The 60,948-nt window shown below is 42.6% G+C and overlaps 1 protein-coding gene across 2 annotated transcripts; it reads left to right on the top strand.

Annotated features, from left to right (window-relative positions):
* Window positions 1-354: 354 nt before the first annotated feature.
* Window positions 355-36,642, top strand: ERCC3 (ERCC excision repair 3, TFIIH core complex helicase subunit). 2 transcript variants are annotated; one of them, XM_028508810.2, is made up of 15 exons: window positions 355-459; window positions 762-967; window positions 1,608-1,844; window positions 4,401-4,450; window positions 4,868-5,003; window positions 5,184-5,348; window positions 5,778-5,982; window positions 7,442-7,756; window positions 14,813-14,997; window positions 20,012-20,214; window positions 25,550-25,646; window positions 26,703-26,820; window positions 30,865-30,983; window positions 32,850-33,002; window positions 34,943-36,642. In XM_028508810.2, exons 1-15 carry the CDS (start codon window positions 432-434, stop codon window positions 35,072-35,074), a joined length of 2,349 nt encoding a protein of 782 aa, XP_028364611.1. In that variant the 5' UTR covers window positions 355-431; the 3' UTR covers window positions 35,075-36,642. The 2 variants fall into 2 exon arrangements, with proteins under 2 accessions (XP_028364611.1, XP_028364612.1); XM_028508811.2 differs by lacking the exon at window positions 34,943-36,642 and having other exon boundaries at window positions 26,703-26,819; window positions 30,863-30,983; window positions 32,850-32,899.
* The last annotated feature ends 24,306 nt before the right edge of the window (window positions 36,643-60,948 follow it).

Here is a 60,948-nt window from a genome sequence, read left to right as displayed (position 1 = left end):
GAGGATCTGACCACTGCATGTAGAATGGCACAACTGCCCTGGCCCTGGGCCCTGTTTTATTCCTTGTTGGAGGTTAACACCAAATTTGTTCACTGTCAATATCTGTCGTGTTTAAGTTCCGGGGGGCCTCCAACAGTGGCTAAAACAGTGCTTGAGGACCACGCCAGGCGCTCAGAAAATACACATCACTGACTAGAAGAAAGAATAACACGACCCGCGCGTGGTCACACGAACTGGGTCGTGTCGTTCAGCAGCCACCCGCTCGCACCCCCGCACGCCCCCGCACCCACACTCACAGGCCTACCCCGCCACCGGAACTCAGAGGCGGGACTTTCCTTGTGGTCATCGGAAGAGTTTCCGGGTGAACCGGAAGTGACTGGAGAGCAGTTGGCCCTTCGGAGACAGGCAGCTTGTTTCTTGCTCTGGGCGCCATGGGCAAAAGGGACCGTGCGGACCGCGGTGAGAGGTGGCGTCGGCGCGCCTGGCTGTCCGCACTCACAGTCGCGTCGTTTTCCTCGACCAGCACCCCGAGCCCGGCGGGGGGCGGGGGCGAGGGTAGTGGTGATCTGTGGCCCTTGGGCAGCCCTGTGTTTTCGGTCGGGTGGGCAGGGTCTGAAGGAGAGGCGCCCGGCAGCACTCGACTCTTAGCCAGAAATGTGTGGGCTGCTGCAGCCTGGCTGCGGCCAGTTCCGGAAATGCCGCTAGGCGCGGCAGAGGGGCCCTTGCTCCTGGGGGGCTCATTTCTGTGCCCATATCTCCAGATAAGAAGAAGTCCAAGAAGCGGCACTACGAGGATGAGGAGGAAGATGAAGATGACGCCCCTGGAAACGAGTCTCAGGAGGCGGTACCCTCGGCTGCCGGAAAGCAAGTGGATGAGTCTAGCACAAAATTGGATGAGTATGGAGCCAAGGACTACAGGCTGCAGATGCCGCTGAAGGCCGACCACATCTCCCGGCCCCTTTGGGTGGTGAGCATACTGACAGCCAGGGCAGGGCCCGCAAGGAATCTTTGGGGCCAAAACAGAAATTCAGGCTACTGCTGGCAGAGTTGGCTGGGGAGAGCTTTCATACCGGTAGTGTGGACAGCTGAGATAGGGATGGTAGGTGTGCACACCTGCGCCAGCTTCCTTCCTCTCTAACCCAACATTTTACACCCCCTTCTCTCCACTTCTACTGCAGGTTTGGGAATATTTTTATCCACCGAGTAGATGGCATTTATTATGTAACATTTTAATTCCCCACTTTTAAAAATTTGTGAAGACATAGTTGGGTTTTTTTTTTGTTTGTTTTTTTTTGCTCAGTTTGAAGTAATCAAGGCTCTGCATTCATTTGATCTAGCCAAAAGGTAACTTGAGAATAGATGGTAAGGTGCGTTTTACTGTGAAGAATAGTGGGAAGCAGCTACTGACTTTGTAAACCGTTTCATCTATTTTCACTCTCTGTATGTGATCAAAGTAAAAGGCCCCACAGTTGGCTGAAGGAGTGCTTACAAAACTATCCTTGGTGTATCACTTTTTTAGCAACTTAATCTTTTATAGATAAATGATACGGAAAAAACCTAATAGTCTTAGAAATTCATTAGTTTTATGTCTGTTTGGTGTTTCTCAGGCTCCTGATGGCCACATTTTTTTAGAAGCCTTCTCTCCAGTTTACAAATATGCTCAAGACTTCCTCGTGGCTATTGCAGAGCCAGTGTGCCGACCAACCCATGTGCATGAGTACAAACTGACTGCCTACTCCCTATATGCAGCTGTCAGTGTTGGGCTGCAAACCAGTGACATCACTGAATACCTTAGGAAGCTCAGCAAGACTGGAATTCCTGAAGGAATCATTCAGTTTATTAAGGTAAGTGGGGGAAAAGGCTGGCACTTTTGTCCTCCTCATTAATGTAGTAATATTGAGGACAGGTGTGACATACTGTTAATTGTGGCAGTCAAGAAAATGGCCATTCAGATCTAGTGTGGGGAGCATAATAACTCATTACTATACAAGCTGCTACTCCTGTGAATCCAGCATTGTGTTCTTGCTGAGGCCACACTTCCCATGAGGTGCTCTTAGCCAGTGGGTATTCACACAATGAGGGTAGTAATTCAAGCCCATTTTGGCCAAGGTTATTTGAGAATGCAGCCCAAAGCTAATGGTGGTGTGGACTGAATTGTGTACTCTCCACAATTCGTATCGTAGAACCCTAACCACATTTGAAGTAAGGAAGTAATTAAGGTTAAATGAGGTCATAAGCATGGTTCCCTGATTGTGGGTAAAGCATAGCTCTCCCGCCACCATGGATGAGAAGAAATCTACCAAGACATGATCTGCTTAGGGAGGAAAGTTGGCAATCTCTGATGAGAAGGGCCTGGAATCTCTTTCTCAATGGACTTTTATTGAGTTTAGTTTGCATAGATTGCATAGTTTGCATAGTGTGCATGTAAAGCTCATCAATCGATGTCAGACAGTAATGATCAAAGAAAGGAGATAAGGTTAACAGACAGCATTTCTGGGATCATGGAGGTCCTTTTGAGTCAGGGTCTGGTAGACAGGTTGACGACAATTGGCCATCAAACCTGGGGAAACAAACTTATTTTGTGCTTGCACCCTAAACATTTAGTATGCATAGCTGAGGACATTCTTAGCAAAGCAGGTTTCACAGGATTTAATGCATTCTTTCTCAGGTCTGATTGCCCCTGGAAACCACTGGTTCTGGCACAAGGCTACACCCTACTTCGCATTCTTTCATGCCTGAGTCAGGCAGGGGAAACAAGGCAGCCAAGAGATTAGAAGACATTTTGCAGATAGAATGAGGACTCAGGCTATGACAAAGCTGAGGGTTGAGGGTCTTTTGTCCCTCCTCTATGGTCCCCTAAGTCTTTCCATGATGGCCCCTTCATGACTGTGCCTGTCTTAGGTTGTTCTTTCCTTGAGGAATCTTATCCATAATTGACTATCCAGCCATCCTCCAGGTGCCAAGCAGGTTGAAGTAAAGGGGACAGAGGCTGCACCCCTGCCAGGAAGATAAGTTTTGTCTCCTTAGTGGTTTATGGTCCCAGGGTCCCCTAGCCGTGGGGTCTTTTAGTCTGTCAGCGAGGTTACAGCTCCTGAAACCAGGCAGGACAGTTCCCAACACCTGATCCAACAAGATTAGTGTCTTTATAAGAAGAGACACCAGAAGGCTTGTTCACTCTCTTTCTCTTTGCACGTATACAAAGACAAGATCATGTGAGCACAAAACAAGAAAGCTCTCTGTAAGCCAGGAGGAGAACCTTCACTAGAAACGGAATCACTGGCACTTTGATTCCAGACTTTTAGAAATAAGTTTCTGTTGTTAAACCACCCACTCGATGTTTTTCTGCATAACAGCCCAAGTAGAATAACACAGATGGTAAACTCCATCTAAGGCTGAATAACCTGCATTAGATAATAGTCAACAGTTTTCATTAGGAAAAGTCAAAAAGGACTTCAAATGTTGAAGACGGTAGTGTTCCATATGAAGAGCAGTTGAAAATGCTTGGGTTTGTTCAAAGAGATAGGTGAAATACCTTTCAGAAGAGATGGACAGCGGCTTTCATTGCCCTCTGCTTATCTAAGGGGAGTTGGATTCAAACCCCAAAATCTGGTGTGGCAGAAGATGAGTGCCAGAGGGCTCCAGAACAGTAATGCATCCAACCTCAGAGAAGCTAGCAGCAGTTCTGGAGAGAGTTCTCTTCTCCTGTTATATGGAAGGCTGCCCAGGGAAAAGCCTGCTGTATGCTGGAATGAGCCACATCAGCACTTTGCTGCACTCAGTCTTGGCTGGGAGCTGCCCGCAGACATGTAGGTGTTGTCACAGTGCATTGGTGGACCCAAAAGGGCAGCTGTGGAGGCAGGCAGCAGCCCTGGGTCTGAGGGGTGGCTTTTCATGGCCACCAGCAACCTGGAGAGATGTATGTTTTATTCTGTACCATTAAGAAGCTTATATGCTAGGTGGGGAGATAGAAACCTTGGTGAGGAGGCCAGGAGGCTTTGCATTTAATTTATACAACAAACAATTACAGAACACACTCTCTGGCCAGCATTGTGCTGGGTGCTGGAGTAATACTGATGTGGTATGATGGGTCTATGGATTAGACTGGGGCCTGTGGCAATAGAGAAGAAAGGGAAAATAAAGATTTTAAGCAGCTCTTTATTAATTAAGAAATGTGTATTAACATTAGTTAGACAAGAAGAAGGTGTTGCTCCCAAAACGAAGAGTGTAGTAGAAAAAGCTCAATGTAGGCAGCTCTGACCGTGTTAGGATTGTACATTGAGTTTTCCTATAGCAACACGAACTCTACACTTGGTTGATAGGTGGTAGGGCGTACCCAGTAGTGAATGTGTTCTGAGTGGACTGCATGTTGCTAATTTTACCTGATTTGTTACTCCTTGCAGTTGTGTACTGTCAGTTATGGAAAAGTCAAGCTGGTCCTGAAGCACAACAGGTAAGGGATTCTGTGTGGCAGGCCTGTCCAAGGCACTTTCACTCTCTGTGCTGCAGATGTTAAGAAGCCAACATTTGTGGACTGTCCACTCTGCATCAACACCCACTCCCCTGAGTAAGGTGATACAAAGGAGTAAGTAAAGTAATGTGGCCAAATCTAAAAGTTTCTTCACTGACCACCACATTACCCCAAGTGGAGCCAGGGCTCAGATTTTGGTGTATTTGCCTTCATAGTATGGCTTTGTCTACAATTCTCATTTTAGGTAGCTAGTAGTTGCTAGCTTAGATTTGGCAAAGGGTTGTGGGAGAGTGATAAAGTGGAGAGAGGCATAAGGTCACTGTTTTTAGACATCTGACTGAGCAGTGAGACCCTCTGAAAATGGTGTACTAGTCAGTTGGCACCTTCTTCCTCTTGTAGGTACTTTGTTGAAAGCTCCCACCCTGATGTCATCCAGCATCTTCTCCAGGATCCAGTGATTCGGGAGTGCCGCCTAAGGAGCTCTGAGGGGGAGGTGACTGAGCTCATCACAGAGACTTTCACAAGCAGATCTGCTGTACGTGAGCTTCTGGGTCACCCTGGGGTGGGAGCATTTGGTATTACATTTCTTTCAGGTGCTCCTGTTTCAGTATTTGCAATCTAGTGGCCTTGCTGTTTTCTTGCAACTTAAGTTCTTGCTTGGTAACAGTGGGGCTAACTGTTGCATGTGAATCCAAATCGTGTCTTTCTCTTACAGATTGCAAAGACTGCTGAAGACAGTGGTGGGCCCTCCACTTCCCAGGTGACAGATCCACAGGGTAAATCTGACATCCCCACGGATCTATTTGACTTTTATGAGCAAATGGACAAGGATGAAGAAGATGAAGAAGAGACACAGACAGTATCTTTTGAAGTCAAGCAGGTTATTGAACAGATCCCCTCCTGGTTCCTTCTCTAAGACAATGTCAGAAGCTGGTCCAGTGCTGCATGGACTCTTTCTATAGTCTATGCGAGAGGAAGGAATGCTCATCTCTTCCCAAATTGCTTTCTCCTTCTTGGTGTCTGTGGGCCTCATGCTGGTGGGTCAGCCTTCACAAGTTCTTAGGGAGGTGTGAGAAATGGTGCCAGAGGGGCATTTTTGGCAGCTGGTTGGATTTCATTTTGTATATGTCCTTAGTTTGGGTTGCCTTTCCATGTTTTAACCCAGCTGTTATTAAGCAGGATCTGAAGTTGCCAAAGCATAGATAAACTGCTGTCCTTTTGACCACAAGTCCTCTTAGAATATGTGCTGTTTATGAGCATGCTCTGGAGTTAGGAGAGTTATAATACTTAGTTTGTTCTCACTCCCCAGGAGATGATTGAGGAGCTTCAAAAACGTTGCATTCACCTAGAGTACCCTCTGTTGGCAGAATATGACTTTCGGAATGATTCTGTTAACCCTGATATCAACATTGACCTGAAACCCACAGCTGTCCTTAGACCTTATCAGGAGAAGAGCTTGCGGAAGATGTTTGGGAATGGGCGTGCACGTTCAGGGGTCATTGTTCTTCCTTGTGGTAAGTGATACTTAAATGAAGAAGACCTCCAGGCTGCCTCCCACTTTTCTAGTGTACCTTTCTCTAAATGTACCTCACACCTGGCCAGGGAACAGCCATGGTCAGATGACTCCCTGATTCAGGACTTGAAAAGTATTTGAGTGCTTGCTGTGTGCAGGACCCTGACCTCCATCCACACCAGGATGTAATGATAGAGAGAGCGACACTCTGATCTCAGGCTTATTCTGGCGAGGTGGAGACAGATGGTATACAAATCACCTAAGCAATGTGTAATTCTTGGGCAGTGTAGAAAAACAACACTGTGCCAGGGAGGTATCATTTTGTATGCTGGGTTGGGCTGTTTTTCTTCACAGTCAGTCTTGTGAAGCCTGTTTGTGTGCAGGTTCCCCGGCACAGACACTGGCTTGTTCCCAGACAGCAGGTTAGAGTGTGTGCATCCACGAAGGCAGGGGCAGCCCTGGCTTCAATCTGATATTATTTATCCCAAGTCATGGCAGCTCCTGGTCTGCCTTCATGGCCTATAGTCACAAAGACTCTGCTGTCCTGGACTTAGGCTGGTAGAGCTCTAGGGGAGTGACCTAGGCCTTTAGGTGGTGGTGGTTCCACGAGTTATTTTGATGCACATTCCCAATAAAGGAAGACTTGCTGCCAAAAGGAATAGCTTGATTTTTTTATCTTGATCTTCAAATGGTTGATGGTAATAAACATGGAAGCTCCTGAAATTTCACCTTCTCTGTCTTTACCAGCAGTGTACACACTTACTACATTTTTGACTTCTCAGCCCACTTGGTTGTGTAGTCATGACAGCTGTCTTTTGCTGAGTCCTCCATGGTGGATCTGTGTGCTGGGCACAGTCTACCCCAGAAAGACCACTTTTCCATGGATTTGGGCAAATTATGCCTTAGCTTTAGTTTTACCACATTTAAAATGGCAATAATACTGGCCCTGGCTGGCGTAGCTCAGTGGATTGAGTGCGGGCTGTGAACCGAAGTGTCACAGGTTCCATTCCCAGTCAGGCCACATACCTGGGTTGCAGGCCACAGCCCCCAGCAACTGCACATTGATGTTTCTCTCTCTCTCTCTCTTTCTCCCTCCCTTCCCTCTCTAAAAATAAATAAATAAAATCTTAAAAAAAAAAGAATGGAGTGAAAAAAATGGCAATAATACAGTCTCTTATCTCTGGTTTATTTTGAGGTTTCAGCCTTTAAACAAGATACATGTAAAATGCTACAATAGGGGCTGGCACTTGCCTCTTTTACTTCTTATATTTGTGTGTAAAGTGAGCATGGCTCCCTTTTATGAAGATGAAAACAGACTCCAGAGCAGTAAGTGCTTCATAATGTCAGCTGTGAAGATGGTTACAAATAATTTGTCCAGATTTGTGTGCTGATCAATCTGTCTGTCTCTGTCCTTCATTTCAGCTTGGCCTTGGGTAGGATTATTCTTTGGTTTCTTGTAGGTGCTGGGAAATCCCTGGTTGGTGTGACAGCTGCATGCACCGTCAGAAAACGCTGTCTGGTGCTAGGCAACTCAGCTGTGTCTGTGGAGCAGTGGAAAGCTCAGTTCAAGATGTGGTCCACCATTGATGACAGCCAGATCTGCCGCTTTACCTCTGATGCCAAGGACAAGCCCATAGGCTGCTCCATTGCCATCAGCACCTACTCCATGCTGGGCCACACCACCAAAAGGTCCTGGGAGGCTGAGCGAGTTATGGAGTGGCTCAGAACTCAAGAGTGGGGCCTCATGATCTTGGATGAAGTACACACTATACCAGGTAAGCAGGGTGAGGGCTAAGTTGCCCAGTCATTGCATAGACAAAAACTGATTGCCAGCTGTTGGCTTGAGGGAGGGGCTGCTGTGCAGTACAACCATCTTTCTACAGAGACTTACTGGGTAAAGCTTTTAAATAAATCCTAAGTGTCCTGCCTGGGTAGCTGAGTTGGTTAGACATTATTCCACTATGCCAAGGTTGCAGGTTTGATCCCCAGTCATTGGCATATACAAGAATCAACCAATAAATGCATCAGTAAGTGGAACAACAGATCGGTGTTTCTCTGTCCCTCTCTTCCTTTCTCTCTTCCTTTCTCTCTTCGAAATCAATTAAAGAAAATAGTTAAATAAGTCAGAAGCATTTTGGGTAAGGGTAGGGGTGGATGGTGTATATATTCACAGCTTCCTTAATCACTGGCCCAGAGTAGTTGCTTTCTTTTTCAGTCTTATTTTTTTGTTGTTGCAGTTCAGCTTACCCTTAACTCATTTTTTATGGTCCTGTAAAAATGACTAGGAACACTGAAAATCCTTGCAATAGTGTTATTTGTTTTATTTGAAGGCTAAAGTATTAATCCTTAATATGTTACAGAAGCCCTACTTCTAGTATTGTAAGCAATTTCTTTTTTAAAAACAGCTAAGTTAATACAACTTAAATACCATAAAACCCACTCATTATAAGTATATGATTCAAGATTTTTAGTAAACTTACAGAGTTGTGCAAACATCACCATGATCTAGTTTTAGAACTTCTTCATATTAATTTATAGTCAGTATTTTCATCCATATCCCCAGGTGACCACTGACTTGCTTTCTATCTCTATAACCTTGCCTTTTCTGGAGACACCACATTAATAGGATCATACATATTTTCTTGCATCTGGCATCTTTCACTTTGCATAATGGTTCATCCACATTGTAACATGTATTTATAGTGTGTTCCTTTTATTTCTGTATAGTATTCTAGGCAAAACTTTCTTGATAGAACAAATTAAGAGGAATTTGATAAATTAAGTTTTAGTTAGAGATACTCTCAGTGAAATGATATTGGAGGCATTTTACATGGAGTATTCAAAATATTGTCCAAATGGCTCTAGCATCTGCTTTTTTTTTTTCTGTGTAATGAGAGCTACTCCAGCACCTCTTGGTGTCTGAAGATACCTAGATGTTCATGGCAAGCTAGGTAGAGATTAGGTGTCTCTCAGGTAGAAGGAACAGGGTGCAAGTCCAGAAAGTACTTGGCATGGCCCAATAACAGCAAGGTTGGGCCCTGGCTGGCGTAGCTCAGTGGATTGAGCGCGGGCTGTGAACCAAAGTGTCGCAGGTTCGATTCCTAGTCAGGGCACATGCCTGGGTTGAAGGCCACGGCCCCCAGCAATCGCACATTGATGTTTCTCTCTCTCTCTTTCTCCCTCCCTCCCCTCTCTAAAAATAAATAAAAAAATTAAGAAAAAAAACAACAGCAAGGTGACCATGTGACTAGAAGGTGACAGTTAAGTTGAGGTTGTAGAGGGATAGGCAGGGTAGCTATTGGGGGCAAATCTTGTATGTAGTGTCTTGTAGGTCACAGTAAGGGTTAGATCCTTGATTGGGTGGGAAGCTATTTGAGGAATTTGGGCAGAGGTGACATGATCTGACTTAACACTAGAAAAGTATCACCCTGGCTACAGTCCTGACAATAGACTGAAGGATGAAAGGATAGAAGCAGCTAAGTGGGTTCGTTTGTGGAATCCCAACAAGAGGTTTCACCTAGTAAGAATAAAGGTAATCATACTCTGGCCAAGTGGCTCAGTTGGTTGGAGCATCATCCCATATACCAAAAGGTTGTAGGTTCAGTCCCCAGTCGGGGCATGTACCAAGGTTGTGGGTTTGATCCCCAGTCTGGGTGCATGTGGGAGGCAACCTATCAGTGTTTCTCTCTCAATGTTTCTCTCTTACATCAATGTGAGAGAAACATTGATGTGAGAGAGAAACCCTCCCACCCTGGAGAGTGAAACCTAACAGCTCTAAAGGATTTTGAGTTTAGGTCCTCAACAGGGCAAAGAGCAAATGTTAAATAAGGGAATTATAGCAAATCAGAGTAAGTTTTTTGACTGTTAAATACCACATTGGATTAAATAGAATAATAAATCTTTGAGATTTATCTAAAAAAAAAAATAGGGGACTTCCGCCCAAGATAGAGGTGTAGGTAGATACACTGTGCCTCCTCACACAACCATAAAAAGGACAACAATTTAAAAACAAAAAACAACCAGAACTGACAGAAAATTGACTGTATGGAAGTCCAACAAGGAGTTAAGGAGGAAACATTCATCCAGACAGGTAGGAGGGGCAGAGATGGGCAGTGGGACAGAAAGGACCCCCGGGCAAGGCTGCATCAGGTGGACCCGGTGAGGTGGCTGATTGCAGACTAGGCAGTCCCACATTTGTGCACAGATAAACCTGGAGAAGCTGTTGGGGAGCGGGATGGCTTGCTTAACCCAGGGCCCTAGCACAGGGAAATAAAGGCTCAAACCACTATTGAAAACACCTGTGGGGGTTGAGGCAGCTGGAGAAATTCCCAGCCTCACAGGAGAGTTCATTGGAGACCCACAGTGTCCTAGAATGTACACAAGCCCACTCCCCCGGGAATCAGCACCAGAAGGACCCATTTGCTTATGGGAAGTGGGGGAAGTGACTGGAATCCAGGGGAGAGTGGAGCAAGTGCCATTGTTCCCTCTCTGACCCTTTCCCCACATAGTGTCACAAGGCAGCAATGTGGGGTACCCTGCCCTGGTGAACACTTCAGGCTCCGCCCCTCACTATGTAACAGGCATGTCAAGACAAAAAAAAATGTCCCAAATGGAAGAACATATCAGCTCCAGAAAAAATACAACTAAGCGATGAAGTGATAGCCAACCTATCAGATGCACAGTTCAAAACACTGGTCATCAGGATGCTCACAGAATTGGTTGAATTTGGTTGCAAATTAGATGAAAAAATAAAGGCTACACTAAGTGAAATAAAGGAAAATGCACAGAGAACCAGTAGTGATGGGAAGGAAACTGGGACTCAAATCAATGGAGTGGACCAGAAGGAAGAAAGACATCCAACCAGAAAAGAATTAAGAAACAAGAATTCAAAAAAGTGAGGAGAGGCTTAGGAACCTCCAGGACATCTTTAAATGTTCCAACATCCGAATTATAGGGGTACCAGAAGAGGAAGAGGAAGAGCAACAAGTGGAAAAGTTATTTGAACAAATAATAAAGGAGAACTTCCCCAATCTGGCAAAGGAAATAGACTTCCAGGTAGTCCAGGAAGCTCAGAGAGCCCCAAGAAGTTGGACCCAAGGAGAAACACATCAAGGCACATCATAATTACATTAGCCAAGATCAAAATTAAGGAGAGAATCCTAGAAGCAGCTAAAGAAAAGGAGACAGTTACCTACAAAGGAGTTCCCATCAGACTGTCAGCTGATTTCTCAAAAGAAACCTTGCTGACAAGAAGGGGCTAGAAAGAAGTATTCCAAGTCATGAAAGGCAAGGACCTACATCCCAGATTGCTCTATCCAGCAAAGCTTTCATTTAGAATAGAAGGGCAGATAAAGTGCTTCTCAAATAAGGTCAAGTTAAAGGAGTTCATCATTACCCAGCCCTTATTATATGACATGTTAAAGGGATTTATCTAAGAAAAAGAAGAAAAATATGAATGGTAAAATGACAGCAACCTTACAAAATCATTAACAACCACACCTAAAACAAAAACAAAAGCAAACTAAGCAAACAACTAGAACAGGGACAGAACCCCAGAAATGGAGACCCCATGGAGGGTTATCAACAGGAGGTGGGAGGGGGAGAGAGGGGGGAAAGGTACAGAGAATAAGTAGCATAGATGGTAGGTAGAAAATAGAAAGGGGGAGGGTAAGAATAGTATAGGAAATCTAGAAGCAAAATAACTTACATGTATGACCCATGGACATAAACTAAAGGTGGGGAATATGGATGGGAGGGGATGTATAGGGCAGAGGGGAGTGAAGGGAAAATGGGACAACTGTAATAGCATAATCAATAAAATATATTTTAAAAAGAAAATAAAGATTGCTGTGTTCTTTTACAGATCTTTCAAAAGGAACCCTGTTAGGTCATTATATTAATAACTTCTTACTATAGTACTTGCATAAAGTGTTTATTGCATGGGAGTCACTGTACCAATTTCATTATTTTTACAGGTATTTATTGAAATGCTTTAAATAGCAGGCACTGTGCTTGTCACTGGAGACAATGTAGGCGGGACAAGAGTCGTGCAAATACATGTCAGATAACAACTGATATAATATCCAGTCAAAAAGGAGGCAGATGTCCTACGTGATATTTGAAGCCAGAGTCAAGGTGCCCTTGAGGTAGAGCTGGTGTTGACAGGACAGGTCAGCAGAGAGAATTCTGGGTGCTGTGATCACTAAGATCATGACCTGGATGGTTCTGCAGGTGCATGCCTGTATAAAAATTGATCAAGCTGTGCACTTCATTGTAATGTGAGTTCTTCCCCTTTGACAGCTGTCACAGCTGTAAGAGAATGTAATAGCCATGTGAATGGTTTGTGGGCAGATGCCCCAGGGAGGGCCTAACTCTGTTGCCCTGTAGCTAATAATCCTTGGGCCATCCCTGGTTCTGCCTTCCAGGGTCCATGTTAGATTGGTGTGGTTACCTTGTCCTTCTGATGTGGTGTCCTTCTGATTGGTCTGGGGTTCTTGGCTACTTGGTTTTTTTTTTTAGCTGGCAGTGTTTTGGGGGATTACCCTAACCCTGGTTTTTTGTTTGTTTTCCAAGTGTGTGTGTAATCCATGTTAGGCCTTGGCATGTGAAACTCTGTGAAACCTAGGTGTTTCCTTAGGATTAGACAGCCCTCCATTATTTTCCTGTTACAGTTTTTATTTATGTTTTGGTGCAGTTTGACCTCTCATTCTTCAATGTTATCATTAACCGTACCTTTAATTGTAAGATAAGCATTTTAACTTTTCTTCAGAATAGAGTTGACCAACTCGAGGTGCCAGTTCTTGTGCATCAGAAACCTCTGTATACCGTTTTTTATTCTTGTATTATTATTTGTTAATTATGTTATTTTTTCATGTGAAAATTGTAAACCTACTTTTGCCCCACCTTGTATTTTAAATTTTAAAAATAGATACCTGCCTTGAAGTTGTGTTTGATAATATTAATATTTTTCAGAATGATAGCTCATATTTGGTTTAGTTGTAGCTAATTATTATCATGGGAATTAACATATGTCTAGGCATAAACATTTTGTCTTTGCTTCTAGGGGCATTATTACTTCAGAAAATTTAACACAGCATAAATATGAACCAATAGCATACTGATAGGTTCTAATTTGATGATGACACTGTCTGCATGTTACAGAGGTCTCATCCACTAGCTTTGTGAATGACTGCTGAGTCTTAACTCTGTACTTCACAGGTATGACTCTGAAACCTAGAGGGATTTGGCTTATAAGGAAAGGTAGATTCTTTAAAAAATTTTAATTTATTTTTAGAGGGAGGGGAAGGAAAGAAGAAAGAAAGGGAGAGGAACATCAATGTGTGGTTACCTTTCATGGGCCCCCTAACAGGGACCTGGCCTGCAACCCAGGCATGTGTCCTGACTGGGAATCAAACCAGTGACCCTTTAGAAACCTCTGTATAACTTAAGTAGGTCCTCTGCATACAGATTCCTGACCTCAGATCGAAAGTACAGTTGACTCTTATGGACCCACAGAATTTAAACTTGTTCAAGGATAAACTGTTAGAATTTTTACAATGTGAGCCCGGGCTCACATTGTGATGCAACTAATGGATGTCTCCCTTTCCCCCTCTCTCCCTCTCTACTTCTTCCATTCTTTCCCTCTTCCTGTCTCTCTAAAATCAGTGAACATATTCTTGGGTGAGGATTAAAAAAAAGTTTTTAGAAGTTTTTTTAACAGTGTGAATCACCACATAAATTGGGTCTTTTAAAATTAATATCTCATACCCTTTTATGTATTTATTTTATTTAATTTGATAAACCAGAAAGAATTACAGTGTTCAAAAGAAGGGAATATAGTGGAAGCTGCTGGTTTACCAGCTAATTGGAGGAGTGTGGAAAAGAGTTTCTTAAGGCAGGTCAGGGTATCTGAAGTTCATCTTACCCTGTTTTCTTCTTGGTTTCTGGGAAGATGATGGGAAACTGAACTGATCTGGCTCCTTGTGTTCCTCTGATTCCCAGGTGCCCAGCTATCTTCTTGGTCACCTTAGTGCAGGTTTCAGGGTGACAGATCCCTTGGATAATTGGCACATTAAGTGTTGTAGGTCCCATATCAAATTGCCATTGGTGTTCCTGCTGAGCTATGGTGTGGAGAATGCTGGAAGTTGCTTCTCCCTTTTGTTCTCCTTTCATCCTTCCGTTGAAGAGGCCTGGCAGTGGTGATTAAGATTTCCCACATGGTCATTCTTATCTAGAGCCAGGTTCCTGTGATCCAGATACCCAGAAACTCAGGGATTAGCCCACATAGTGTCACAGGCCAGTGTTAAGTCGCAAGTCTGTATGTGGTACTTGGGCATTTTTTTAAAAAAAGTAACAGTGTAGCCCTGGCTGGGTGGCTAAGTTGGCTGAGCATTGTCCTATGCACCAAAAGTTTGCCAGTTTGATTCCTAGTCAGGGATATACCCCGGTTGGGGTGTGTACGTGATGCAACTAATGGATGTCTCCCTTTCCCCCTCTCTCCCTCTCTACTTCTTCCATTCTTTCCCTCTTCCTGTCTCTCTAAAATCAGTGAACATATTCTTGGGTGAGGATTAAAAAAAAGTTTTTAGAAGTTTTTTTTTTTAATATTTTATTTATTTATTTTTTAGAGAGGGAAGGGAGGGAGATAGATAGAGAAACATCAATGTGCGGTTGCTGGGGGTTATGGCCTGCAACCCAGGAATGTACCCTGGCTGGGAATCGAACCTGGGACACTTTGGTTCCCAGCCCGAGCTCAATCCACTGAGCTACGCCAGCCAGGGCTCAGTTTTTAGAAGTTTTTTAACAGTGTGAATCACCAATTGTTTCCCCAGCCAAGATGTTTCGACGGGTGCTCACCATTGTGCAGGCCCACTGCAAGCTGGGTTTGACCGCAACTCTTGTCCGGGAAGATGATAAAATTGTTGACTTAAATTTTCTGATCGGGCCCAAGCTCTACGAAGCCAACTGGATGGAGCTGCAGAACAACGGCTACATTGCCAAAGTCCAGTGTGCTGAGGTAGCTGTCCCCTTCCTTGTAGTCTCTCAGGGAGAGGCTCTTTCATGGTTCAGGGGAAGTGGACTGTGTCAATTCCTTGTGGGTAGCTACACAGGTCATGACCTGAGCAGAAGGGCTGCCGTCTCATGCAGTCCTGTCAGTCCCCTGTGAGATAGGTGGTGCTGTGCCATGTCACAGATGTGTGAAGCAAAATCACTGTCTAGGGACATACAGTAAATGGTAAGTGAGGATGCTAGTCCAGGCTGGCTCTGCTCCAAAGTCCACGCTCTTCTTCCTTTCTGGGAGTGGCTCAGGGTGTTCTTGTGTGGGCAGTCATCCAGGCTACCCCTCAGTGCCAAAGCCTATTGGTTTTGATACCCCCAGAAGGCACCTATGGCCTTGGTCATTTCATTGCTAAGAATATGTTTTCTCAATATTGTTCTATAGGGAAAACTGGCATAGGTATATATTAAAAGTACATCTTCAAAGGTAAGTCTTCTCAGAAGGAAATACAACATCAAAAAATGTCTGGCATCTAAAATAACTTTCTGGAATCCTTTCTGGCATCTAAGAATGACTGTCATTCAGTAGTTAGAGTGGCCTTTGTCATGAAAGGGTAGAGTGGGGCCTGTTGGTTAAAGGTGAGTGTGAGGACCCTGTGCAGATAGACTTGGGGTGTTGCAAAGCTTCTTTACTTTTTAGTTGCATCTTTGTAATCACCACCCATCTTATGAGACAATTGCCAGAACCTTGGAGGACCTGTTCCTCTCTAGTTGCATCTCCCTTCTACCTGCCAGGGAACCATGGTCTTGGAGCTTAGGTTTCTCATTTTCTTGCTTTTCTTTATTATTTTACCTCCTGTATATATTTTCCTAAACATTTGTTGCTTCATTTTACCTTTTTAAACATATATATATATATAAAAATAAATAGAAACAGGTTATGTATATATTGTATGACTTCTTTCATTTGCTCTATTTTTATTCGTGTGATACATTATTTTTTGATGATGAATGTAGTTGTTCATCCCTTTGAATTGCTCTGTAGTATTCCATTGTACAACTATACCGCAATTTGATATGTAATAGGATATTACACAGCAATAAAAAATAAAAATCTTTTCCAATGTTGACAGGAATTTGGGTTGCTAAGTTGTTTAAAATTTTTAAGAGCCTTATCAAAGTTTAATTGATGTTCTATAACATTCACCTGTTGTAAGTGAATATTGTGATTTATAACTTCTTTGATTATAGTTAATGTACAGAGTTGTGTAGCTGTCCCCACAATCTAGTGTTAGAATGCTTCCATTACCTCCAAAGTTCCTTCGTGACCATTTGCATTGAATTTCTGCTTCTACTCCCACCCTAGGCAGCCAGTGATTTATTTTGTCTATAAATTTGGAGCTTAGTTTTTTTTGTATTATGACAATATTTCTGCAAATGTTTTTGTACCTGTTTCCTTGGTCCCTTGGGTCACAGATTTTTTTAAAGCAGTGGTGTTCACACTGTGAACTGGGATCCCATAGTAGATGGTGACATCACTTCGGTGGGTCATAATCAGGATAGAATCGAATTTACCAGAATGCATAGTATGTATTGAGGGTATATTTATATTGTTTCATAAAACTCTGTGTGTATATGTGACTATTTAGTTTGTGATGTAAAATAATCCAAGATTGAAGGCCACTACTCTGGCAGATACACCCAGAAGTAGCATTGCTGGGTCAAATGCTCTGTGGAGGTTTACTTTACTGGTCATGTCATGGCAAACATTTCCGAAGTGATTGTACCAGTTAACATTCATCAAGGGCAAGTGAGGTCACTTCACATCTCTTCCAATACTAATATCGAATTGTTTCCTTTAATTTTTGCTAACATGCTATGTGTGGAATGGTATTCCTTTATGGTATTAATTTGTGTTTTCCTCTTTTCATATATTTATTGGCCATTTGTGTTTCATATTCTGTAAAATGTGGGATTTTAAATATTTTACTGTTGGAAAAGAATTGCTGTGATTATAAAGAACTAGAAACTCTAATGAAGACATAACAGGATATGACTCAGAGGTAACCAGAAAATGTTAACAGCAAAACTTACGGATTTGAGCTCAGCATGCAGTCTGGCATGTAGTGATGGTAGCTAGGTCTCCAGTGGTGGCTGCCTGAATAAATGGTTGTGGTGATCACACAGAAATGGCACTGGTCACAGCTGAAAAGTCAGAGTTGGTTCTAGTGCAAGGCTCCAAGAGGGTCATTTTTATTTGTACACAACCTCAAGAACTTGAAAACTCATGGCACTTCAGAATATTTGCCTGAGTATCTATGAGCACAGGGACAGGGCCTAGCACAGAGGAGGTCCTCAGGAATGTTACTGTCATTCTTATTTGGTTGCTCAGATTGTCCTAGATGTGACCAATGGGACTATATTTAATCTGGCTTTTTTTTGCCAGTTGACCTTTTCCCATCATTCTTTCAGCACCTCTTGCTTTCTGGCCCAGCAAATATATTTCTTCTTCTTTCTTCTTCTTTTTTTCTTCTTTTTCCTTCTTTTTTTGGGTAGATTTCTTAAAAAATATATTTTATTGATTATGCTATTACAGTTGTCGCATTTTTTTCTCCCCTTTATTCCCCTCCGTTCTGTACTCCCCTCCCACCAGCATTCACCCACCTTAGTTCATGCCCATGGGTCCCACATATATGTTCTTGGGCTTCTCCATTTCTCATACTATTCTTAACCTCCCCCTGTCTATTTTGTAACTACCATTTATGCTTCTTATTCTCTGTACCTTCTCCCCCATTTTCCCCCTCCCCCTTCCCACTAATAACCCTCCATGTAATCTCCATTTCTATGATTCTGTTGCTGTTCTAGCTGTTTGCTTAGTTTGTTTTTTAAGGTTCGGTTTTTGATAGTTGTGAGTTTGTTGTCATTCTACTGTTCATGTTTTTGATCATCTTTTTTTTAAGTAAGTCCCTTTAACATTTCATATAATAAGGGCTTGTTGATGATGAACTCCTTTAACTTGACCTTATCTAGGAGCCCTGTATCTGCCCTTCCATTCTAAATGATAGCTTTGCGGGATAGAGTAATCTGGGATGTAGGTCCTTGTCTTTCATGACTTTGAATCTATCCAGCCTCTTCTTGCCTGCAAGGTTTCTTTTGAGAAATCAGCTGATAGTCATGTGGAACTCCTTTGTAGGTAACTATCTTCTTTTCTCTTGCTGCTTTTAAGGTTCTGTCCTTATCCTTTATCTTAAGTAACTTAATTATGATGTACCTTGGGGTGTGCATCCTTGGATACAACTTTCTGGGGATTCTCCAAGCTTCTTGGACTTCCTGGAAGTCTACTTCCTTTGCCAGATTGGGTAAGTTCTCCTTCATTGTTTGTTCAAATAAGTTTTCAATTTCTTCCTCCTCTTTTTTTCCTTCTGGCACCCCTGTGATTCAGATGTTGGAACTTTTAAAGTTGTCCTGGGGGCTCCTAAGCCTCTCCTCATTTTTTTTGAATTCTTGTTTCTTCATTCTGTTGTGGTTAAATGTTTATTTCTTCCTTCTGCTCTAAATTGTTGATTTGAGTCCTGTTTTCCTTCCCTTCACTGTTGGATTTCCTGTATATTTTCCTTTATTTCACTTTTCATAGTCTTCTATTTTGTGGCCATACTAAACCATTTCTGTGAGCATCCTAATTACCAGTGTTTTGAACTCTGCGTTTGAAAGGTTGGCTATCTCTTCATTGCTTAGTTGTATTTTTTCTGGAGCTTTGATCTGTTCTTTCATTTGGGCCATATTTTTTTTTCTGTCTCAGCATGCCTGTTACATAGTGAGGGGAAGAGCCTTAGGTTTTCATCAGGGCAGGGCAACCCACATCATTTCATTGTGGCACTGTATGTGGGGAGGGGTTCACGAGAGAAAAATGGCGCTGGCACCGCTCTCCACTTTCAGTCACTTTCCCCGCTTCACACAAGGGAATTGGGCCCTTCTGGTGCTGATTCCTGGGTGGGTGGGTTTGTGTACATTCTAGGATCCTGTGAGTCTCTCCTGTGAACTCTCTTCTGAGACTGGGAGTTTCTCCTGCCACCTCAACCCCCACAGTTGTTTTCACTCAGAGGTTTTGAGGCTTTATTTCCCCATGCTGGAACCCTGGGTTATAGGGTCTGTCTTGCTCCCCAGTTGTTCTTCCTGGTTTGTCCATGTGCAAATGTGGGACTGCCTGCTCGGCCAGCTGCTACCTTGCCTGGTCCTTGAGCCTCCACCTTGCCCACCCTGGTCTTCCAGACACCGCCTTTCCAAGCATCCTTTCCACCCTGGCTGCCCATCTCCACCCCTCCCTACTGGTCTGAATGAATGTTTCTTCTTTAACTCCTTGGTTATCAGACTTCCATATGGTTTGATTTTCTGGCAGTACTGGTTATTTTTTGTGTTTAAATTATTTGTTGTCCTTCTTTTGGTTGTGTGAGGAGGCAAAGTGTATCTACCTATACCTTCATCGTGGCCACTCAGCAATATATTTCTGACTCATCTGGTACTTGTTTTGGCCCTGGAATTAGCCATTTTCCATGGAACCTTTCAGTAGAAAATATAACTTACAAGCCAAGATCTGGGTGTTAGGTGTGTTCATTGCCACTAGGATATCATTTCTACGCTTAGTCGATAGAGTTGGGAAGTGTGTGTGCAGTACTCTATGCAGCGCTGCGTCAACTCAAGGGAAAGTGTGATCTAAGGGAGAGGGATCACTTGTATCACAGGTTGAGAGTCTGGTGCTTTTCACTTGGAGCTGGTGTTAAAATAATTCCCTGGATATCAACACATTTAAAAATCTTTGTGTAGTAATTAACGTGTTCAAGTGCCCTAGTTCAGCCTTAAGTATGAGGTCTTGTGTGTATATGTTTGTTTACAGTTATATTGAGATATAAGTGACAGACCATTGGTTTTGTTTTGATTTGTTTTAAAGTTAATTGTGCCAAATAAATGATCTTCAAGTTTCCAACTGTGTGATGTTTCAACCTGCAAACTGACTTCTATTTCTTATTGTATCTCAGGTTTGGTGCCCCATGTCTCCTGAATTTTACAGGGAGTATGTGGCAATCAAAACCAAGAAGCGAATCTTACTGTATACCATGAATCCCAACAAATTCAGAGCTTGCCAGTTCCTGATCAAGTTTCATGAAAGGAGGAATGACAAGATTATTGTCTTTGCTGATAATGTGTTTGCCCTGAAGGAATATGCTATTCGGCTGAACAAGTAAGAATATCTTTTTGTGAGAGTGCAGAGGTGCCGGTTTTGGGTGTGTGTGTGTGTGTGTGTGTGTTTCAAGCTTTCAGAAACTTGCTAGGATCTCAAGGTCTGGTTCTGTGGCCCCAGTTCTAGGAACCAGGCCAGACAGGAGCAGCTGCTGGGAGTCAAAGGTTAGAGTGTGGAGAAAAGGAAACATGGTCACCCTGAACCCAGGGAGCAGAGGCTAGAGTCATGTTGCTTTGGAACTGGGCTCCAAAGGTGGGCATAAGTTGGCATCAGGAGTTTTAGGCTGAGTGAGCACTCTCGGGGGGCAGGGGTAGTAAGGTCAGGCTGTATGGGCTAGGAACCAGGAGGGCAAGGCAGACTGGACCAGCATCCCACGGATGGCCTGGCATTGAGAAAGAGCTTTTTAGGAAAAACACCTAGTAGAGTCATCACCAACCCACAGCCCCACCCAGATGCCTGTGATTAAAGCCTACTTCAGTGACACAGTGCTGTGAGTGTAGCAGAAGATAAAGCCCTATCTGAAGACAGGCCTGAATTTCTTTTGTGGCAGTAGGGATGGAGAGGGAAGTATGCATGCAGACCAGCTTCTTTCTGGCAAGCAATGATTTAATCCTCACTGTAGCCATAGAAGGTCATTTCATTGTTCCCATTTTGCAGATGAGAAAACTGAGACACAGAAAGATTAAATTTCTTAAATTTCTAAAATTAAAACTTTTTTCAATTTAGAAAGTATTTTATTTTTATCAGAGTAACATTGATTGTTATGAAAAATAGCAGTTCCTGTGTGTCTTCCTACTCACAATTTCTGTTCTCCAGAGACAGCCACTTTCAACTCTTTTCTCTATTTACCTTCGTACTTCTAAGTAATAATTTACCTAGCAGTTTCTTGATTATTAATTATAGAAAGTGCCTTGTAACTTTCTACTATAAAAGTTTAGGATTTAGCTTTCTTGCACACACTGCTACCCTCCCTCATCCTCCTAGTGTGTTTGGGGGTAAGTTAGTATTCAGCATTAAATTATTTTGACTAGATATATTGTCTACGCCAAGGCATATATAGTATAGTATGATTATATATATATTTTTAAAACATTTTTTAAAGATTTTATTCATTTTTAGAGAGGGAAGGGAGGGAGATAGAGAGAGAGAGAGAGAAACATCAATGTGCGGTTGCTGGAGGTCATGGCCTGCAATCCAGGCATGTACCCTGACTGGAATCGAAGCTGCGACACTTTGTTTCGCAGCCTGCTCTCAATCCACTGAGCTATGCCAGCCAGGGCTGATTATATATTTTTTTAAATTTGTTTTTTCTGGCATTAATATTGTCTTGCCATTGTTTTTGCTTGTTTTTTTTTTTTTTTTATATACTTAACTACTGCTCTTTAGACCCTTCCTGCAACCATAAACTCCCTCTCAGGAGGGTCAGACACATTAGTTCTTCTTTTCTTTCTTTCCCTGGGGGAAATGTTCTGAACAACTTCTCTAATTTTCTTACCTTCTTTCCCTACCAGCACTTCATCCTTCTGCTCTGGGACCAGGGATGCTGCTCAGCCATAATCCTCCTGTTAGTTCCCTATGCCTCTCCCTGTGCTGGAGCCCTTTTCTGTATCTCTAGTCTCCTCTTTCTTGGTCACTCATTTTGAATGAGCACAGCCTCCAGTAGTTCCTGATGAAAGGTATATAGGAAGAACATTTTTAAAAACTGTTCTTGCAAATATATTCACTCAGCCTTACACTTGATCATTAGCTAGAGTGGGCCTCAGAATGCTAAAGTCAGGACTCAGTCTTATTGGGACTTCCAGTGCGGCACTCAGAAGTCTGATGCCCTTCTGATTCCTCTCTCTATGTGATCTGTTGTAGTCATCTGTTTCCTTCTCTTAGGAACCTTTCAGGATATTTTTTTGAGATTTCAAAACAAAATGTTTAGTGTGATTTTCTTTCATTGTAATGTGCACTCATTAGAACCTTTTATATGGAAACTCATGTTTCAACTCTGAGAATTTGTTTTTCCTTGTTAACTCATCTTCACTGTTTTTCCTGTTCCCTCTCTCTCTCTCTCTCTCTCTCTCTTTTTCAAGTCCCTGCTGGTAAGATGTTGGATGTTCTGAACAACTTCTCTAATTTTCTTACCTTTTTTCCTCCTTTGTCTTCCAACCCATCTGTTGAAGGTTTTGTTAATTTGCAACAGTTCTTTATTGCTGACTGTTTTTGTTTCATGCATACAATGTCTTCTCTGGAACTCGTAAAGCTTTTAAAGTTTTCTTCTGTTCCTTACACTGTCTCTCCCTCTTTCAAGTTTTATTGTTTTCGTTGTTTCACCTCTGTCTTCAGAGCCCTTCTGATTTTTGGTAATTCTTGGTTGTATTTTCTTGTTTAAGAGTCAGTCACTAAAAAGCTGATTGGCCTTTCTGTAGAGTTTAGTGGGTTAGCCCACCTGTGAACCTCAGCGTGGCATGATTGGGCAAGAACCTGGTGCTTCGTTAAGAGATTGCCAAATGTAGTATCTCTAGGTCTTTTTTCTTGGGTAGGACATTTTCTCCAAAGAGGAGTCTTCTGGTCCCTCAGATATCAGCATGTGGTGGGAGAGGGAGAAGGGGTTTCCCTTCATTCTTCACTTTCAGTCTTGCCTTTGTCCTCAGCTCTGCCTGAGTTTCCTAAGTGCAGAGCCTCCTTGTGAATCTAGAAAGTCAGCCTCCAGGTTTCTGCCAGGTGGGAGGAGGTACTCCTGGCTGCTGGGACTGGAGCCTTACACTGCTCCTCATCCAGATACTTTGCCAGTCCTTCTGTCTGCAGTCCTGCCCCACAACCCAACTTTCAAAGCACCTAGTGACTGTGTTCTGCAAAGAAGAGGGCTTGTATTGTATTGACTTTCCCTCCTGCTGGCTTGGGTACCTGCTTTCTCTAGTTACTAGATCTGTTGCCATGCCTGCATCCATCTGTGTTTTGACTACCACAATGTGTTCACCCTCTGCTGTTACTTCTTCACCTGTTCTCTTTGTCGTTATGGGTTTGCGTCTTTATTTTAAGATTTTATTTATTTATTTTTAGAGAGAGGGGAAGGAAGGGGAAAAGGGAGGGAGAGAAATATCAATGTGTGGCTGCCTCTCATGTGCCTCCCCACTGGGGACCTGGCCTACAACCCGGGCATATGCCCCGGCTGGGAATCAAACCAGTGACCTTTTGGTTCACAGGCTGACACTCAATCCACTGAACCACACCAGCCAGGGCTGTTTGTGTCTTCTTAATCCTTTACTGTCATGTTAGTGTCAATTTGAGAAGGGCAGCAAGACAATGCATATGTTTATTGTGTCATATTGAAAATCTGTCCTCTCCTTACCACTCCCCTGCTGCTGCCCCCCCCCCCCCCCCCCATTTCAGTACTCCATCTACATTCTTCCTGGAGCTTCTTCAGGTGTCCTCCCTCACGCTTACATTTGAACACACCTGAGGCTTGCCTTTTGGTTGCAGCCTCCTGAGCATCTTCTGGGTGAGGGACACTCGTTGGCCTGGCACTGTGGAATCTGAGCCTGTCTACCACAATGAAGAGCAACAGCTCACAGCTCTCTTATGGATGCTGGAAAGATCATTTCAACTTGTACTTACCTTCTTTTTTGTTCATCTGACCTTTAAATGTATGAAATACTTTTGTTTGCCTTGTTTCTTTAAAATGATCTTACGAATCTTGGGCATTTGCTTCATTAGGTAGGTTAGGACTGATTTTGGGGACAGGGGGAGTCTCCGAGCTTCTGGTTTATCCTAGCCTTAATAAGAAAGGAATAGGTGTCACTAAATTACTTCACAGGAGAGACTGTTGGGTTATTTGGTATGTGAGGTAGTAGGAAGGACATCAACTGTGGAGTCTGACATGATGGACCTGACTCTCAGCAACTCTTCTTAATAGCTCTGTGACCTCAGGGGTGTTGTTTACCTCTCTCAACCTCCTCTTTCTCTCTGTCATGTTGACTTACCACTATCCATCTCAGAGGATTCTTGTCCCCGACATCTAGTAGGTGTTCAACAAATGGTAGGGGTTCTTCTGAAGGATGGTCATCTTCTGTTTCATTTCTCATACAGGGGAATGAATCTTTAGAAACTTGGGGCTTACCATCCTGTGACTATTTTTTTCTGATGAGGAAGGAGAAAAAGAACCACCTAAAAACCTGGGTATTGAGAGACAGGCTGTCGAGAGCAGTGTTTTCCAGCCTTTTTCACAACATGGCACACATAGAAAATAACATAGAAGATGTTTGGTGTTCTGAGCACTCTTGTATAACAGGCTTACAATGGTTGAGGTGACCAGAGGCCATCAACCTGGAGTGTCTGTCTGTCCCAGGCCCTTCCCAGCTTCCCCATGGGCAAGAGTTTTTGCTATTCCAGGTATACCCATTACTACTTTGTGGCACAGGATTGGGAAGCATGTGGAGGATCAAAAATTGTGCTTTCTGTCTTCCATGGGCACTGCCCTGGGATGGTTAGTGGGCCTGGGTGGTGGAACGTTTACACTTGGGTTTAGTCTCCTCAGACTGTTGCCCCTTAATCACATATACCTTGGAAAAATGAAACCTGTCTTTTATAGTTTTGAGGACTGTTGGCAGGGATGGATGAATTTTTTTTTCAACATGGTGTCCAGCTCAGTGTTAAGTGTGGGTGGGACCTATATATCTGGTAGCTGTCCTTGTCATTATCATCATCGTCGTCATCATCATCTCCACCATACTAAAGCTACAGAGACCAGGTCATTCCATGAATAGTGCAGGAATGGCATTGCCAGATCACAGGAGGTGATAGATGACCACTGAGTCTGCCAGATAGGCTTGTGCCCTTTGGCTGAGAGCTGGGAATTAAATAGAAGGGTTTTAAACATAGTGTTATAGGAGGCCAGAAGGCAAAGGTCTAGAGGTGGCTCTTTGCTCCTTCCTACCCCTTTCTTGGAGAATGCTTGTGTCATTAGGAAACAGTTGTTTCCAAACAGCAGTGTTTTCTTTTCTACCCCATTGTGCTTCATGAAATCCAGGGGATTCTCTTTGTATAGACACTAAGCTTAGGGCTAGAGATCTGAGTCCAAAACCAAGGAAAAAATTAAAGGAGGAAATCCTCAAGAGAATGGTACCTTGAACCTCAGTTCAATGGGGAAGAGATAAAGTGTGTGTTGTGTTTTGGAAGAGGAATAGGGAGGGTGTATTGCCACTCTTTTTTATGGTTCTCTTCCTGATACTCTTGAATGACAGGGCTTCCTGGGAAAGAGTACTTTGCAGAAGCTTCTACTTTGATGTACTTTCAGGAAAACTGAGGGATGGTTCTGTTGTCTTCCTAATACAGCTTTGTTCTTCTCTAGACCCTATATCTATGGTCCTACATCTCAGGGAGAAAGGATGCAGATTCTTCAGAATTTCAAGCACAACCCCAAAATCAACACCATCTTCATATCCAAGGTCTGTGTGACATGCACGGTGGTGGTGAGGATTGCCAGCAATCCTAAGGCCTAGGGGTGGGGGGCAGTGAATTGGTGTTTGTTGAAGGAACATCATTCGTCAGCTTTCATTTCCACGTGTCTGGGTAGTAGAAGAAACAGATATAGGGATTTATGTATTATGTATAACCTATGCAGTCCTTTTGCTTGATGAGTTTTCCCACTTCTTTTTGGGATACAGGAATTTTAAGCTGTATTTTCTTTATAAAAGAGAAAAAAGTTCATCACCTACTCTGACAAAAGTAGGCATTTGGATGAAATTCTCTTTGTGGAATTGGAGAGGCCTGTGGATCACTGGCAGCCTTTGTCCTGACTCCTGCTGTGCCTTGGTGATGGGTGGTGAATGTAAACACAATGCAAAGTCATGTACACCCAAGTTGGTGATGGTTTTAATTTGCAGTCAGAAGCTGTGGCGCAACCATTTAGATCAGTCATTCAGATTAGGATAGACCCAGAGCCCAAAAGAAATAAGATTTACCTATAAAGTGATCATGACTAGTTCTGTAAGTACCAAACTTTGATGTCTATGTGGGAATTTAGATGGTTGGAAGCCCCAAACTGAGGCAGCTACCCTGAGTAAGAATCCAGCCCAGTGAAGGCAAGTGACACCCACTAAGTCACATGTATGACACGTACAGCTGGTCTTAATGGCATCTACTGAAGAGTGTGGATGGTTTTAGGCAGGCCTGTTTGTGTAATAAAAAATAAGAATTGCTTACAGAAAGTCTCTGTTGATAGGGCCCTCTTGTGTTTGGGCCCCTAGCAGCCCACACTGGGAATGTGGCTGAGACAGACAGTGGGGACTGGAGATAGTTTTCTAAAGGACAGCTCTCAGGAGAATTTGCTCTTGTTCTTAGAGGCCTGCCTGCATCTGAAAGACCCTGGCACAGAGAGAAGAGAACAGTAATTGTTTTTCTTAATTACCCACAGAGCTTATTTAAATTTGAGACCAGTTGATTTTTTTCCCTCTGTCTCATATAAAAACCTTCCCAGATACACAGCTGCTTTATTTCTATAGGTGGGTGACACATCATTTGATCTGCCAGAAGCAAACGTTCTTATTCAGATTTCATCTCATGGTGGTTCCCGACGGCAGGAGGCCCAGAGGCTAGGGCGAGTGCTGCGAGCCAAAAAAGGTAAAGGTGGTCTTCCCCCTTCTTCTCTGGGGTCTCCCCATTCCAACTACCTTGGATAGGAAAAGGGTAGGGCTGAGCTGCCAGTGTGTTTGTGATGGCAAACTTGTGCTGCTGGACTAGGTATACTCTGAGGGAGGGACTCCCAAAGCAGGACCAAGATCTTCTTGGCCCTTATTTCTTGTGCCTTGAGGGTGGATATGTGTGTGTTTTCAGTGGCAGCTGCCTGCAACTCATGCAGATGCCCTCTAAGCTGAGCTCTTATATTGGTAGCTAGTAAGAGGATCCAGACAGCAATCTGCATCATATAGACACAGAAGGGAGAAAGCACAGCTGGGCCACCAGTGCAAGTGTCAGAGCTGGAACTTGTCCCCTGAACCTTAACTTAGGAGTAATGGGAGGGCCTAGGGAGCAACTTGAGCAGCCACAAATGTATGCCTTCTTTATAACCTGTGAATTGTGGTGCCCTAAGTGGCTGCTTGCATCAAGGGTGTCAGAAGCTCAGTAAATGAAGAAGCAAAAGGCATGGGTACTCTGCTTGTTAACTGTGATTGAAACAAAACAAAACAAGAACAACTCAGGTTTCTTTTCTTTTTTTAAGATTTTATGTATTAATTTTTAGGGAGAGGGGAAGGTAGGGAGAAAGAGAGGGAGAGAAACATCGATGTGCGATAAAAACATTGATTAGTTGCTCTACACCCCTAACTGGGGACCTGGCCTGCAACCCAGGCATGTGCCCTGACCAGAAATTGAACTGGCAACCTTTTGGTTCACAGGCCAGAGCTCAATCCACTGAGCCACACCAGGGCATAGAAAACTTAGATTTCATTTGCAGGCACGGTGGGGATTGACATTGCTGCTCAGACATGGCATTCTCCTGGGACCAGCCAAGACCTAAGACAAGTTCACAGGCCCTGTCCTCAAGGAATTCACTTATCTTAGGAAGCACCTGGACTGGTAGGATGTTTGAAAATGACAACATTTAGTGGACATGTGTTGGAATTGTACTGTATTTGATTATGTTTAAGAAGCAGCTAATTGACTATGCTTAAAGTGGAGAAGAGGGCCCACTAGAAATAGCAAGCATGGGCTTGGGTACCAGACCAGTTGTGTGACCTGGGCAAGTAATTTGCCCCTCTGAGCCTTGATTTCCCATCTAAAGTAGGAGTGACAGTCCTATCTTGCAGGACTATTGTGAGGAATGAGACTTACATAACAGAATATAGTTGGCTGCTGGATAAATTGTGGCTTTTATGAAGCTGACAAGCATACGTAACCTGAGTAGCATATGTGAAAGTAATTCATTACTTTCCTTATTCTTTACCAAGAAAAGAAATTGTATACACACACACTTACACAATTTGAAAACACCTTTGAATTAGATTTAGAATTTTGTTTTAAAATACTATTTGACTTGCCCTGAGCGACGTGGCTCAGTTGATTGGGTGTTGTCTGTCAAAGCAAAAGATCACAGGTGATTCCTGGTCAGGGCACATGGCTGGGTTGCAGGTTCAGTTCCTGGTCGGGGCGCATAAAAGAGGCACCTGATCAATGTTTCTCTCACACATCGATATTTCTCTCCCTCACTTTGTCCCTCCCTTCCCTCTCTCTAAAAATAAATAAAATCTTAAAAAAGGGTGGGGTGGCAACCCTTATGCCTGCTGTTGGTGTAATTATAAATTAGTACAGCCACTATGGGAAACAGTATGAAGATTCCTCAAAAAATTAAAGATAGAAGTACCATATTGTCCAGTAATTCCACTTCTGGATGTATATCTGACAGAATTGAAATCAGTAGGTGAGAGAAAACTGCATCCAAAGTTAACTGCAGCCTTATTTACAATAGCGAAGACATGCTAACAATCTAAGTGCCTTGACATATGAATGTATAAAGAGAACATGGTGTATATATATTAAAAGACTATTTAGCCATAAAATAAAAAGGAAATCCTACCATTTGTAACAACATGGATGGACCTTGAGGGCATTATGCTAAGTGAAGTAAGTCATATACTATATAATCTCACTTATGTGTGAAATGCAAAAAAAAAAAATCATAAAAAAGAGTTTAAATTTGTGGCTACTAGAGGCATTGGATGACGGTGTTCAGAAAGGTTAAACTTCCAGTTATAAGGTAAATAATTACTGGGTGTGTGTGTAATGTATAATATGATGGCTATGGTTGTAAAAAGAAAGATATAAATGGAGCCGCTTTAAAATGGAGCTAGAGCTGTCATTATAGAGGAACTGCCTTGTACGTCTTTTCAAACCTTTGGATGTTAAAACAGCAAAATAACCTTTGGACTGGTTTTAAAGCAACCTTATGTCCCAAAAACTGTTTTCAACGATGACAAGAAAGCAGATATGATGACTCCTGGACTGAAAATTAAAAATGTTATTTAGAATTAACATCCCTGTGTTATGTTATTCGCACCTGTAGAAAGGTCTTCCTTCTGTTGGTATAATTGTTTCCTTTCCCTTTCTCATAAACACTCATTGCTTTAGTCTTCTAACCTGAGCACTATTTGGGCTTCTACCTGAATCTGTGCTTCCTGAAAAGCTATTCTTTTTGATTTTAAATAAATGGTTATTGCCTCGCACTTTGGCCTTTTATTTTTAGGTGGACATAGTTAATGTTGCTGTATAGTATATTTGAAAATTGCTAGGGGTAAATCCTAAAAGTTCTTCTCACAAGGAAAAACATTTGTATCAGTAAAAAATGATGGATGTTAACCAAATTTATTGTGGTAATTATTTTACAATATATGTAAGTCAAATCATGCTGTGCACTTTAAACTTACATAGTCTGTATGTCAGTTTTATCTCAATAAAATTGAAAGAAAAAAGAAAAAACTATTTGAAGTAGATATTTGGCCCCTTTGCATCTTTGAGTTCTTATAAGACTAGGAAACAATTGATTTCAGAAGTAGTATACCAATACTTACTGACATTTGAACTGTGAAACATAAATGTTTAGATTTTCCTGAAAGATCAGGTTTTATAGGCTACAGTATTTTCTGTCCTAGTTTCTGTGCTAATTCTGTTCTAGGTTTTCACACTGAGCTGTTTTTTTTTAGCAGCTTTCTTGAGATATAATTCACATACCATACAACTGATCTATTTCAAGTGTACAACTCATTGGTTTTTAGTATATTCACAAAGTTGCATAATTATCACCACAATCTATATTTAGAATATTATTATCACCCTCAAAAGAAATCCTTCCCCATTACCAGAATTTCCTCATTTTTTTTATTGCTGAATGATGTTCCATTGTACAGACATACCACGTTTTATTTATCTATTCATCTGATAAATAATCTGGTAAATGGATATTTGGACTATTTCTACTTTTTTGGCTCACAGAATATATTATGTAATTTGTGTGCAAGTGTTATGTGGACTTAATGTTTTCATTCCTCTTGGCTATGTATCTAGGAATAGAATTGCTGGGTCATGTAGTTACTATGGTTAACATTTTAATAAGCCTCCAGACTGTTTACAAAGTGACTGTACCATTTATGTTCTTACTAACAATGTACAAGGGTTCCAACCTCTCCACATCCTTGACAACAACTGTAATAATCTGTCTTTTAAAAATTTTAGCTATATTAGTATGTATCTTTAGGTGGTTTTGATTTGTGTTTCCCTGATGACTAATAGTGTTGAGCATCTTTTCAAATGCTGATTAGCCATTTCTGTATTCTCTTTAGAGAAGTGCGTATTCTGATCCTGGACCCTTTTTGTAATGGAGTTGTGTTTTCATTATTGAGTTGTAATAGTTCTGTATATGACCTAGATACAAACTCCTTATCAGGTATATGTTTTGTAAGTATTTTTTCCCATTATGTTTTTTTTCTTCCAATTTTTTGATGGTGTTCTTTGAAGCACAAAAGCTTTTAATTTTGATGAAGTCCCCATACAAAATTAGGGCAATCAACTTCTGACCACAAAGCTCTCCCACTGCATTACTTGCTTCTGAGCCCTGGAACCTTAGTTCTTGCATTCTCATGGCTAATGTTATTCTTTTTCCTGCCCTCTCCCCAGGAATGGTTGCAGAGGAGTACAATGCCTTCTTCTACTCACTGGTATCTCAGGACACACAGGAAATGGCTTATTCAACCAAGCGGCAGAGATTCTTGGTAGACCAGGGTTACAGCTTTAAGGTATGTTTCCATTTGGTCTCTGGTCATTGTAGGACCATAGCTTTTTTTTTTGTACTCGGGCCTCCAGGAAAAGTGGGACCATGGTTAGTACCAGCATGGGACAGAGCTCAGGCAGGCATGGAGCATTAGGGGACTGGAGGCCTTGCCTGCCGTAGACTCCCTTTATCTTTGCCTGAATTGCAGGGTCTATGAGGGAAAACATTGTGCAGGATCCCTTCATTCCCCCAGCTTCCCACAGTGAATGGTCAAAGAATGGGACCTTTGAAGCAAGAGGCTGGAATCTGCTTATTAACATTTTTTAGTTGCCTTATGCAAAAACATTAGATGTTGGTGGGGAAATATGTAAGGCTAACAGAACTTGAGGTACTCACAAACTGTGGCCCCCAGTATGTTAGTGTGAGACCCTGGGGTTACTTTCCTAAGGGGTAGCACTCCAGGTGGCCTGGACAGCTCTTCCCATAGTCAGCCGGTGAACCTTGGCCTTAGTGGGCTTCACAGGCATGATAGCCATCCAGTGTACTACAAATCAGTTATTTGAATAACTTGGGAAATTCTAAAGCTTTGGCTGTCATTTGCTGAGGCATTTTCTTTCCTGACACAAATAGTAGGTTATATCAGGATTTAGTGTCCCAGTGGGTTTTTATTTGTAGAGCTGGATGGAAGATGCTGGAAGAAGGGAACTAAAAGGACCTCACTAGAACTTGGGTGTGTAGGTTCCCAGGTTCTTGATTTGAGAAACACTGTAGGCTGTCTTATACAAATGTTTTAGTTAGAGATCCTATTAGCTGTGGACAAGAGGATAAGGTTGTCTGACACTTCTTTTAGCCAGAGACAGTGACACTTTTCAGACTTCTTATGTTGGGCTAGAGGATAGGACTCTTGGGGCAGTTTTTTTGAAAGATTTGCATCATGACCTTTTTATATATTTGTAAAGTATGCACTGTTGACAGCATTCATGACTCTTGATCCCTGGGAGAGGTATGGTGGGAGAAGTGCACTGAGTTACGAAGTGCTGTGAGTTCTTTGAAGGGTGAGATTGATAGAAAGGCACCTGATGTATAGTTTCTGTGTTGGTGGCAGCTGTCTTCGTCTTCTTTGCTTTTTGTGCTGTGGCTGGGAGCAGCCAGGTCAGACTTTCCAGAGTCATGACTCTGGAGGGGTGGCCAGGTGAGGGCAGAGGTGTCCCACCCATATCTGTAATCCAGATCTGGCCACCGGAAGGGCTCAGCCAGATCCTTGCTTTAGGAATTTTCTTTCCATTAAAATTATGAGAAGAATTAGAGGGAAAAAAGTCCCCTTTACATAAATCAGTCTAAGCTTACTGCAGGGCTAGGCAGACCTTGTAGTAAGTTACCCCTAAAGAAATGAAAACCAAATCTCCATCAGGTTGTCATCTTGCTCTTTTAAGAAAAACCTTGTAAATCCATTCTTGACATTTTGTTTTTTGAAAGTACTCCCCCTGCTGGAAACCTTGGGTCCATGCCAGGAGGTTGAAGACCTTCTCAGGGGCAGCAGGCAGTACCTTCCAGTCTCTGGTCCCTTTTGTCAACTGGTGCAAGATGTTTCAACATCATCAAGATCCTCGTTGATCTTTTGTTAAGGGATCATTTAGCTGTTATGTGTTGGGAGCATATTTCTCTGGAATTTTCTTAACCTCTCCTGCTTTGCAGTCATTGATTGCATTCCTATTGAAGGTGACTGCTAAAACTGGTCTCTGGAGTGCCCCAAGGAGCTCTCCACTGTTAACCACCTACCTACGCCACTGGTCAAAGGAAGTGACCAGAGCAAGTGAACCTGAGAGAAGGCAGTAGGGAAGGTGAGGGGAGGGAAAGCGAAGGGTGTCACCTGCTGGTTTTGGCCTTACAGGTGATCACAAAGCTTGCTGGCATGGAGGAGGAAGAGCTGGCATTTTCGACGAAAGAAGAACAGCAGCAGCTCTTGCAGAAAGTCTTGGCAGCCACTGACCTGGATGCTGAGGAAGAGGTGGTGGCAGGAGAGTCTGGCTTCAGATCCAGTCAGGTGAGTGTTAGGCTGGAGTTGCACAAGAAACCAGACGGACACAGCGAGCTAAGGAGCAGGTTTTATTAGTGGGGAATAAGAAGGAAAAGTGGAGCCACCAAGGGAGGTTAAGACTCACTTGGTTGTTCTTAGGGCAGGGTTTTTAAGTGCAAAAACCCACGAAGGGTAACTGGTTAAGTTGTCAGTGTCTGATTAGCAAGAGCTGGTTGCTGGGTGCCATTTCTGCTGACTGTTGTTCTTGATACAGCTTATCAGGCTCAAGTTAAAGCTGCATCCTATTATACCGGACAGGCTGACCCCAGACCCCAACCTTAGCCAGGCATCTTTTTCCTGGGTAGGGTCTGCAGGAAGTTCCCACGATACAGTTTCCCATGGTGCCTTTCTCTCGCCTGTTGATTTTCCATTCCTCCTAGGCCTGCCTAGGTCTGTCAGTGGGTGCGTATGTGAAGCTCCTGAAGGACCGAGTCCTTAGACTTACACATGCACAGTTGTGTGTATGTGCCTGTGCAATCTTCTAAAAAACTTGTAGAGAAGAGAATATTAACAACCCATTAAGCTGTTGGTATGTATCTTCTCTTCTGTACATGCTGTTTTATATGGCTGAGCCTGCAGTGGCTATAATTGATCTGTTGCTCTACAAGTATTAGTATTTTTATGTTGAAGCTTAGGATGGCAGACATGATCTCAGGCTCTTACTAGGGTAGCTGTAGAAAGGAGTGTGATGGGCCTGGGGCTGCTATTCTTGGCCTGGGGCAAGTCACTTCATCTCTGGTTTCCTTCCTAGTCCCTAGCTGAGCCTTCCAGCCTATTAAATGGATCTGAGGATCAACTCATTTTGTAGTTTCAGTACTTTGAAAAAAGTTTAGGGTTTTCTGAAAATACTCAACTTTTTATTCTGCACATAATTATTGAATGCCTACTGTGTGTCAGGCATGGCATAATTAACAAAAGTATCATTATGGGGAATTCTTAATCAGGCCCTCCAAGGAGAGAAGCAAGTTTGGTGCTTTTGAAACTAAATTGGCATTAGAACCAAAAGGAGAGTGATGACTGGAACAAGGAAAGAGAGAAGCAACATCACCAGGAGAGGTGCTGCCCTCCCTATAGCCAGAGACCTTGCTCCCCTCAGATCTGGGGTTTGGGGACTGGCTCTGTGGCACTCTCCATGGGGGCCCCAGGGAAACTCCTTGCCTCTGACCATGTTATGGGTGACTTTGGGTCAGTCTTACCTCACAGTGGGTCCCCTGAAACCAGGCTGTTACAGGCATTACTTCAGGGCCCATCTGTGTGTATTGTTGCCATTTGGTCCCTGTGGGTGCCAGACTCTGGGACACACCCCAGACTTGAGTGGTTTCTGTTCATGGCACCTATGTCTGTCTAGGCAGGTGTGGTTATTCCTATCCAACAGATGACTTCATTGAAGTGCAGGCATTCAGTATTTGCCCAAGGTTACCCAGTGAGATGCAAAGACAAGATTCAAGCCTAGGATTTGTGGTTTTCCACTTGACTTAAAGCCTTGTGTGGAGTCTTGGGAAATTTTGAGGGACTTGTGCCCTCACTGTTAAAAAATTCTCTTCAAAAATTGTCACTAAGAGAGGTAGTGTAGCATTACGTTTAAGTATAGGAAAGCTTAAGCCAGCCTGCTGGTGTTCAAGTCCCATCTCTTTAAGAGCTGTATGATTTTATACAAGTTACTTACCCTGTCTGTGTTTCAGTTTCCTCTTCTATAAAGTGGAGATTACAATGTTTGTGAGGATTAGATGAGTTAATACATGTAAGTGTGTATACTGCTTAGAACCATGCCTGAGACATGGTAAGTGGTTAATAAATGTTATTTAAATACCATAAAATTTGTTTAAAAATTTATGAAACTTATTATAAATGTTATAAAAGGAGTGTCTTTCCCCTTGGAAACTAACAGTGGGCTGGGTCCCCCACAGGTATCTCGGCGCTTTGGCACAATGAGCTCCATGTCTGGGGCCGATGACACTGTGTACATGGAGTACCACTCAGCGAGGAGCAAGGCTTCCACCAAGCATGTACACCCCCTTTTCAAGCGCTTCCGGAAATGACATCCATGGAGCTACGTAGACAAATCATGTTCTCCCTCCAGCATTGGCCAAACTGATGCTATGCTGAAGAAAATATATCAAGAATTTGGTTCTGTCTCCATGGATTATCCAGGGTTTAAAAAATTAGTGGGGGGTCTACACTTTTTTGTTCTTCTCAGACCACTTTTCAAACTTGTTGGGCAATGGTCAGTCCTGTATATAAAAATGTGTAATATTTAAGCTGTATTTATCCTACTGTTTTCCTGAATAAACAAATGGACAGTTTAATCACTTTTCATTATAGATGCCCTTCTTCCTTGTCATAGGCATGCTTCATGACTGCGTGACAACCCCTTGTCAAATCCACACTTTGTTGCAGGCAGAGTGAGGTGGAGCCCATTCTGAGGGAGCTACTGGGATGATGAGAAGAGATTTGCTGCTTGGTGTTGAAGTGTTGATGGGGATAGGCCCCGGTAGCTGGGAATGGGGTGTGGTCCAGGCAAAGGGAAGAGCTTGAAGCAGTTTTCAGTGCTACCTGTTCCTGTTTATCTCAGGTGCATTCAACAGAGGGAACCCACAGTGTGTTGGTCCTTTAGATCACCTGAAGGCCATCACCTCCTTAGGAAGCCACAGTGCACAAAGCTCCTGATGGTTGATATTTTCTAAGAGAAAAGCCTCTATTTCTCCCCCAAAAACAGTTCTGATATTCCTGGGAGGCTGGATTCCTCTCCTAATAGCAGCTCATTACCCTTGAGCCTTTGGTATCTAGTTCCTTTATTCTGAAAAAATGTCTTTGGGTTTTTTTCTCTTGTTCTGGAATGAAAGAAAGGGTGTTGTTAAGGAAAAGACAAGGCAGAATTGCTCCCTGAAACAAAAGTACACAGAGGCATAGATCATGAAGAAAAACTTTTGAGGTAGAGGCTCATTGTAATGGGAAACAGCATTCACACCTGGGGAGTGTTGAAAGCCTGTGTCAGTAAGGCTCTAAATTTGGAGTCCCAGCCTATTCTGTAGCTGTGCATCAGCCTTCTACTTCCCAGTGGTTGGTGTTTTTACTCCTGTCCAGTTCCACAAAGCAGTGACTTGGCAGCCCTGGGGAGGTGACAATGTCTACTGTAGCAGGAGTGCTTTGAAGCAACATCTACCTTCCCTGAATTCTACTTCTCTGAGCCGTCCTTTTGGGGACACAACACAGTCTTATAGTCTGGCCAGCAGTTGGTGCTAACACGCAGCTGGGCACTTTGTCAATGCAAACCCCAGAAATGGCCCTGAACAGCCAGACCTGAGGCCTGTGCCCAGGCGCGTAAGTGCTAAGGCCTGCAAACCTGCGTGTCACTTCTTAGTGGGCTGGTACCTGCTGGTTTTTTGTTCCCTAACCTCTCTCTTGGCAGTGTTGAATTTTAAGTGAGTCTTCTGATCTTTTGCATTCTGGAAAACAGCTTACTGCAAAGAACTACCCTTCACATACAACTTAGATAAGAGTCATGGATGCCCAGTTGATTGATTACCTATGACAAGGCCAGACATAGACCTTCCAAATACCAATTCTTTGCCTCAGATGATTAGCTGAATTGCTTTCCCCTGATGTTCAATATGAGCAAAATGCTTTTTACCCAATTGTGGTTAAGATTCTCTCCTTTTCACCTGACCCTTGGATTTTGGCCTACCTTTAGCTGACAGCCCCCTCCTGAGAACAGGCTAGACTCAGGGTCAAACATTGTCTGGCCTACTGTCTGACCGTGCCACTCGCATTTATCCTGCTTCCCAACACCCTGTTTCTACCTTTTTTTCCCCCTCACCATAAAAGAAAAACTTTTGTCTAATCCTTTAGACACAGATCTTATGATTAGCACATTCTCCCTATTGCAATAGCTGTCCCCCACCCCCTTCGAAATAATTCTTTCAAATAAAGTCTCTTTACCAAGTCTGCACTGGGTTTTTGTTTGACACCATGAAACAAATTCCTGTTCTCTAAAAGTAAGTTGGGAGACTACCCCCAGGAAGCCTAACTCCTGCCCCTAATAGTATCCTCTGCTGTGCTGTGTTCTTTATGCTTTCGTTTTGTTTTATTTTCACATGTGTATCTTATTAGTCTGAGTTCTGTGTGTACCCTAATATCTGGCATACAGTAGGCACCCATTGACTCTTGAATTGGGCACTTTTCAAAGCTTATGGATTTAAAAGAAGTAAAATAACCTTGCCTATTTATTTCTTGAGGGAAGTTATGAGTGAACTGTTTACTGGTGACATTCTATCCTGTTTTTCTCCCACCTTTTCCTTGAGTCAGCCCTTACACCCCATGGCAGTGGAATTTGCAAGGGCAAAATACCAAAATAGGAGAGCTGCACAAAGAACTATAGAGAGGTACTTAGGGTCTCTCTAGCTTTCCACTGAGCACTGGTTAGCACATGTGCATATGGAAGCTACATGAAAGGATTAGGGAGAGCTTACCCAGGCCCTCGACTATTCCTGTTTCCACCAGCCAGAATGAAAAAGACCTTATCATAGGGCATCTGACCGAATTTTCAGTGAGTTGTTGCCTCAGTATTGTGTAAAGTTAGCCTTCAACTAATTCTGCATTGGTTCTGTTGAACAAAGTTTAAAAGCAACACCTGAAATGATCAAACTATTTCCAAATATCTTAACACATCCCCCCCCCCCAAAATGCAAATTATTGTGCCACAGAATTATCCAGCAACCATACAGTAATGGTGTCTGACATCCAATTGGAGATCACCAGGCAAGCAAAGGGCCTGAAAAGTAGGATTCATAATGAAAATAAAATGGACCCACAAATGTCTCAGATGAAAGAATTAGTACACAGGGCATTCAAGTTGTAACTGTATTCCATATGTTCACAAAGTTAGAGGAAAGATTTTGCATGTTAAGTTGTAAATGATACAAAAATGATGCGAATCAAACTTCTAGAGATGAAAACTACATTGTCTAAAATGAAAAGTATACCTTGTGGGTTGTTTCGGCAGATTCTGAAATGGGTTCCAATTATCCCTTCTGGTATTCAGGCCATTGTGGATTCATCTCCCTTAGTGTGAGGCAGAAGTACAGACTTGCTGTTATTGGATAAAATCCATTGAAAGTGATAAGATGTTTAAGACTAGGTTACAAAAGACTTCAACTGGTTTCCACACTGTTCTCATTTGCTTGCTCTGACAAAGTAATCTGCCCTGGGGAGAGGCCCACATGGTAAGGAACTGACAACGACCTCAGTCCAGTAGCCTGTGGTAGGCTGAATCCTGCCAACAACTGCAAGTGAGTTTGGAAACCAATACTTGCCCCCAGTAAGACTGACATGACTATAGCCCTAATCTACTTTGATTGCAGTCTGTGAGATACCCTGAAACAGAGGATCCAGATGAGGACCTCGATTCCTGATGCACAGAAAGTGTAAGATAATACATGTTATTTTAAGCTACTTAATTTTAAATGTTTTAAAATTTTAAAAATTAAATATTTTCTTACATTTTTAAAAGGAATTTATTGCTAAATTCTAGAAACAGATAGTGGTCATGGTTGCACATAATTACACAGCAAAAGGTAACTAATACATATTTTGGTACCAAGAGTGAAATGCTGTTGTAACAAATAACCCAAAATGTGGGAATGGATTTGGAACTAGAAAGAGGTTGGATTTCTTTTTTTCTTTTTTTGAAAAATGTTTTAAAAAGATTTTATTTATTTATATTTAGACAAAGGAAAGGAGGAAGAAAGAGAGGGAGAGAAACATCAGTGTGTGGTTGCCTCTTATGTGCCCCCTTCTGAGGAACTGGCCCACAACCCAGGCATGTACCCTGACTGGGAATCGAACCAGTGACACTTTGGTTTGCAGGCCAGCATTCATTCCACTGAGCCACATCAGCCAGTGCTGGAAGGATTTCTTTTGTAGTTTTATTTTAAAGATTTATTGTGGTAACATTGGACTTCCGGCCAAGATGGAGGCATAGGTGGATGCACCTTACTTCCACGCACAACCAAGATCGGAACAACAATTTAGAGGCAGAATAACACCCAGAACTGACAGAAAATTTATCTGAATGGAAGTCAGACAGCCAAGAAGTTGAAATAGACCTGTTCATCCAAATTGGTAGGAGGGGCAGAGATGAGCAGCCGGGTGTGGGCCACACAGTGGAGAACAGGGAGAATTGGGCACATAGGGCAACCGGGAGCGCGTAAGGCATCTGGGGCGTGGGGGATCGCAGCGGGTGGGTGCTGAGTGCACAGGCGGCAGCGGGTAGTCCCAGTGAGGCAGTGATTGTGGAGAAGGGCAGAGCGCGCAACCCAGGATCCCAGAGAAGGGACTGAGGTCCCATGGAGAACAGAGCTACCACAATTGTTCCCTCTCAACCCAGCCCTCACATACAATGTCACAATCTAGCGACTGGGGTGCCCAGCCCTGATGAACACCTAAGGCTCTGCCCCTCACTGTAACAGGAGCCACAAGACCGAAAAAAAAAAAAAGAGAGAGAGAGAGAGAGAGATGGCTCAAACAGAAGGACAAATCAGTGCCCCAGAACTCATCCTTTTGAGCGACCAAGAAATAGCTAACCTATCAGATGCACAGTTCAAAACACTGGTGATCAGGAAGCTCATAGAATTGGTTGATTTTGGTTGCAAATTAGATGAACAAATGCAGGTTACCATAAAAAAAAATGAAGGAAAATGCACAGGGAACCAATAGTGATGGGAAGGAAACTGGGACTCAAAACAATGGAGTGGACCAGAAGGAAGAAAGAAACAACCAAACAGGAAAGAATGGAGAAATAAGAATTCAAAAAAACAAAGAGAAGCTTGGGAACCACCAGGACATCTTTAAATGTTCCATCGATTTAAGGGGTACCAGAAGGGGAAGAGGTAGAGCAACAGATTGAGCACGTATTTGAACAAATAATAAAGGAGAACTTCCCTATTCTGGCAAAGGAAATAGGCTTCCAGGAAATCCAGGAAGCTCAGGGAGTCCCAAAGAAGTTGGACCAAGAAGAAACACACCAAGGCACATCATCATTACATTAGCCAAGGTAAAAATGAAGGAGGGAATCCTAGAAGCAGCAAGAGATAAGAGGACAGTAACCTAAAAAGGAGTTCCCATCAGACTGTCAGCTGATTTCTCAAAAGAGACCTTACAGGCAAGAAGGGGGTGGAAAGAAGTATTCTAAGTCATGAAAGGCAAGGACCTATATCCCAGATTACTCTATCCAGCAAAGCTTTCATTTAGAATGGAAGGGCAGATAAAGTGCTTCTCAGATAAGGTCAAGTTAAAGGAGTTCATCATCACCCAGCCCTTATTTTATGGAATGTTAAAGGGACTTATCTAAGAAAAGAAGATTTAAAAAAATGTATAGTAAAAGGACAGCAAACTCACAATTATCAACAACCACACCTAAAGCAAAACCAAAAGAAACTAAGCAAACAACTAGAATAGGAACAGAACCACAGAAAGGGAGATCACCTGGAGGGTTAGCAACAGGGGAGTGGGAGGAGGAGAGAAGGGGAAAAGGTACAGAGAATAAGTAGCATAGAATGTAGGTATAAAATAGACAGGGGGAGGGTAAGAATAGTATGAGAAATGTAGAAGCTAAAGAACTTATAAGTATGACACATGGACATGAACTAAAGGGAGGGGGATGTGGGTGGGAGAGGGTGTACAGGGTGGAGGGGAGTGAAGGGGGAAATGGGACAACCGTAATAGCATAATCAATAAAATATATTTAAAAAATATTAAGTCTCTCTGGGGACTGCGATCCCTCTGAACCCCTGCTGCCCTCCTCTGATCAGTCAATGTGGGCACCCTTCCTCCTCCCTATCACTGAATGTGACCATTTTAACAATGTTGATTCTTCCAGTCTATTAACGTGGAATATATATGTATTTCTTTGTGTCTTCTTCAATTTCTTCCAACAAGGCCTTGTAGTTTTCAGAATACAGATTCTTCACCTCCTTTGGTAAGTGTCTTGTTCAGTTTGTATCCTGCAAACTTGTTGTATCTGTTTATTGTTTCTAATAGTCTTAAGACTATTAGACTTAAGACTTGGAGCCTGGAAGGTTTTCTATATACAGAATCATGTCATCTACAAATAGTGATGGTTCTACTTCTTTATTCTCATTTGGATGCCTTTTATTTCTTATTCTTTACTGATTGCTCTGGACAGGACTTCCAGTACCCTGTTAAATAACAATGGCAAGTGTAGGCATCCTTGTCTTGTTCCTGATCTCAGAGAGTACCTTTCAGTTTTTCAACATTGAATATATTAGTGGAGGGTTTGTCCTATATGCCCATTGCTAGGTTGAGATACTTTCCTTCTATATCTGTTTTATTGAGTGTTTTAAACATAATTGGATGCTGTGCCTTGGGAAATGCTTTTTCTGCATTTATTGATACAACCATATGATTTTTATCTTTTATTTGGTAATGTTGAATGATTTGTGGATGTTGATCCATTCTATCATCCCTCAAATGAACCTTGCTTAATCATGATGTGTGATCCTTTTAATGTATTTGATTTGCTAGTATTTTTAAAGGAATTTTCACATCTATGTTCATCAGAGATATTGGCATGTAATTTTTTTTTCTCTGTGTGTAGCACTTACTGGGTTTTGGTATCAGGGTAATGTTGGCCTATTAAAATGAGGTAGGAAGCAGTCCTTTTCCTTCAGTTTTTTTTTTTTTGAAAGAGGTTGAGAAGTATAGGTGACACAGGTGGGCACAGTTAACCAGGTTCTTGGTGATTGCAGACAAAGGATCAAACTGAACACAGAGTTTATAGCAGAAAAAGAGAGAGAGCAGACTTATTAAGCAATAGTATACTCCACAGAACATGGGAGCAGGCCAGCTCCCTGTAGAGACTGTAGAATCCCTCAGAGGCTGGAGGGATTCTATTCTTATAGGGTAGATATTTCCTAGTTAATTTTGGTGGGCTTTTATTGTACATGTACAAGTATTTGTATTACTTGAAAGCTACTGTGCATGTGGTCTCCCATGATTTTTCTTGATTGGTCACCAGGGAAGGGGGTCTCACAATGTTAATTTATTATAATGCTATTATAATGAAGCAGGGGTCATGTAGCATCTTTTGTTCAGGTATGTTCATGAGTCACCATGATCCAGCACTTTTCCAGAAAGCAGGAACAACTGGTCTTAGAACAGGGTCTTTGTCCTGTATGAATGTCCTTTATCTTAGCCCTGGGGCACCTCCGGAGTTTCCTATCTCCTGCTTCAACTTTCCCCCTGAGAGACACGGTTCTCAAAAATCTTTTGGGGGTTGTTGAAGGGTGAAGATCATTCTTCTGTAACTTCTTCTGGCTTAGATTGAGCAGTCGTCCCTGCCTATGGGGAACCAAGAAACTCTCACCCTATTCTATCTAGAGGTTGAAGAGGACCTCTTGAGGCTATCACAGATGCTGTATGTTGGTCAGCTTCAACATCACTCTCAGGGGTTGGTTGGAAACCCTGGAGAATCATTAATTTGATGTGGAACTGCTTAAGTCTAGAAGATAGAAATTTAACAGGTAAATTAAACAAACAAGGTCCTAAAAGTAGTAAGAGCAGCAATGTTATTAAGGGACTTAAGATGGGTAATAGCCACATTAAGCTAGGGAGCCAGGAGGTCAGAGTATCCCCAATTCCTTGGCCCTGTTGATTATATTTATGTAGCTACTCTGCCTGTTCATAAATTTTCCTCGTGTTAGTTTCAACCATCCCAGAGTTATTTACATAGATGTGGCAGGTTTTATTGATAATGGTGCATATCCCACCTTGTTCTGTTAGAATAGTCAAGGGAGAGGTGGTTATCCATGACTGTATTTGTCAGTGAGTCTACTGATCTTGAGGGTCCAGCTAGAGTATCAGCAGTGTTTTTGGAGACTTCTTCTATAATTTTAATGAGTTCCCTTAGAGTGGCCTCATGGTAGGCAAAGCCTCCCCAGGGGGCTACAGGGGCTATAGTGGCAGCAGCTCCAGCCACTATTAGACCAAAAGTTCATTTATTTATTTTTTTGCTGAGAGATGGACTTTCAGGACCCTGGGTTATATTTATAATGGTAAGGTCTTGGGGTGCCAAGGTCCCTAAAGTGCAGTCACCCCTATGTTTAGAGTTGCTGATGTATGTATAAGCAATAGCTTCTTGAAGTTCTGAATAATCTGTTAGCCAGTTATTGGGAGTCCCACAAAGCCAGGCCCAGGGGTGCTGCAACGACTGTGGCATTGGTGGAATTATATCTGCTAAGGAGGGCGTATGGCAAGGGGGAAAGGCAATCCTTAAGGGGGCCTAAGTTATTTTCCTGATCTCCTGCAGTAATTGGTAGAAATTTTGCTAATACCCATTGAAACAATTGGTCTAGCAAGTCAGTCCTGCTGGAGTGAGTGTGATTAATAATGTCTGAGTAGGAATGGGTCAAATCTGGGGATGATTGTGCAGGTATTAAGGAGGCTGGATTTACCATATTATAGGTCTTTACAGTTACTTTAGGAATGTCCAGAAGAAGGGCCTGATATTTGGTCAGTCTGTTTCCTGTTAGTCAGAGGTGCCCTTTCATTTCTAATACTTCTTGTACCTGATGGGGAGTTAAGACCTCTAGCTTCTGCCCAAGAGTTAGTTTAGCAGCTTCCTCAGTTAGCATTGCTGTGGCTGCAACTACTCTTAGACACAGAGGCTACCCGGTTGCTATAGTGTCCAGTTTCTTTTGAGAAATATGTAACCAGTTGAGGTTCATTCCTTAGTAGTTGTTCTAAGAGTCCTAAAGCTATTCCTTGCTTCTCTGATATGTGGAGACAGAAAGGCTTGTTTAAGTTGGGGATGCCTAAGGCTGGGGCCTCGACTAGGGCCTGCTTAATTTTATTAAAAGCCTGGTCACATTTATTTCCCCCATATAATGGGTTCAGGGTCTGGCCCCTTAGTAGCTTCACCCAAAGGTTTGGCAATTAGCCCAAAGTTGGGAATCCTGTCATTCCTAAAAAGGAGCGAAGCTGCTGTTTAGTAGCAGGTAGAGTTAACTCATTAATGGCTTTAATTCTTTCCTGTGGTAATTGCCTAGACTGAGGGGTCAAAATATACTCTAAATAATTTACTTTTTGTTTGGTAATCCGAGTCTTCTTCTTTGATACCCGATATCTTCTTTCAGCTAGGAAATTCGGAGTCTGGATGGTATTTTGATCAGAAGCCTCCTTGGAGGGGCTGCAGATTAGTATGTCATCTACATACTGTAAAATGGCTCTGCCTTGTAACTGTAGCTCTCTAAGATCCTTTTCTAACACCCTAGCAAAGGGGTGGGGACTGCCCCTGAACCCTTGCAGCAACACAGTCCAAGTGTATTGCTGATGTGTCATTGTCTTTGGATCAGTCCACTCAAAACCAAACAAATACTGAGAGTCAGGATGCAAAGGTATGCAGAAGAAGGCATCTTTCAAATCTAACACTGAATACCACTGAGCATCATCAGTTACCTGTGAGAGCAAGGTGTAAGGGTTAGCTACTATTGGATGTAAAGTGACTACTGCTCCATTGACTAACCTTAGATCCTGGACTAGCCTATACTCTCTTGTGGCTTTTCTCACTGGTAAGATGGGAGTATTGCAAGGAGATTGACAAGGAACTATGAACCCATGCTGTGTAAATTTAATTATGATAGGCTGTAATCCCTCCAAAGCCTCTTGTTTAATAGGATACTGCTTCCTGTGAGGATAATCTGTCCTGAGTTTTAATAGGATTTTAACTGGTAATGCAGTCTTTTTCCTCCCCAGAATTCCTGACTCCCAAACTAGTGGGTTTGTTGCACCCAGAACTGAACTTGGGATTTCCTCCTGGTTTTGGTTACTACTGATTATCAGACCTTACTTAAGTGACTCTTCAGGGAACAACAAGATGGTTCCTATATGGCTAAAAGGTCCTGGCCTAACAGAGGAATAGGGCACTGAGGAATATTCAAAAAAGAGTGTGTGGAATATTTGACTCTTAAATATTCAAGTTGTTTGATGGATCAAAGTTCATATGTTTTTGGAAGTCTTCTACTAGTCTGTTTCTGAAGAGAGCTAGGTTCTCTTCCTTGCCCTGGGTGATTTCCCTAATCTTTCCATAATTTATGTTTCTTCACGCAGTTTCTCATTTCCACCAGTAGGCAATGTATCATTGCATCCCTATTCCAGATTCCCACCTGAGTATTGTATCCCCATCCAGGATCCTGGTCTGGGACAGCTTGGGCAGCAGGCTGGCTAGTGCCGGGGTTCTGGGTTGCAGCTGGTCTGCATGTTTATGGGCCTCCTCCCAGATCCGCTGTTTCTAAACTGGGGAGCAGCAGCTGGTCAGAATTATGTACAACCCCCTCCATGACATACTAAAGGTTAAAGTAAGAGTCTGGAAATTACTAGTGAAATGTGAAGGATTCTCTGAAAAACTCCCTAGCCTGTCTTGACATTGTTGTAAATCAGTTATAGAGATGGGCACTTGTACCCTTCCTTATACAGTGCCTTTGGTACCTGCTACCTCCCTCAAGGGTAGGCATGTAGGAGTGGTAGGGAGATAAGAAGCACCGCTCCTAGCACATCCTGCTGGGCTGGGTTTTTCCTCTGCTTTCAGTTGTCTATAGCATAAAGTGATGGAGAGGTTGATCCCTCTTTAAAGATAGGGGTAGAGACTCCAGAGCCCTTGGGTCCCTTTAATCTCCCTTGAGAGACAGGTGGGGAACTGAGGAGGTTATCTTCTAATTGATCAACACTTGGCCTGTAGGTTCTGTCAGGGTGGGGCTGGAGCAAAATGAGGGATCTCAGTACAGGCCATAAAGGCCTGCACCTAAGGGACTTTGGACCATTTGCCTTCCCTCAGGCAGAATAGATCTAACTGTAGGATAGTATTATAATTCCTGCTCCCATTTTCAGGTCACCTCCTAATTTATATTGTGGCCAAACAGTGTTACAAAAGAAAACTAGTCTCTTCCTTTTTAAATTTTTAGGGTCAAATTTATCCCAATTGCTAAGAATGCAATCCAATGATGATTTGGAAGGGTGGAAGATGTGGTTTCCATCTTGACTGAAGTGATCCTAAATAGAAGGAAAAATACTCAAAGATACTCCTTTGCAATCTACAGGCATCCCTCTTTGCTTGGCTCAGGAACTTTCCTAGTTGGCCACAGGGCATCCCCACAGGACCCACTGACCTACCAGATGTCTCTGGCTAAAGAAATCCTAGTGAATGTTAGCTGATAGAAATCTAAAAGACTTAAGAGGATCACAGTCTAGTTTTTTTTTTTTTCTATGTTTCATTCAAAGGTTTTGAGTTCCCTGGACACCATTTGCATAATTCATGGTCCTACTGAGTATCCAGGCTGCAAAGAACTGTTGGGAAGGGACAACTTCAGTATCCTTGAGCAGTTGCCTATAATCCTGACAACCCCAGACCCACTGCTCTAGCCAGGTAGCCTGAGAACGTTTCCATTTCTGTATTCTTCATCTATAGAGACCCTCATTTCCTGTAAGCCTTCAGGTTTGGGGCAAAGGAAGTGTCTTACTAGCAAAATAGTTTCTGGCCCTGTAAACCACCAAGAGGGGCACCAAGATGATCTTACTATAAAATGATTCTTTTCCAAATCACAAAAAAGACCCTCAGGTATTCTAATTTTCCAGAGCTCTAGGAAATTGTACCTGAATCTGAATATCCCCCGAAGGGACCTCAAGAGGTGTTTAAAGGCCTCCCCCCTTCATACTGGAGGTGGATATCATAGAGGGATGATGGGCCAAGAGGAGAAATTAAAATACCCCTATAGGAGCAAGTAAACCATCTCAGAATTCCAAATTCAACTAATTGGGTAAGAGTGGCTCCACATGGCCATTCTAGTAACCAATGGCTAGCAGGCGCCTGTTAAGCAGCTCTGGGCAATGTTGCTGCTTACAATGATAGTACATACATGCCGAAGATGGGAGTGGCTCATTCCTGCAACTGTACTTAGTGATGGGACTATTAGTGACCCTGAGATAGATATTCTGGGTACAAAGACAGCAGGAACCTTTCCTACACAAAAGGCAAGTGGGGTACGAGTGCAGGTATAAAGGCCAAAAGTCAGCCAGGGAGGACAAGTGTAAAAGACTATCTGTGGGCCTGATGAGGAGACTGGAAAAGGCAGTCATAGTGCAGGCAAAGTGTGGATTGATATCCCAAATGGAAAGTCAAGCTATGCCTATGAGGGAGCAGCCTTGGGGTGGGGCAGTGTCTTGTGGTTTTCACAGTGTGCCTGACCAATGTCTGGACATTTTCTTGCACCTGGTGGGGGCTAAAGCTGACCCCATTCCGTGTCCTGGTTATCCTATCACAGGTGTCTTCAAGCATTGGGTGCTCTTGTAGCTTTTAACTGCTGGACCCATGTCCCCAATTCAGTGGCCGACCTTCCATCAGGGAAAATCAGACTCACCAAAACAGAACAGATGGCAATGGAAAGGGGGCTTCCCACTCCGGCATCTTTTCCTAGCTGGCTTGACAAAGACTGTCACAGGTGGGCACAGGTAACCAGGTTCTTGGTGATCAGTGGATAAAGAATTTAACTGAACACAGAGTTTTTAGCAGAAAGAGAGGGAGCAGACTTATTAAGAGAGGGAGTATAGTCCACAGAACATGGGAGCAGGCCAACTCCCTGCAGAGACTGACCTCAGGGGCTGGAGGGATTCTACTCTTACAGAATGGACATTTCCTGGCTAGTTTTGGTGGGATTTTATTGCACACGTACAAATAGTTGTATTACTTGAAAGCTACTGTGCATGTGGTCTTCCATGATTTTTCTAGACTGGCCACTAGGGAAGGGGGATGCACAATGTTAATTTATTATAATGCTATTATAATGAAGCAGGGGTCGTGTAGCATCTTCTGTGCGGGTGCATTCATGAGTCATCATGATTCAGTGCTTTTCCAGAAAGCGAGATCAGCTGGTCTTAGAACAGGGTCTCGATCTCGTATGGATGTCCTTTATCTTAATCCTGGGGCACCTCCGGAATTTCCTCCTTCCTGACTATCTCCTGCCCCATGGGTATTTGAGATCTTTTTTGGATGTCTGGTAGAATTCACCAGAGGAGCTATCTGGTGTGGGACTTTTATTTATTTTAAGGGGTTATTGCCGTTTCAATTCCCTCCTAGTGATTGGGGTATTCAGTTTTCCATTTCTTCATGGTTTAGTCTAGAAAAGTTGTATTTTTCTAAGAATTTATCCATATCTTCTAGGTTATTGAATATGGTGGCATATAGCCTTTCACAGTATTCTTGTGTAATCATTTATATTTCTGTGGTGTCCATTTTAACTTATCTTTCATTTTTTATTTTATTTATTTGAGCATTTTCTCTTTTTTCCTTAAAGAGGTTAGCCAGAGGTTTGTCAATTCTGTTTATTTTCCAAAAGAGTCAGCTGTTTGTTTTATTATTTTTTCTTTTTTAATATATTTTATTGATTATGCTATTACAGTTGTCCCATTTCCCCCCCTTCACTCCCCTCTACCCTGTACACCCTCTCCCACCCATATCCCCCGCTTTAGTCATGTCCATGTGTCATAATTTCTTTAGCTTCTACATTTCCCATACTATTCTTACCCTCCCCCTATCTATTTTCAACCTACATTCTATGCTACTTATTCCCTGTACCTTTTCCCCCTTTCTCCTCCTCCCACTCCCCTGTTGCTAATCCTCCATGTGCTCTCCATTTCTGTGGTTCTGTTCCTGTTCTAGTTGTTTGCTTAGTTTCTTTTGGTTTTTGCTTTAGGTGTGGTTGTTAATAATTGTGAGTTTGCTGTCCTTTTACTATACATGTTTTTTCTTTATCTTCTTTTCTTAGATAAGTCCCTTTATCATTTCATAAAATAAGGGCTTGGTGTTGATGAACTCCTTTAACTTGACCTTATCTGAGAAGCACTTTATTTGCCCTTCCATTCTAAATGAGAGCTTTGCTGGACAGAGCAATCTTGGATGTAGGTCCTTGTCTTTCATGACTTGGAATATTTCTTTCCAGCCCCTTCTTGCCTGTAAGGTCTCTTTTGAGAAATCAGCTGACAGTCTGATGGGAACTCCTTTTTAGGTTACTGTCCCCTTATCTCTTTCTGCTTGTAGATTTCTCTCCTTCACTTTTACCTTGGCTAATGTAATGATGATGTGCCTTGGTATGTTTCTTCTTGGGTCCAACTTCTTTGGAACTCCCTGAGCTTCCTGGGTTTCCTGGAAGTCTATTTCCTTTGCCAGAGTGGGGAAGTTCTCCTTTATTATTTGTTCAAATACATGCTCAATCTGTTGCTTTTCCTCTTCCCCTTCTGGTACCCCTATAATTTGGATGTTGGAACGTTTAAAGATGTCCTGGAAGTTCCTAAGCTTCTCCTCATTTTTTTGAATTCTTATTTCTTCATTCTTTCCTGCTTGGTTGTTTTTTTCTTCCTTCTGGTCCACTCTATTGTTTTGAGTCCCAGTTTCCTTCCCTTCACTATTGGTTCTCCGTACATCTTCCTTGATCTCTTTTATGGTAACCTGCATTTTTTCATGTAATTTGAGCCCAAACTCAACCAATTCTATGAGCTTCCTGATCACCAGTGTTTTGAACTGTGCATCTGATAGATTGGCTATTTCTTGGTCACTCAAAAGGATGAGTCCTGGGGGACTGATCTGTTCTTCTGTCGGAGACATGTCTGTCTCTCTCTCTCCTTTTTTTTTTTTTCGGTCTGGTCGCTCTTGTTACAGTGAGGGGTAGAGAGCCTTAGGCGTTCACTAGGGTGGGGCAACCCAGTCATTGTGTTGTGACTCTGTTTGTTGGGGAGGGGTTTGAGAGGGAACAATGGTACTTGCTCTCCCCTCTGCTGGATTTCAGTCCCTTCTGCCGCTTTCCCCAAGCAAACTGGGCCTTCTGATACTGATTTCCAGGTAGGTGGGCTTGTGTACCTTCTAGGACCCTGTGGGTCTCTCCAAGGAACTGTCCTGTGAGGCTGGGAGTCTCTCCTGGCACCTCAACCCCTGCAGGTGTTTTCAACCGGTGCTTTGAGGCTTTATTTCCCTGCACTGAAACCCCAGGGTTGTGCGGTCTGTCTTGCTCCCGTTTCACCTGGTTTATCTGAGCACGAATGTGGGACCACACGGTCAGTCAACTGCCTTGCACACTGTGCCCCTCCACGATCTGACGCCTGGCTGGGTTCTCCCAGTGACACCTGGGGCCCGAGGTCTTCCAGCCACCATTTTGTTTGTTTGTTTGTTTGTTTGCTGCGACCCTTCTCAGCCCAGCCACCTAACTCCACCCCTCCTACCAGTCTGGATGAATGTGTTGGTCTTAACTACTTGGTTGTCAGACTTCCATACAGTTCAATTTTCTGTCAGTATAGGTTGTTTTCTGTTTCTAAATTTTTGTTATCCTTGCTTTGGTTGTGGGAGGAGGCACCGTGTATCCACCTACACCTCCATTTTGGCCACAAGTCCATCTACACATCACTTGATCTCTCCTTTTATTTCCATTTTGACCCAATAACTTTTCAGTAGCATGTCGTTTAAACTCCACATATTTGTGGGCTTGTTTTTCAGGTTTAGTCTTGTGTTTAATTTCCAGTTTTACACCATTGTGGTCAGAAAATATTTAGTGTGATAACAATTATCTTACGTTTGTTGAGACCAGTTTTTGCCTCAGTGTATGATCTATCCTTGAGAGTGTTTCATGTTCACTTGAGAAGAATGTGTATCCTATTTTGGGGGAATGAAAAGTTCCATAATTATTGAGGCAGTCCATTTGATCTAATGGATGGTGGTACAATCATCTGCAGTTAGGTGGAAAGCAGAACATGTCTAATGAATTTTGTGATCTAGATTTGCAAGCAAAGTACTCAAGGTGCCATCTCATTTATTTGCTGCTTAAATGGTGAAATATGAAAGAAGAGAGGAAAAGTCAAAGCCAAACTTCAAAAAAAAAATCTAGTTCTTGAGGGTTTAAAAAAATTGTCATCCTCTTCCAACAACAACTGATCACTAAAACTGGGAGTATTGGAGAGTTAATTTTGTAAAAGAAAAGAACAGTAAACTCAAAAACAGAACAGTGTAACTGTCCAAAATAAAACACAGAAAAAAGAATGAAACTAATGAGCAGAGCATTGGTGAGCTGTGGGATAAGTTCAAGTAGTTTAATAGGTGTGTCTTCAGAGTTCCTGAAGCATAAGAAGGAGAAGGGAAGATAGAGACAAACAAACAAACAAAGAAAAAAGAGTTTTGAGAAATAATGGCTATATTTTTTCTAAACTTGATAAAAACTATCAACCTCCATTTCCAAGAAACTCCATGAACCCTAAGCACAGGAACTATAAGGGAAACTACACCATGGTACATCCTTAGGGACTATATCCTAAGTTTTATGGAAAAAAAACTGAACAGACTTTATGACCAACCCATTACATTGGTAAATATAAAAGATTTTTATTTTTTATTTTTTGTACCTCTCTTTTCAAAAGGGAGACTTGCTTGCTAAGTTCTGGAGATGGATAGTGGTTATGGTTGCACAACAGTGTGAGTGCACTTAATACCACTGAATTCTGCCCTTGAGTGGTTAAAATAGTTAATTTTGTTATATATATTTCATCACAGTAAAAATAACTGTTTAAAGGTGTAGGGGACCAGTTTGTTTTAGTCTGGTAAATGTGACTCAGCTCTGTATGGAAAACCTACAGAAGTGAAGTGGTGGGCAGGAGCCAGACCTTCAAACTGAGTTTTCTCATGGGAATCAGGCCTAGAAAATGCATACTGACTGTTATGGCTTGCTCTTGCTAAAACTCTATCACCCTGGTCTAAAACAACAAATTTGTATTGTCTATCTTGAAGGTAATTTCCAAAGCCTGTGTGAATTCACCCAAGGACAGAGCTAATCAGCTTATCGCCATTCCCCTCTGCATGTTATTTTCATTTCCTTGATTGTACCTAAAATGTAGACAACAATATTCTATGTAATATATAATAAATCTTTCTCTAATGTAAGACCCAAGAAAAATAATAAAAGCCTGTCTAGGCAAGGGTCAGGGTGCTCTCCTCTTGAGAGTGGCCGAGGCACTCATAGACACTCTCCCCTTGAGAGAGTAGTCATGCCGTTCCCTTTTTCTCCACAGGATTGCTGTTGCCTGTACATTTATTTTCTCTTTCAGCCACAAAGGCAGACTCTGCTGGCCAGAGTCGGCCACATAAAGGAAGCATACTATATTGTGGAGTTTATAAAACAATAAGAACTGTAATAAAATAGCAGAAAAGCCAAGAGGGTAGAAATGGAAGTATACTATTGTAAGGTTCTTGTGTTATACATGAAGTGGTGTAATATTACTTGAAAGTAGTTTTGATAAGTTAAAATAAACACTAAAGCAACCACTAAAATGACACACAAAAAATTATGGCCAATAAGCCAATATAGAAAATAAAATAGAATCATGAAAAATAAGCCTAAAGAAGTCAGAGAAGGAGATAAAAGGAAATAAATAACAGATGGAACAAATAGAGAATAAATAGAAAATGGTCTAAACACCCTCAATTAAAAGGCAAAAATTGTCAGATTTTTAAATGAAGAACCAAATTATGCTGTAAACAAAATTAAATGTTTGGGTGCAAATAGGGTGAATGCAAAAAAAAGTAAAATATATATACCTATGCTAATACTAAGCAAGAGACAGCTGGAGTGGCTACACTAATATTGGGAAAAGTAGATTTCAGAGCAAAGAACATTACTAAGATTATTTTATAATTATGATGGAATGATTATAATAATTTTAAATATGTCCCTAATAACAGTTTAGAAACACATGAAAAAAAGCTGAGAGAATTGAAAGAAAAAATAGATAAATTCACAATTACATTTGGAGATTTTATTACCTTTTTCTCAATAATTGATAGAATAAGTAGACCCAAAACCAGTACATATATAGGCTTAACACTATCATCCAACCTCAACTAATTGACATTTAGAATGCCACCCAGTAACAGCAGAATACACATTCTTTTTAAGTTCATACAGAATATTTGCTATGACAGATTCAATTTTGAGCCATACAGTAAGTCCCAATAAATTTAAAATGAGCCCTGGCTGGTGTGGTTCAGTGGATTGAGCACCAGCCTGAGAACCAAAAGTTCATTGGTTTGATTCCCAGTCAGGACACATACCTGGGCTATGGGCCAGGTCTTCAGTTGGGGGATTGTGAGAGGCAACCAATCAATGTGTCTCTCACCCAGTGATGTTTCTCTCCCTACTTTCCCCCTTCTCTAAAACTAAATAAAATCTTAAAAAAACAAAACTAAAAAAAATTTAAAAAGATTCAAGTCATGTAAGCTATGTTCCATTACTGCAGTGGGAATAAATTAATAATCATTAGAAGAAAGATCTGGGGACTTCCAGCCAAGATGGAGGCATAGGTAGACACACTGTGCCTCCTTGCACAACCAAAATAAGAAAATGACAATTTAGAAACAAAAAACAACCAGAACTGACAGAAAATTGAACTGTGTGGAAGTCCAACAACCAAGGAGTTAAAATAGACACATTCATCCAGACTGGTAGAAGGGGCAGAGTTGGATGGCCAGGCAGAGATGGTTGCAGCAAAAAAGCAGTGGCTTGCGGACACTGAGCATGCAAGATGGCAGTGGGCAGACCCTGGGTGCACAGGTGGCAACTGGCAGCCCTGGGCACGGGGTGGAAGTGGGCAGACCCAGTGAGGCAGCAGATTGTGGAGGGCCATGGCACATAGGGCTGACCGCATTGTCCCACATTTGTGCTCAGATAAACCAGGTGAAATGGGAGCGAGACAGACCGCACAACCCTGGGGTTCCAGTGCAGGGAAACAAAGCCTCAAAGCACCGGTTGAAAACACCTGCAGGGGTTGAGGTGCCAGGAGAGACTCTCAGCCTCACAGGACAGTTCCTTGGAGAGACCCACAGGGTCCTAGAAGGTACACAAGCCCAACTACCTGGAAATCAGTATCAGAAGGGCCCAGTTTGCTTGGGGAAAGTGGCAGAAAGGACTGAAATCCAGCAGAGGGGAGAGCAAGTACCATTGTTCCCTCTCAGACCCCTCCCCCACATACAGTGTCACACACAATGACTGGGTTGCCCCACCCTAGTGAACAGTTAAGATTCTCTGCCCCTCACTACTTAACAGGCACATCAAGACAAGAAAAAAGTGTCCCAAGTGGAAGAACAGATCATAGCTTCAGAGTAAATACAACTAAGTGACAAAGAGATAGCCAACCTATCAGATGCACAATTCAAAGCACTGGTGATCAGGATGCTCACAGAATTCCATCACAAATTAGATAGAAAAAATGAAGGCTTCACTAAGTGAAATAAAGGAAAATGCATAGGGAACCAATAGTCATGGGAAGGAAATTGGTACTCAGATCAATGGAGTGGACCAGAAGGAAGAAAGAAACAACCAAACAGAGAAGAATGAAGAAACAAGAATTCAAAAAAAAATTAGGAGAAGCTTAGATACTTCCAGGACATCTTTAGACATCCCAATGTCTGAATTATAGGGGTACCAGAAGGGGAAGAGGAAGAGCAACAAGTGGAAAAGTTATTTGAAAAAATAGTAAAGGAGAACTTCCCCAATCTGGCAAAGGAAATAGACTTCCAGGTAGTCCAGGAAGCTCAGGGAGTCCCAAAGAATTTGGACCCAAGGAGGAACACACCAAGGCACATCATCATTACATTACCCAAGATTAAAGATAAGAGGAGAATCTTAAAAGCAGCAAGACAAAATGAGAGAGTTACCTACAAAGGAGTTCCCATCAGACTGTCAGCTGATTTCTCAAGAGAGACCTTGCAGGCAAGAAGGGGCTGGAAAGAAGTATTCTGAGTCATGAGCCCTGGAGCCCTGGCTGGTGTAGCTCAGTGGATTGAGTGCGGGCTTGTAAACCAAAGGGTTGTGGTTTGATTCCCAATCAGGGCACATGCCTGGGTTGGGGGTCAGGTCCTCAATAGGTGGCATGTGAGAGGCAACCACATATTGATGTTTCTGTCCCTCTCTAAAAATAAATAAATAAAATCTTTTAAAAAAGAAAAAAAAGGAAGACAGAGTCCCTTCTTAAAAAAAAAAAGGAAAAAAAGAATGAGAGGTGACATTATTACAAATTCTACAGATATTAAAAGAATAGTAAATGAATATTATGAAATACTATATATACTTTTACCTCTAAAATAATTCTCTAAAGAAAGTATTACTTGGATAATAAAAACAAAGACAGTTCAAGAAAAAAAAAACAGACCAGTAACACCAATTTCAGACATGTTAATTTTTGCCTCATAAACATGGATGCAAAAATTCTTTAAATTTTAGCACATTGAACCTGAAAATTTATACAGTAGTCCTCCCTTATTCATGGTTTTGATTTCCACAGTTTCAGTTACCCATGGTCAGTCGTGGTCTGAAATTATTAAATCTAAAATTCCATAAATAAACAATGTAAGTTTTAAATTATGTGCCATTTTCTGGTCAGGATGGTGAAGTAGATACATGCTGTGCTTGCCTCCTCTAAGACCACATCAAAATTACAATTAAATTATAGCATGACCATCTTTGACACTTAATGACTGGTTGACAAGAAGTCCTACAACTAAAGATATAAAGAAGCCACAAGGAGATTGGTAGAAGGGGCAGAGAATGGAATAGGCAGGTCCCATTCCCATGATGTGGTAATTAAGAATTGAGAGGGGCTCTGGCTGGTGTGGCTCAGTTGGTTGGAGCATCATTCCATGGGCAGAAGTGTTGTAGGCTTGATTCCAGGTCAGAGTACATGCCTAGATTGCAGCTTTAGTCCCCAGTTCAAGCACCTATGGGAGGTAGCTGATTGATGTTTCTCTCTTGCATTGATGTTTTTCTCCCCCTCTCTCTCCTTCCTCCTCTGTCTCTAAAAACAATGAAAAAATGTCCTCAAGTGAGGCTAAAAAAATTGGGATGGCTATATCTGCAGATAAGGTCCCCTTGAGGAAAGAGGGGTTCCAGTCCCACAGTGAGCTTCTCAGCTTAGGACATTAGTGCTGGGGAGATAAGAGTCCATAACAGCAGGCTGTGAAAACCAATGGAGATTGCACCCAGGTGACATGGAAGCTGCTGGAGACCCAAGCACTGCAGGTCTTAGAGGGCTCATGCACAGACTCACAAATCACTTGCTCTAAACTCCATGTAGAGGAAGCAGCTCAAAAATCACCAGGGACCTGGAGGAAGAAACTGAATTGACCAGTTTCAGGGCAAGAGCTGGAGGGACATGGGTTGGGACAGTTCTCTTTTAAGATGGAAGGGCTAGAAGGCACCATTTTTTGAGCCCTCCCCTTACCCAGTGGATCAGCACAGGGGAGTACAAAATCTGAACTCTCCATTAATGTGGCTTATATTGTTTACCCAGCACCTGTGATTCCTTGAGACCCTGCTCCACCCAACTTACATGTCTGGCATGAGTTGCTCCCAGTGACTTTTCCACATAAGTGGCCTTTCTCAGCTTATGCTGTGGACTTTCCTAAAATCTTTCAAAGGTCCACAAACCCTAAACAAGCAATGCTGGCCTCTTTATTCCCTGTCAACCTCTTGCCAGATTACCCCAAACCCTGCACAAACAGTGACGGGTATCAACTGACATTGCATTTCTCATCAGGTAACCCCAAGCCTAGCATAAGCAGTGGCCAGTCTTGGCCTGGAACCAATTAAGTGGTAACAGTACAAATGGCAGCTAGCACAAATGGCAGCTAGCCTCAGCTCACATGGTGATGTACTAAGACCAACACTAGTAGTAGCCAGAGTTGATTTGCAAAATAGTCTCTCTCAAGCACCTCCAAGCCCAGTACAAATGGCAATAAATTGCAGGCACTTTGTAGCTCCTACCAGATGGCCTCAAGGCAGGCACAAGCAGTTGCTAAACTTGATCTGTACAAAAACCACTCCTAAGAACCTACAGAACAAACACATCCAGTGGTTGGCTTCAGACTACACCAGAGCACTACCCACAAGCTCTACAGATGACACACCCAAAAGGTAGACTTGGCTAATACTAGAGCTCCACAAAAGTGATTTCTGCTCCATGAGGTCAGCCCCCACACAACAGCTCATTTGTGTAGTAATGGCCATCCCTTACAGCCAATCAGCCTGAGAGTCAATTCCACTCACTGACATGCTAATCACAATCAAGGCTCAACTACAAGAGGAGGGCACAGAAAACTCACACAGATAACGCCGGAGCACCTGGTTCAGTTGACCAGAGAAAATGTGTCACTGGGCTGCACAGAATCCACTCTGCCAAGAATGGGAGACAAAGTTGTTCTGCCTAACACATAGAAATAAACACAGGGAGGCTGCCAAAATGAGGATACAAAGAAACATATTCCAAGTGAAAGAACAGAACAAAACTCCACAAAAAGAACTAAACAAAATGGGGACAGGCAATCTATGAGATGCAGAATTAAAAACAGTGGTCTTAAGGATACTTAAGGAACTTAAGGGAAGAATAGAGAACTTCAACAAAAAGATAGCAAGCATAAAAAATTCATAAAAACAAAAAGCAACAGAAATGAACAGTATGATAACTGAAAAGAAGACTACATTAGGAGCTTCTGGTCAAGATGGTGGTGTAGGCAGACCTGACTCACCTCTTTGCACAACCACAAAAAAATTACAGCTAAAATGTAGAACAACCATTAACTCAGAACTGACAGAAATCAAATTGAATGGAAGTCTGACAACTATGTAGTTAAAGAAACCACATCCATCCAGACTGGCAAGAGGGGCAGAGATGCAGCATGGGCTGGTCCCATATCCATATATGATGCATACAAATTTGGGAAGGATATCTTGGAGTGAGGAATCCCAGTCCCATACCAGGCATCTTAGGCCAGGGTCACAGTGCCAGAAAGATAAGTCCCTAAAACTTCTGGCTGCAAACACCAGTGGGAATTGAGTTGGTGGAAGAAACTTCTGGAGCCCCAAGAAGTTCCACTTAAAGAACCCACACATGGACTCATCTACTCAGACTTAATCCCTCTAGGCTCCAGGGCCAGGGAGGCAGCTTGAGGAGCATCACTGGTGTTCAGGGGGAGGCTGAGTTGTCTGGCTGCAAGGTGAACAGAGGCTATTGTCCTTTTTCTGGGCCCTCACCCCACAGAGCCAGCAGACTGGTGCCACATCTAAGATTCCATCAACTGGGGTAATGTTGACCCATACTGGTGATCGCCAGACTCTGCCCAACCCAGTGTATGGGCCTGCCCAAGCTGGTTTTCCATATGGATGGCTGGTCTTGGTTCATGCTTCACAACTTCTTAAATCTTCTCAAAAGCAGCAGCTTGCCTCAGTGAGTTCAAGGCCTGGAACTAGCAATCTAGATTCCCAGCTTGGCTTCATCTGGAAATCTCCAAGACCAGCACAAAGAGCAACCACCTCAGATTGCTTTATAACTCAGCCAGGGTGGCTCTGAGCAAACACAGATAGGGGCTGACCTTGGCCTGCACCACCCAGGAAACCCCAGGGCCAATGCACCCAGTGGACAGCTACAGACCATGTCAGAGCACCACTTCCCTGCCCCTGCACAGATGATCCTCCACAGAGGGTGGAGGTTGGTGGTCAGTGGTCACAGCCAATCCTTGTAGCTGATTGGCCTGGGTAAATCCCTCCCATTCAACTAAGGCTCAACTACAAGAGGAGGGTGTACTCAGACCACACAAAGCATGCATCTTGAGTACTCAATTTGGGTGATAGGAAAGCCTGTGCCACTGGATGCTACAGGACACCTACTACATTAGGCCCCACTACCAAGACATGAAATCAAAGCAGTTCTACCTAATACATAAAAACAAGCAAGCAAGTAAACAAACAAACAAACAAGCTGCCAAAATGAGAAGACAAAGAAACATGGACCAAATTAAAGGACAGATCAAAACTTTAGAGAAAGAGTTTCTGCCAAGATGGAGGAGTAGGTAGAAATGCTTAGCTTCCTTGCACAACCAAAAGAAGGATAACAACCAATTTAAAAACAAAAACAAAACAAAACAAAACAAAAAAACCCAGAACTGACAGAATATCAAACTGCATGAAACTCCAAAACCAAGGAAACAAAGAAACATTTATCCAGAGTGGTAGAGAGGACCCACAGAAATATGGTGGATGGCAAGGGTGAGGCAGGGGCTGGAAGACATGGTGTTCCTACATTCATCCTACACTCAGCAGGATAAATTGAGAGGAACAACTGGGGAGTGAGACAGACCATGAAACCCAGGGTTCCAGCATGGGAAAAGAAGGCCTCAAAACCTCTGTCTATAAAACCTGTGGGAGCTGTGAAGGTGGGAGAAACTGCCAGTGTCACAGGAGAGTCCATTGGAGAGGCCCATGGGGCCCTAGAATGTACACATACCCACCAATCTGGGAATCAGCACCTCAAAGGGCACAATCTACTTGTGGAAAGTGAGGGAAGTGACAGAAAATAGGGTGAGAGCCGAGCAAGCAGCATTGTTCCCTCTCTGACCCCTTTCCCACAGACAGTGACACAATGTAACAGAGAGGGTTGCCATGCCCTGTTGAATACCTAAGGCTCTGCCTCTTAGAATGTAACAGGTGTGTTGAGGCAAATAAATATGGCCCAAATGAAAGAACAGTTCAAAACTCCAGAAAAAGAACTAAGCAATGAAGCAACAGCCAACTTATCAGATGCAGAGCTCAAAACACTGGTAATCAGGGTGCTCACAGAAATGATGGAATTTCATTGCAAAATGAAGGAAGAAATAAAGGCTATACAAAGTGAAATAAAGCAAAGTACACAAGGAACCAACAGTGAAAGGAAAGAAACCAGGACTCAAATCAATGATTTGGAACAAAGGGAAGAAATAAACATCCAACCAGAACAGATTAAAGATACAAGAATTCAAAAAAATGAGGAGAGGCTGAAGAACCTTTGGGACAACTTTAAATGCTCCAACATATGAATCATAGGGGTGACAGAAGGAGAAGAGGAAGAGCAAGAAATTGAAAACTTATTTGAACACATAATGAGGAAGAACTTCTTCAACCTGGCAAAGGAAGTAGACTTCCAGGAAGTTCAGTAAGCTCAGAGAGTCCCAAAGGAATTGGATCCAAGAAGAAACACACCAAGGTACATCATAATTAAGTTACTTAAGATTAAATCTTAAGAACCTTAAGATTTAAGGTTCTCAGCCCTGGCTGGCATAGCTCAGTGGATTGAGTGTGGGCTACGAACCAAAGCATCGCAGGTTCTATTCCCAGTCAGGGTATATGCCTGGGTTGCAGTCCATGGCCCGCAGCAACCACACATTGATACCTCTCTCCCTCTCTCCCTCTCTCTCTCTCTCTCTCTCCCTCCCTTCCCTCTCTAAAAATAAATAAATAAAATCTTAAAAAAGATTTTTTTAGAGAACTTTTTTTTTTAGATTTTACTCATTTATTTTTTAGAGAGGGGAAGGGAGGGAGGAAGAGAGAGAGAGAAACATCAATGTGTGGTTGCCTCTTGGCATGCCCTCCACTGTGGACCTGGCCTGCAACCTAGGCATGTACCCTGACTGGGAATTGAACCTGCGACCGTTTGGTTCCCAGGCCATGCTCAATCCACTGAGCTACGCCAGCAAGGGCGAGAACTTTTTTTTAAAAAGAGAACCTTAAAAGCAACAAGAGGAAAGGAGACAGTTATCTACAAAGGAGTTCCATAAGACTATCAGCTGATTTCTCCAAAGAAACTTTACAGGCAAGAAAAGGGCTGGAAAGAAATATTCAAAGTCATGAAAAGCAAGGATCTACATTCAAGATTACTCTATCCAGTAAAGCTATCATTTAGAATGGGAGGGGAGATAAAGTTCTTCTCAGATAAGGTCAAGTTAAAAGAGTTCATCATCACCAAGCCCTTATTATATGAAATGTTAAAGGGACTTATCTAAGAAAAAGAAGAT

This window comes from Phyllostomus discolor, chromosome 4 (assembly GCF_004126475.2).
Source record: "Phyllostomus discolor isolate MPI-MPIP mPhyDis1 chromosome 4, mPhyDis1.pri.v3, whole genome shotgun sequence".
In the NCBI taxonomy this organism is placed as follows: domain Eukaryota; kingdom Metazoa; phylum Chordata; class Mammalia; order Chiroptera; family Phyllostomidae; genus Phyllostomus; species Phyllostomus discolor.
The sequence above is the reverse complement of the archived record's forward strand: the minus strand, read 5'-3'. Positions and strand labels throughout refer to the sequence as shown.

Coding starts and splice junctions, on each gene's coding strand:
- ERCC3 (XM_028508810.2), top strand. CDS start 432: ATGGGCAAAAGGGACCGTGCGGACCGCG. Junction 4,451..4,867: donor CTGGTCCTGAAGCACAACAG/GTAAGGGATTCT, acceptor TTCCTCTTGTAG/GTACTTTGTTGAAAGCTCCC. Junction 26,821..30,864: donor AGTGCTGCGAGCCAAAAAAG/GTAAAGGTGGTC, acceptor CCCTCTCCCCAG/GAATGGTTGCAGAGGAGTAC.